The sequence below is a fragment of the Limanda limanda genome, chromosome 6, assembly GCF_963576545.1.
Source record: "Limanda limanda chromosome 6, fLimLim1.1, whole genome shotgun sequence".
In the NCBI taxonomy this organism is placed as follows: domain Eukaryota; kingdom Metazoa; phylum Chordata; class Actinopteri; order Pleuronectiformes; family Pleuronectidae; genus Limanda; species Limanda limanda.
The window spans coordinates 29,327,395-29,399,483 of NC_083641.1; the positions used below are offsets into that span (position 1 = coordinate 29,327,395).

The 72,089-nt window shown below is 41.4% G+C and overlaps 2 protein-coding genes and 1 non-coding gene across 3 annotated transcripts in view; 2 read left to right on the plus strand and 1 right to left on the minus strand.

The window, feature by feature from the left end:
- Positions 1-22,975: 22,975 nt before the first annotated feature.
- trnat-agu (transfer RNA threonine (anticodon AGU)) lies at positions 22,976-23,048 on the minus strand. Its single transcript has one exon. It is a non-coding gene; the product is annotated as a tRNA-Thr (tRNA).
- An 18,486-nt stretch (positions 23,049-41,534) lies between these two features.
- Positions 41,535-55,321, plus strand: LOC133003045 (nuclear factor 7, brain-like). The gene is made up of 3 exons (XM_061072632.1): positions 41,535-41,636; positions 45,184-46,296; positions 55,304-55,321. The coding sequence occupies exons 1-3, from the start codon at positions 41,535-41,537 to the stop codon at positions 55,319-55,321; spliced, it is 1,233 nt and encodes a 410-aa protein (XP_060928615.1).
- Positions 55,322-71,949: 16,628 nt separating this feature from the next.
- The window catches only part of LOC133003046 (basement membrane-specific heparan sulfate proteoglycan core protein-like), a 10,563-nt gene continuing 10,423 nt past the window's right edge, over positions 71,950-72,089 (plus strand). Inside the window, exon 1 of the mRNA XM_061072633.1 lies at positions 71,950-72,089. This exon is cut by the window's right edge and continues 152 nt beyond it. Coding sequence (XP_060928616.1) covers positions 71,950-72,089 — 140 coding nt within the window.

Here is a 72,089-nt window from a genome sequence, read left to right on the forward strand (position 1 = left end):
TAACATCATATTATGGTCAATGTTTAATAATACTTCAATATGACTATGACTCCTAATATCAATGAGATTAGTTTAGTATAAGTGAATATGTTGTAATTAACATTATTACTTCTCTTTATCATTGGTTCTGTATTTAATCCGTAAAAACAGAAAACTTGTGTCTCGTTATGAAGTCGATTCACGAAAATAATCCACTGAAACACACAATCACGTGCACATATAACACGTATAACACATATCACACATTTAACACATATCACACATTTCACACATATTACACAATAACACATATAACACATATAACACGTGAAGAATGACTCAGACGTTCACAAATAGATACGACACATAGAACATGATCTCAAAATAAACACAGGAACGTTGAAATAACTTTCTCCTATCTGGTCACATGCAGCAGTGTGTGTGTGTGTGTGTGTGTGTGTGTGTGTGTGTGTGTGTGTGTGTGTGTGTGTGTGTGTGTGTGTGTGTGTGTGTGTGCACTCGCCCTCTGTCTCACACGCTGACTGTGATGTGTCTCTTCTTCATGTTGTTTGATCCATTATAGATCAGAAGCCGAACAGTGGAATAAAGCAGAATCGCTCTGCAGAGGGACGAAGGCTTCAAGGCCGAATCCAGAGCCGGAGAACAGGTGAGACTTCAAACCGGCTTCGATTCTCCTCGTCCTCTTTCTCCACACTCGTCTCAAAGCACTTTGTGCAGTGTGCGCTCGTCTGTCCGATGAAACCAACGACCACAACGGAGCGTGTGATGCTAACAAAAGACAAACCCAGGGAAATACTGCAAGTACACAAAGCAACAGAGGAGGATTGTTGTGTCCTTTCTATTTTTCTCATTTGTGTTTCTTTCACGACATGAAATCTCATTTTGGTGTTAAAATACATCAAAGTGAGTAATTACTCCTCATTGTGCTGCCACATTGCAACCAATGATTAATACGAATATTAACATCATTTGAAGCTTTATAATCATATTTCCTCTTCATTTCCTCCTGTCCTCCTGAATCCATGCTTCTCCTCAGCGTGTCTCCTCAACCACAGATTTAATCAGACGTCATATGAAGCTCTGATAGAAACTCATGTTTACTGAGAGCAGCGACATGTTGTCCTTCTCTGAGACGATGTGAGAGGACGTGGTCATCGAGCCGTCACTCGGGCTGTTATTACTTTTCCCTCGAGGTCAATAAATCACTGACTGGTCACGAGAAAGTGAGTGACAGCCTGTGATGTGGTTTTTATTGGATGAAGACGGAGGTGAGACGCTGCTGCATCGATTTAAAACAGAAACAATGGAGTCACGTGGAGAAAGTGACGCTGCAGCAATGTAAAATTAATCTCTGTTTGTCTGTTTTTGACGACCTGTCCAAAGTGCTCCTCTCTCCCCTGTGGCCCCTATAGTGAGATGATGGCTGCAAGGATTTATTAATAACAATTTTTCATGTCAGCGTTGTGGAGCGGGGGGGGGGGGGGGTTGTTGGAATGTCTGAACCACAGAACATCAGACTGCCTGAGACATTAATTACATGAAGCATATTAATTGGACAAACAGTCAACGCAGCGTGACGTGGACGATCTGAGAGTTCGTTCCTCCACCGAGACTAATGTCCTCTCTCCACATGTCACAGCTACGGTGGCTGAGAGAGCTCAACTCACGGCAAATTAAAAACTACGACTCGATGCAGCGTCACAAAGAATTGAGCCACAGCAGGTTCGTCACTTATTTCACTCTTTGCAGTACGTTTCTGTTTTTGCACGTGTTGATCTCTGTCTTTATCTGCTCTATTCAAACATCTGCTCTATTCAAACATCTGCTCTATTCAAACATCTGCTCTATTCAAACATCTGCTCTATTCAAACATCTGTTCTATTCAAACATCTGCTCTAATCAAACATCTGCTCTATTCAAACATCTGCTCTACTCAAACATCTGCTCTATTCAAACATCTGCTCTAATCAAACATCTGCTCTATTCAAACATCTGCTCTATTCAAACATCTGCTCTATTCAAACATCTGTTCTATTCAAACATCTGCTCTAATCAAACATCTGCTCTAATCAAACATCTGCTCTATTCAAACATCTGCTCTAATCAAACATCTGCTCTATTCAAACATCTGCTCTATTCAAACATCTGCTCTATTCAAACATCTGCTCTAATCAAACATCTGCTCTATTCAAACATCGGCTCTATTCAAACATCTGCTGTATACAAACATCTGCTCTAATCAAACATCTGCTCTATTCAAACATCTGTTCTATTCAAACATCTGCTCTAATCAAACATCTGCTCTATTCAAACATCTGCTCTAATCAAACATCTGCTCTATTCAAACATCTGCTCTATTCAAACATCTGCTCTGTTCAAACATCTGCTCTGTTCAAACATCTGCTCTATTCAAACATCTGCTCTATTCAAACATCTGCTCTAATCAAACATCTGCTCTATTCAAACATCTGCTCTATTCAAACATCTGCTCTAATCAAACATCTGCTCTATTCAAACATCTGCTCGAATCAAACATCTGCTCTAATCAAACATCTGCTCTGTTCAAACATCTGCTCTATTCAAACATCTGCTCTATTCAAACATCTGCTCTAATCGAACATCTGCTCTAATCAAACATCTGCTCTAATCAAACATCTGCTCTATTCAAACATCTACTCTAATCAAACATCTGCTCTAATCAAACATCTGCTCTAATCAAACATCTGCTCTAATCAAACATCTGCTCTATTCAAACATCTGCTCTATTCAAACATCTGCTCTATTCAAACGTCTGCTCTATTCAAACATCTGCTCTATTCAAACATCTGCTCTATTCAAACATCTGCTCTATTCAAACATCTGCTCTATTCAAACATCTGCTCTATTCAAACATCTGCTCTATTCAAACATCTGCTCTAATCAAACATCTGCTCTATTCAAACATCTGCTCTATTCAAACATCTGCTCTATTCAAACATCTGCTCTATTCAAACATCTGCTCTATTCAAACATCTGCTCTATTCAAACATCTGCTCTAATCAAACATCTGCTCTATTGGACATCACACAGACTCTGTCCCCAGGACCCAGCAGAGTCCAGTCCGATGGTTCTATAGAAACTCTTACATGATATGATCTCTTGTGTGCTGTTGAAGCTTTAAATCACTACCAGATGAAACCAGAGCCTGAGAGTTCATGCAGAGAGTTCCCACATTAAACGTGTGAAACGCTGACGAAGCAGCAGACGGATCAAACTGAATCGTACGAATCAGTTTCTCTCAGCGGAGCCGTCTTCCCTCCAGTTCCTCTGCAGATCCATGAACAGGAGAGGTTTGACATTATTGCAGCTTCAGCATTTTGAATTATGAGACGTCTGTTCCCGTCAGGTTTGTGTTTCTTGTCGTCCCAGGAGCAGAACTTCGATGTGTTCCCTCTTCACAGTGTTGAGACTCGAGGGCTCAGGCCTCATCAGTTAAACCCGGGTTCGCTCTGTTTGACCCTGAGGTCGATTTCACACGTCTACACTGAATGAAGACGAATACACAGCAGTGAAGGAATGCATGTGTGTGTCACTGTGTGAGTGTGTAAGGGCTTTGTGAACAGGTCATGTGTGTGCAGCCGTGTGTTTGTCTCTGTGTGTGTGAGTGTGTGTGTGTGTGAGTGTGTGTGTACAGTGCAGTGGCTGCTGTGCTCCTGGGGGTGTTTGCCTTCCTCAGATAAGATATTATCTACAGCACCCAGACACTGTTACACACCACCACTGGTTATTACTGCAACAGCAGACCCCAGGGAGAGAGAGAAGGAGAGAGAGAAGGAGAAAGAGGAGGAGGGAAGAAGAGCAGAGGAAGAAGAAATAGAGAGAGGAGCATGGGGAGGCCTCAGGGAGAGAAGGAGAAGAGAGAGAGAGAGAGAGCGAGAAGAGGTCTGTGATATTACAAAGGAAACAAAAAGCAGAAGGAAAGAGCAAGAGATCAGGGCGGAGGGAGAGAAGTGTGCTGCTATAAGAAAGAGAAACACCTTCAGATTCGAAGATCCACAACTTCTCCAACAACTTCCACAAGAAGTAGTTTGACCAACGCAGAGGATTCAGTCGTTCTCGATCTTCAACAGCAGTTAGAGAGAGAGAGAGAGAGCGAGAGAGAGAGAGAGAGAGAGAGAGAGAGAGAGAGAGAGAGAGGAGGACATTTGATTGGCGAGATGAGAGGAGGGAGATGAAAAAAGAAGAGATGAAGAAACGAAGGGAGACGAGTTGCAGAAACCCATTGGTTTCTGCAGAGGGAGAATGAAGCTACTAGGAGGCGTTCCCTGGCGCCATCTTGCGGGTGTTTACTCCTCCTCGTTCCTCGCTAACCAATCAATGGGCAAAGAGGAGGAGCGCGAGTGTTGACTGACAGCTGAGTGACGCTCGCAGAGCTCATTGTTATCGGGTTAGCTCAGGGCTAAGGAGCTAGGCTATGGCAAGTTCTGACATAGAAAAAACCCATAATCCCATAGGACACTCTAGGGTAGCGTTTCTGACAGAGAGGAACCACATCAAATCACGGGAGTTGTTTTTTTCCAGAGTTTTTGGGACAGTAGACATGCCAGATACCCAAATTAACGTGTAGAAGCACTACAAAAGTGGAATTTTCATATGTCCCGTTTAACACGTCTAATGAACAGATTGAAGCAAGTTAACTATAGAGTTGTGTGTTTGGTTGTGACTTTATTTTTTATTTTAATAAGTTAATATCAATACGCTATATGTGTAATTTGCATGCGATAGTAACTATGTTTCACAAATGTTCTGATACAGGCTGGTATATCCTCCATTACTATTGCCACCTATATTTAGCCTGTTATGGAATTTTAGAATGAATTACAGTTTAGATATGATTATAATCTCCACACACACCAGTGTTGTAACCAGTTCTCATATTAATTATATTTTCAGAGAGAAGAGGAGACTTGATGTGGACTGTTCAACAGCTCTGTTGGAGATGATCACCTTGAATATTGCAGATGAGGTAGAAAGACATTTTATCTATTTGTGCAATGTTTTATTTCTTTCAGTATATTACATTTCATTTGGCTGACGCTTTGATCCAAAGCGACTTACAATATGTGCATTCAACAATGAGGGTACAAATCTAGCACCCAATGCATCGGTTCTGTCTGAAATCTGTGGTGCTGAACACAGAATAAACTGTAAGAACCAGTCCTTGCTGGAACATACACAACATAAGACATTATTTTATAGCGAGTTTCTTCTTTTCATTAGATGAAGCACTGCAGCCCCTGATGTCTTCAGCAGCAACATGGTGGAGATCAGCAGCGTCAGGCTGGTCAACATAAGGACGACCTGCACCAGCTTCATCTACACAACACTTCATGTTTTCTCCCTCAACTAAAGACGGCCTACAACTGCTAAGAGTTGGCAGTCATTGATGATTGAAGTGATATGGAAAATATAGTCAATTTCTATATTCATTGTGGTTGATTAAAAAAAAAAAGATTATCTTTTACAATTTGATTTGATACACTTTAGTTAAAAAAAGTGTTTTTATTTTTCTAATTCCCCATAAGAGACAGAACAGCTGTGTCCTTCAGGCTCGTCCGTCCCTAATAAAATGATAGGAAACAAAAGTATGGCATTATTGTAGAAGAAGTGTTACTTATGAACAAAGTTTGTGTCCTAAAAATCCTGTGGATATTCAACTCTGTATTTGAATTAAACAGTGCACTACAAAGACAATGCAGTATGGAGTTTTCCACATTAACTTTGCTTTGATTGTTTGTAAGGTATGAAAACAAGTCTTTACCTGGAGTCAGTGCATCAGTGATGACACTCAGTGTTCAGTCTTGTTGGAGTCCTGTTCTGTCTCCTCATGTTGGACATCCACTGGTGCAGGCTGTCTGAGTCACCTGGAGGAAAACTCGAAAACACACCGATGTGATACATTGGTTCGGCTTAGATGGACCACGGTGGAATTGCCCTTTTCTCCCCTTTTACTACTCCCTGTGATGAATAGCAAAGCAGTCCTTATCTCTCATATTGGCATCAACGACATGTAGTCCAGGCAAAGTAACCCATTTTGGAGCCAAAAATAGAAGTAATTGTAAAATAATTTTTTCAGCATAGATTATTTCTATGAGGTGTCCAGAACAACATACTAAAAGTCTTAAGAAATCCTAGTTGAGGAAATATGTTTAATTCTCATCAATGTGTGCCAATAAGGCCCGGCAACAATAGACCCCAAAAAGACTATTTTTTTCCTTTACTCCTATCAAAATAAAACTTTACACAATGAAAGTAGCCATGAAACGTAAAATTTTTTGTATTACAAGTTTCTTTGAAAATGAATTTATGTATGTATTTGTCATACATATGAATGGTGTTTCTGCCTATGCAAATTAAGACATATTCAATAAGTGTGGAGCTCATGTGCTTGTCAAATTCATTTCAAAAGAAACTTGTAATACAAAAAAAGTTACTTTTCATAAATACTTTTACTATGTAAAGTTTTATTGTGGTAGGAGTAAAGGAAAAAATTAAGCCTATTTGGGTGTATTTGGGGCATATTCGATTAGTGTATAGCTCATTTGCATATTCAAATTCATGAGATACAAGAGAATGTTTGGTCCAACAAAGGCATATATTCTACATCTAACTCGACAGTGAGATGTCAATGCTGGGGGTCATTTCATTCTACACCCAGCACAGTCATGTCATATGGGATATTATGCTATATCAAGGCTGGGGAATTACGATAAGATAAGATACACTTCATTGATCCACACACTGGGGAAATTCAGTTGTTACAGCAGCAGGTCAGAATGAGGTAGACAAGAGAATAAATATCAACAACCCGCTTAGAACAGGAAATACAAATCAACCCTCGACAATATCGTCATTAAATAAAATAGCTTACAATTATAATGCTGATATTATTTCAGTATAGAAATATCAGGCACCTTTCAGGCATGTATATCACAAAACAGGCAGAACAAGAGATATATTTAATTGCTCAAAAAAAGTTACGATGGTTCGTTAATGGTAAGCCTATTGTGTGAATTTTCTGCTTTTTCTAAATCTAAATCTTTTCTTTATTGAAGAAGATTGCTGACTTGTATACTTCTGCTTTTAAGTTTGTATTTATGGATGACTGTTTAATTTCTACGAAGATTTTGCACATCCCAATACTTGTGTGTATGTATGTTTTGGCTGTTATGTGCACTGTGTTTACAAAGTAGGTTTTCCTTTTTCGTTTTAATAAAATGTTAAACTGGCAGAAACAAACATTTTTTTTCTCGGGGGGGTGGGGGGGGGGGGCATCATAAAAGAGTTAAAGAAAGAAACCCACAAATCACAAAGACTATTGAAAAAAAGACAATTCCTGGATGTTAAGTAGTAATAACATGAGTTATTACAAAAACAATACATGGATGTAGAAAACTCAAATTAAAAACATGTAATTTGATATGTGAGTTAAAACAATCACAGTTTATCGATATACGATATTCGTTCAAAGTCACTATTTTATTTTAAATAGAATATAAATATATCACTACATCCAATAAAATATAATATATTCATAGAAACACGGTATCATGAATGATAATATATGTAAATAAGTTTATTTTAATTCAGTTATAGAATTAAAGGATCACAGTGGAACAGACAAGGGGGAGGAGTCTGTGAGAGGCAGCCTATAAATAGAGGAGCCCTCAGTCTCCTCACTCACTCTTGCTCCGAACGTTGTAGTGGAAGGACCTCGCAGCTCAAGATAGAAATATTTAGCTTTTTAACATGTCAAATAAGACCTGAAGAAGACCCAAGAGGGTCGAAACGTCGTGACACGTCACATGTTTTTAGTTTTTGATTTTATTATCAGTTTGTTTCTTTGAGTTATTGTGTTTTGATTTAATTTCATGCAAAAAACAATTCCGTTCTTCTTTTGCTCAGCAACATGTTCTTTTAAAGCTATGAATGAATCAGCAGTAAATCCGGGCTCTTGGAGACTGAGAAGTGGTGTAGCTGTGATCACTCGTAAAGCAGCCAGGAAGCTGTGTTGAAACTGTACGAGAGTGATCTAAAGCTGAGTCTGTACATTTTTCAGGAGGATTTTCTGCCTGAATGCTGGTACCCACAACAACAGAGTCACATACATTAACTGTCAGCGAACTGTCTGCCATCATAACAACATTGCCCTGATCGTCAGTAAGAATTTTGCCACTACTGCCTTTGTCTACATCTGCAAACTCCTCAGTGATTTTTCCAACAGGAATGTCACTTTCCTTCATTATACATACCTCTCCCTATTTGTCCTTGGAGGTTGAGAAAATGGTAGGCACAGCGGTGTTCTTCAGGCATGCCCTTCCCTAAAAGATTGAGTGTTAATGATACAAAAGGCTTGTGTGTTCAAGTTCTGTAGATAAGAAAAACTGTAAGCCAATGTGGTTTAAAATTAATTGCAAATAGAGTAGAAATGTACAGTACACAGTTCATGCTAAATTTTAGTTGCTATGTAACAATCAAGTTGCTGGTTTTCTCAGAAGTTATTAAAACATGTCTGTGTACCCTTGTGTCAAGGTTCAGTGGTGTCTCTCAAAATGTTGACTGCAGAGACGCGAATGCTTCTTCGGAATCCAGCTCTGTCTCTTCATGTTGATCACCCACATGTCTAGCCTATCAGGATCACCTAGAGGAAAACTAAACAAACAAAAAACATGTTAAAAAACATATTTGTCAGGTTAACATCTTCATACCTATGTGTTTGAAAACGATAAAATGTCAATAACTTCAGTCTTTTTAGATATCCCAGTTCACATAATCCATCTGTTGCATTGCCTCTTTTTGTGTTATTATGGGGCTATTTGTTACACTTATATTTGAAGTTATTTCATATTCATATAGTTATTATTTCATGCCATATTCACATTTCTAACACACATGTGAGATAAATTTAGTAGAGTTTGAAAGTGGACAATTACGGAACACAAACTAAGTATTCACTGAAACCACACATAATGCCACATCATCAAGTGAAACAAATATGTATTATTAGTATCATCTACCCAGATGTATAGCATTAACATTAACAAATAGGGTTAGCCTCGATAAAAAACTCATGCTAAAGAGATAAAATAGCATAATTTAAGCTTTTATTCGTGTGACCACGCTTTCATATGTGCGTAGCAGTTGTATGTGACGCACCAACAATGACTGCTGTAACTAATAATCCCCAATTCTACATTAAAACACTTCTCCACTATGTCTAGAGTGCGCAGCGATTTACTGTAACTAGCATTCACGCTCCATAATGCAGCATCAGGACCGCACCGGGCTGTGCTGCTCAACGGCGAACCTTCAGTCCATGCGGCGAACACAAGCTTAAACAACAGCTTAATCTCGACATAAGATAACAAACCATGCATTGTTAGCAACCTATGTGAGCAACACTACTTGCTAATCATTGCTACGGTTCTAATATATAGGTTAAATAAAAATCGATTTTCACTCACCGGAAGAACTTGACACCAGAGGTGTTAGACGGTCTGTTAGTACAATGAACTGCACAGCAAGCCATGGTTTGTGTCAAGTGCAGTGACTGGACTCCGCCGACATAAACCGATGAGTGGACCGAGCAGGTTGCAGGTGGCTAGCGGGGAGCTAGTGAGCGGCTAGTGATAAGCTGTGCCCGCATCATAGCCTGTGCCCAGGTGTCAATCAATAGACCACGCCCCCAATTATGCGTTATATTAAACCTCTATATCGCTTAAACAAGGGAGTTAGAAAAAAATTCACCCAGGCTGTAAACAGGTTTTATTCTGCTCTAAAGTCGGGCTTTTTAACATGGGAGTCAACGGGACTTTTTTACACTTTGAACTTGAGGCTACACTGAGGCTCAAGGTAAATCTGACTGGCTACTGGTTTGTAGTACGATGAAAACCATGTGGCCCACTCAGTAGATCAGACATCAATACCTCTATGCCTTTTTAAACTAAATGCTTCCTATTTTGGAACATAGGACGAGTTACTTTCTGCCGCACTAATTAGCTCTAACTATAAGCTTTATCAAAAAGGAAGGTTTTAAGCCGGCTCTTAAACGTTTTATCTGAGATTAATAAGAGAGAATTGCAGGTCATGCAGGTTTTTATGTCCTTGAGACACGCTTGAAGTTTAGTTAATTGATTACTTTGTTCAGGTTTTATTGACAAAGATACCTGGGTGTCATCTGCATCTTTAAACGAATTTCGTATCGATAAACTGACTGTTTTAACTCACATATCAAACTAAATGTTATTTATTTGAGTTGTCTATGTCCATGTATTGTTTTTGTAATATATGATGTTATTACTACTTCGTGAAGTCTACGAATTGTCTTTTTTTTAATAACTGAACTGTGATTTGTGATTTTAAGTCAATTTCGTATAAACTGGGTTCGATGGAGGTGTGACTCTCTGTCAGCCTGGCTACAGTGCTGAAGAAAAACCTGGGGTTGTTTTTATTCTCTTCTTTTAGTGTAATTGTGAATGAAAAGCCAGGTAATATTTGGTCATGTCCGGTCGTGCAAAGGTTCTTCTCCCAATCACCCTGTATTTCTGTGTAATCCTACACATCCGAGTTAGAACGGATGTCGATGGGCTACGATTCTGAAACCACATATTGAAGAGATTGAGCTCTTTTTCTAGGACTGTGAGTAGGCTGGCACCGGCTGTTGTTGAGCCACTGAATCCCCGACTGCTTGGGTCAATCCAGGTCCCTCCTCTGGCCATTGGGTGGTCTTCAAAAAAGAATTTCCTTCCAGCTTCTTTTGTATTTACACCTTGTGCCAGATCCATGAGGGTGACAGGAAAAGTCCTGAAATTTCTTGCAGATTCTGATATCACTGAGGCTGTGAAGTAAGTGGAGAACCAGGCCTCAGTGGAAAGGTGTAGGCGTGTTTGTCTTTCGGGCACATTCCTCAACATATCTTCCACATACTTCACATATCTGCCCTTTGATGTAATTCTAGCTGTCAATCTGTCGTATCTGACTGTGTTGATCAGCTCAGTTACACATTGCTTTATTATATCAATTTGGGCCACATCTGGCCGTTGTTCCGGAAACCTTCTTCCAACTAAACGAACATACAGATCATCAGGACTAACTTCTAAAATCCAGTCACGGATTATCAGGTATGTGACCTCATCTTCTCCTGTCTTTCCGAAGTGACGGATGATACTTCTGACATCTAAGCCTGAATTAATCACATAACAATTGTCAAGATATGTCAGTAGTGTGACCACGTCCCCTATCCAACCCATTCTCTCCTGATTATTCTGAGGTCTTTTCCCAACGTTTTCTAACCTAACCTTTCCTGGAAGGGGCTGATCGGAATGGAATAACCCCCAAGTCAGAGCCTCAACTTCCCGTAGCTCGTCACTAAACGTCTTATAGGCGTCGTCCTGGGGAATAAACCTCCTCTGTTCATTAGGCCACTGGCCTCTCTGTAGTTCAGTGGCCGTTCACGCCCGGCCATCTAGAGACCAGAAAATGAAGATGTTCTCTCCTGCTTCAACAACAAGCCTCTGTCACGCAAACAAAACCTGTGTGTGTGTTCACAGATAAATGAGTTTGTTGTGAATGAGGTCAATGACCTTGAGAAACCTCCTCAGTCCAACAACAGAACAACTCTCAGGCCTTAGCACAACACAAGAAATTCTCTTCCTCTCAGTTCAGTTAACTCCTCCCCTCAGAGATCAGAAAGTTCCATCCTCAGCATTTAGTGGCTCCCTCTCACAGACTCCTCCCCTTTGACTATTCCACTGTAATCCTTTAACTCTTTTACTGTGAATCAAAATAAACGTATTTATGTATATTATCGTTCATGATACCGTGTATCTATGAATATATTGTAACGTCCTCGCATAGAGAGGACAGGAAGCTTCTTCGTCGTTTTTCACTTTATTAACTTTTACACGCACATGTGCCTTTTTCCATTCACTTCGTCAGTGGCGCACATCAACAACCAGAACCACTTCCTCATTGCCGCCCAATCCCCCGTAAAACCAGCCAATGAGAAAGCCTCTCTACCATAGAACCCACCCTATTTGTCCAACCCATCACATGTCCCGCCCCCGACCCCTTCACTGTCGCCCAGGACATCAGAACACTCTTTAAACACAACAAATTACTAATAAATAACACAACACATACTTGAACAATAACCCCAGTCCGTTACAATATTATATTTTATTGGACTTAAGTGATAGATTTATATTCTATTTAAAATAAAATCGTGACTTGTGACTTTAAACGAATTTCGTATAGATAAACTGTGATTGTTTTAACTTACATATCAAATTACATGTTATGTATTTCCTTAATGTTTATTTTTGTTGTCTACATCCATGTATTCTTTTTGTGATCCATCTTGTTGTTACTACTTCGTACCATCCACGAATTGTCTTTTCTTCAATAGTCTTGCAATATGAAGTGTTTGACTAGAGGAGTATTTGTATTTTTTCTTGTCTCTCAAATTATACCTGTGTTATACCATTCTTGTGGGAATGGAATTTTTTGTTTCTCCTACATACTGTTTTCCAAATTTTTCACAGAATATTATGTACACGCAGTTGGACATCTGGGGTGTGAAATGCTGTGAAAATATTAAATTGACCTTGGTGTGTGTGTTTCTGTCAAATTTAAGTTTACAAAACACATGTAATAACATCTTGTTTTTCTTGTGATGCATTTGTGTGAGTGTTGCCTTAACTAGCAGGTATTTTAAGTTTGTATTCCACCTGTAAACCGAAATTACTTGGAATCTGTCCAGTAATCCTTGATCTTGTATCATTGTTTGAAAATTGTTCATAAATTTGTTGTTCATTACTCCACTCATAGTAGAGAATGTTGTTATAAGAGGAATCACTTCTCTATGTATTTGTTCTTCGTAGTTTTTTAAACAGTGTCTTAAAAATGATCTTGAATATCCCCTATTTTGTAGAGCACTAAACAGTATTTTGACTGCTGCTGTGAAATCTGAATTGTGTGAACATATTCTGCGTAAACTCACCAGCTGTGATTTTATTAGTCCCCTGTAGGTGTGTCGTGGATGAAAGCTCGTTTTAAAGAGCAATGCATGAGCTTAAAATAAACCTTTATGTCCAATTTATGTGATTGTGTGAATGTCCCTTGAATACCGTGGTGTCCAGAAAGTCCACAGACAGGTCATTTGAAGTGTACTTCAGAGGGATGGAAGCATCTTGTGTGTTCAATATAACAACAAATTCATTAAACTCCTCCTTGGAGTGGGTCCATATCCCCCAAATGTCATCTAAATATCTATAATAATGGAGTGGCTGAAATCTGCCATGAAATTATTGGCACATATCCATGTTGAAGAATGATGAATGTGGAGGGATTTGTAGGTTTTTAACAATGTCTGTAAAGTCAATCAATCAATCAAGTTTTATTTGAATAGCCCATATTCACAAATCACAATTTGTCTCATAGGGCTTTAACATGGTGTGACATCCTCTGTCCTTAACCCTCAACAAGAGTCAGGACAAACTACTAAAAACCCTTTTAACAGGTGAAGATACGTAGAAACCTCAGAGAGACACGTGAGGATCCGTCTCCCAGGACGGACAGAAGTGCAACAGATGTCAAGTGTAAGAAAACATCATCCTCCTGGTGTGTGTGTCTGTGTGTGTGTGTGTGTGTGTGTGTGTGTGTGTGTGTGTGTGTGTGTGTGCGTTCTCTGACGTCTCTATCCTCACAGATAATTGGATGTTGGGTCATGACACCAAACAGCTGCCGAGGGGGGGGCGGAGGCAGAGCTGCAGAATAATTTTAGAATTTCATGAACTTTAATACAACGACTCGTAACAAGATGCTGGAGACTCACAACAATAAGGTGATTGTGTGTGAACAGATTCAGATCCTCGACAACCAGATTGTGGTGAATTAAAGGAAAATGGGAGAAGCTGCTTCTATGGAGAGGGAAGAATTTAGTCTGATTTATAAAGTTGAAACACAACTTAGTGTTTAACATTATCAACATTTACCGACTCCATTTCACAAAGATCCACGTCAGATGAACAAGTGACTCTAGTCTCAGATTTAATTAACACACTGTCATTTGTTGAAGTGGAACAAGCAGAAATATTCAGTGTCATTAATTAAAGGGATGAAGCAGAGAGAGGGGGGGGGGGGGGGGGCGACCCCGACCGACCTGACCTGCAGAGCGTGCACAGTCAACTCCAGATGTGCAATCATGTTGGTTTTAAGTGAATGATGAATGGCTTCCTCCTCATTAATTAAAGATTGAATTTTCAATCTAAAAAAATATTAAACTCACTTAATCTGCACATCCAGCCGAGTGAGAGAAGAGCTGAGTCAGCTGTATTCACAGGAGGGTGAGTGATCCACAAATTAGATTTAGATAACAAGGAAAAGGTAAAAACACTCAAATAAGTAATGCACATATTGTCTGAAGTTAAAAAATGTGTAATAACCTAATTATATATGTGTATATATGTAAATATGAGGTTATTAGAACTTAGGGAAGGAGTCGTGGTGACAGAGAAACCTTCAGGCTTCTTTAGTGCAGACTTTGAACTTTGCAGAATGTAAAACCCTGAAGAGAATATAATGTTCACACTGTATGAATTCACAAGGTGTTTCCTGTTGTCTGATGTTTTAATGGAGACGTTCATGGAGTAAATATCATAATTTATCATATCACCTTTCTGCTGTTTCATCCTCGAGACACAAACAGAGAAGCTTCAGTTCCAGGAGGAGCTGGAAGCTGCTCAGAGATGAATGATTCAAACAGATTAGTTTCTCTGATGAAGTGAAGCACGGGAGCCTGGAGAGTCTCTGACGCTTCACCGTCCTTAAAGCACAGACAGTGAAGGGGACTTTATGAAGGTTGAAGTTTCCTCTTCATACGGACGTGATGCTGCCGCTGCTTCTTCACTTCTGTGTCACTGAGACGATTCTTCAAGAAGCCACCGGGACCAGGAAGCTTCTCACAGATGAACAGGTCAACACAAGCAAACCATGGATTCACTGTTTGAGTCTGTTATCTTTCTGCTGCTCCTTTACAGAGAGAGATTAGAACAACACAAGGTTGATTTGATTTTCAATTAGTTTAAATAAAAGTGGGCTTTATTCTGGAAAATGGTAAAACTGAATTTATATCTTAAATGTTCTAGTGTTAATGACGATTCAAAATGTTTTGGCTCAGAATTCAAACTGAAAAGAGTTTGTGAGTGTGTACGTGATCGTTTCTGCCCCAGTTTTTAAACTTTTAATCTTTTAAAACTGTTGGTTGAAGAAGCAAAGCATGCTAAATGATTTGTGCACATTCACAGTATATTATTATGTTGTTTTAAAGCTGCACTGGACCCTCCCTCGGCCGGTATTCATAAGGAAAAACAATAATTATAATGAATGATAATAATAATCTTTGAGTGATTGAATTTACGTTGAATCCTCGTTGGACTGTGACAGAAAACTGATTTAATTCAGTTTTTCTTCTCCTTGTATTGATTCGCTGCAATTAATTCTGAATATATGAAATGAACACATTAGTTCTCTCCCTCTGCAGGTTTATACAACGAGCTGTCAAACCGGCTGTTACTTTGGATTCACTGCTTTCATAAACAGCCCAAACAAACGGGAGGAGAGATTAAACCCAGAAACCTGCAGCTCAGACAATGAGGCTGCATCTGGGCTGCAGAGCAGAATACATTTCAATTTAAAGCAGGTTTCATTTACATGAGTGAGAGGTCTCATCTGTTGTTTATCACAACTGTCATATGAGGATTGTTGTGTTTGTAATTTAACAGCCTCCAGAGTTTTATGGTTCGGATGCAGCCGCCATTAATATGTGCGCTCTGACTTTCCTCAAGGTGAGAACATGAATAATAAACCAGAGGAGGGAGCCAGAGAAACTGCTAATAGGCTCGTTACTTATCACAAGAAAAAATATAAAAAACAATAATCTTATCTGTGGACGCTTTCCAGGGGTTATCTGCGAGGTTTAGACCAATCAGATGGCCTCGCCCCCCCCCCTGCTTGATGTGTAAATCAGTGTAACAGCTGTGTTGGGGGTGAGGTCCTGAGTGACCATCAAACAATAGGTTGTAAATACTTGAGGCCTACAAGGCCCAGCTGAAACCAGTTCAACCAGTTTCAGTCTTAATTCACACCTTCTCTAGACAGCCTGGAGCCTCGCCTTGGTGGGGGAAGCATGTCCTGAACCCCCACTGTGCCCCCCTCCAGCAGGGCCTGGTGGGGAGATGTTGCAGGCCGCTCTGCAAAAACCCAAATGAGACTCTGAAACGCCCACTGAGGTCGAATCCCCGCCCACTAAGGTCGGGACCCTGACATCTAATTGGCTGAGGGCAACACTGACCCTTGACCCCTCCTCCAGGGGGGCAGGTACCTCCCAGGTAGAACAAAACCCCTCTGCTCCCAGAAATCTGTCTCTTTTCCACGCTGCTCAAGTTGTCTTCTGACCTCAAGAGGTCTAACCACACGACTCAGTAACTAAGGAGGCGATTAGACGTTTGTTTAATATCATTTTATTTGAAGTCGTTTCATTTTCTTCTTTTATCTCAGTCAAAGTTTTATCTTGATAGGATTTTTTGCTGTCTTAACTTGAAAGACCGAAACAGGAAGTGCCCCGCTGGACGGACTCCGACACTTCTATAGACTTTCCTTTTTCCAACGATCCACAAACGGCTTCCACAAAGCCGTTCCCTGCAGAAGCGCGACGTTCATCCCGCTGAGGAGTAAGAGGCAATCCACTCCGTTCCTGTAAAACAGCACGTTCTCCGCTGTTACAGAAGAAGACGAAGTTTCATTCCGTCAAGGCAGCACGAATAATTCGCTTCCTTTTCCGGTCCAGCGGCCGAGCTCGGAGCTCCGCTCGTGAGAGAGACCACGTGATTCACTGGCCCCCGACACATTCGCGCCGAGTCGCAGGCACATCGCGAGGGTTGTACAGTAAGAGACTTGATTATCTGGGCAGATACGTAGCATATTGTTTAATATTTGAGTGTATTTGTTTGTGGGATCTCCGTGTCTCATTGTTTAGCCACGACGATTCGGCTACTTCCGGTTCATTTCCGGTTACGGCCTTGTGCCACAGTTTTTAAGCGCCGTGACTAAACGTCTCCGGTTGCACTCGTTCCCGTCTGAAGAACCTTACAGAGATTTTACCGTCAGACTTCAGCACACCACGCCGTTTGAGTGCTGAGCGGTAAAGTAAATGTAACTTGTTTCTGACGGTGTTTTTAAGAGCTTCTTTGAACTCTCCTTGCATGCCTTCTCTTCTCTCTCTCTCTCTCTCCTTCTAAACCGACCTATACACCCGTTCCGATCTGTATTTAGAATACAGTTCATGTAACAGTTAAATCTATATTTAAAGGGCCTGAAAACATCTGGCTGCCATTTTGAAGCCAAAGCTAAACCAGAACAAAGAATCCTTTGTTCCACCTCCTCCTTTGTGCCTCACACGTGGTCCGGCGGCCATTTGAGATTATTCATCGGTAGACCCGCCCTCAATTCTGGCTCTAAATTCATAACGAACCCGCCATTTTGTTCTGTAGTTTTAAGCCTAACATTGTCGGCCTCCATCTTGGATGTGACGTCACTACGTTACTGCGTCATCGCCACGCCCCCTCCCTTTTCTCTCTCGCTCTCTCTCACACACACACACACACACACACACACACCCACACACACACACACACACACACCCACACAGACACATTGATAGACACAGACAGATACACACACACAGAGACACATAGATGGACCAGAGGTTACATGTGTGTTCTAAATTGTGATAAGCTGCTGTTGTGATCTTTGAAATATGGGAGTTTGTTAAAATGATAAATCATTAAATAACACTAAATTTATTTCACATACACACACATAGACACACATACACAGAGAGACACTTTGACACAGACACACACACACAGAGACAGACATACATAGGTAGACCGCAGGTTTTACATGTATTTTCTGAATTGTGATAAGTGCTGCTGCTGTGTTTATCTTTGAAATATCGGAGCTTGTTAAAATGATAAATCATTGAATAACATTATAACTTTATTTCCCCTTTTTAATAAATACTTTTGTAATTAAAGTATCTGTAGTCTGTGATTATTTGTGCATAAGTGTGTGAATACAGCTGGATTATGATTGCCTGTGCTCGAACTTAGAAGCCTTCACTGTTTATTAAGTAATCGTTAATATTAAAATATTGACATTATTAATTTGACATTTATCATTATGAGACTGATAATTATAGCTTGATTTGTTGGTCCCTGGTAACCAGGGTGGTGCCCCCCTTTCTCAATTATTAATATAGATAGTATTATTCTTAAATTGATAATTTTATTGTTTTAGACTAATTATTTTCATTATTCTTGGTTGATAACCTTATCATTGTTAATTGATAGCTTGTACTTTCTAATTGATAATTCCTATTTTCTCATTAGTGGTTTTATTGTTATTTGATTACTGATCATCTTCAATTAATAATTTAATTATTTTTGATGGATAATTTTTATTATTTTAATAATCCTATTTCATGATTATTAATAATTAGCCAACGTCAAGTCTACTCCTATTGCACAACAGCTGATATGAATACATGGATGAGCAGGAGGTAGCGTGTGGTTCTAAACGGGTTCTGAACGCATCGTGCACACGGACGAGCCGCGAGAGAAACGCTTTGAAATAAGGTCATGAAAGAATAAGTGTGTTCTGAGACGGGTTCAGGAGCTGAAGGTCAGGAACTCCACTGAGAGGTTCCCAGTGGAACCAGCAGCCAGGAGGTGATCAGAGCCCAGTGGGAGCAGTGAGCAGAACCTGACCTGGAGGAGATGTTAGTTTCCACTCGCTGACCACGGAGAGGAGATCATCACAAGGAGGATGTTCTCACCTCCTCAGGAACTGGAGCCGGACACAAAGTGTTTCCTCTTTCAACATCTGTCTGTTCCACAATGTGAGAGGAAACAATCGTCTTCTCCTTCTGCATCAAATGACAGATCACAGGTTCCTAACGGCTGTGGATGAGATAATGTCTCCTTCTTTCTTTCTTTAGTTTATCTGAGATGTTCTCTCTGACATTTTTCGACGTATATTGAACTTCTGGGAGTTGTTCTGTAAATATCCATAAACGTCTGTGCACTTATTTTTTTTTCACAGAGATGTTTCCTTTGTGTTGTGAACGATGCGACTCTCGTAAAACAGAGAATCATCATGTTGTGCAATAGGAGTAGACTTGACGTTGGCTAATTATTAATAATCATGAAATATGATTATTAAAAATAAAAATTATCTATCAAAAATAATTAAATTATTAATTGAAGATGATCAGTAATCAAATAACAATAAAACCACTAATGAGAAAATAGGAATTATCAATTAGAAAGTACAAGCTATCAATTAACAATGATAAGGTTATCAACCAAGAATAATGAAAATAATTAGTCAAAAACCATAAAATTATCAATTCAAGAATAATACTATCTATATTAATTATTGAGAAAGGGGGGCACCACCCTGGTTTCCCAGGGACCAACGATGTCAAGCTATAATTATCAGTCTCATAATGATAAATGTCAAATTAATAATGTCAATATTTTAATATTAACGATTACTTAATAAACAGTGAAGGCTTCTAAGTTCGAGCACAGGCAATCATAATCCAGCTGTATTCACACACTTATGCACAAATAATCACAGACTACAGATACTTTAATTACAAAAGTATTTATTAAAAAGGGGAAATAAAGTTATAATGTTATTCAATGATTTAACATTTTAACAAGCTCCAATATGTCAAAGGTAAACACAGCAGCAGCACTTATCACAATTCAGAAAATACATGGACAACCTGCGGTCTACCTATGTATGTCTGTCTGTGTGTGTGTGTGTCTGTGTCAAAGTGTCTCTCTGTGTATGTGTGTCTATGTGTGTGTATGTGAAATAAAGTTAGTGTTATTTAATGATTTATCATTTTAACAAACTCCCATATTTCAAAGATAACAAGAGCAGCTTATCACAATTTAGAACATGCATGTAACCTCTGGTCCATCTATGTGTCTCTGTGTGTGTGTATCTGTCTGTGTCTATCAGTGTGTGTGTGTGTGTGTGTGTGTGTGTGTGTGTGTGCGAGAGAGAGAGAGAGGGAAAAAGAAGGGGCGTGGCGATGACGCAGTCACGTAGTGACATCACATCTAAGATGGAGGCCGATCATGATTCGTGGAATCAAGGCCTAAAAACTCTCAAAATGGCGGATTGACTACAAAACAAGATGGCGGAGCTGTTATGAATTTAGAGCCAGAATAGGAGGAGAGAGGGAGAGAAGGCGTGGCAATAATAGACTCAAGATGGTGGTTTAACTTAACGTTATCCAAAATGGAGTCTATGTTAATGACACCATGTGGCCGGAGCGCACACTGGTGGTCGTTACATGAATTACACAAAGGAAATTTTAGACAAAGAGAATTCTTATCTCTGCTTGGCTTTGGGGGCCGAATGGTTTCCAGATGTGTTCAGCCTCTCTAAGCATAGATTTAACTATGTTACATGATCTGTATTATAAATACAGATCGGAAGTGTGTATAGGTCGGTTTAGAAGGAGAGAGAGAGAGAGAGAGAGAAAACATGTAAGGAGAGTTCAAAGAAGCTTTTACAAATACGCCTGAGATTAATTAACAGTGATTCACCCCTCAGCCCTCAAGCGAACGTTGGGGGCCGAGGTTCTGATCGGTGAAATCACTGCAGACTCACACAGACGTTAACAGTGCGGGCGGAGGCGCTTCTCTCGGCCCTATTTACTGCAACACAAAACATTGACGTCAAACCGGAAACCGGAAGTAGCGGCTCGGAGTAGTGGCCGGCTAAAACAATGGTACACGGAGGTTCCATCAACAAAATACACTCAAGTATTAAATCAACACGCTACATATTAAAACTAACATCTGCCCAGACAACATAAGCCTCTTACTGTGACCGTGATTTCGTGGGTTGCATGCGCGTGGCGCGAATCTCCCGGAGGTTCAGTGAATCGCTTGAAGTCTCTCAGGCGGGCTCTCGTGAGCACCGCAGCTGGGCCGGAGCCGATCCGTCGTGCTCCGTGGCGAGATGAGGCTTCGTCTTCTTCGGTAGCAGCGGAGATCGTGCTGCCTCACAGGAACGTGCGGCTGCTTGTAGCCGTTGTAGATCGTGTGGAGAAAGAATAAAAGTAAAGTCCGTGGGGAAAAATGAAACAGTTTGAGATCGTCCAGCGAGCAATTTCCTGTTTGATCTTTCCAAGTTAAAACAGGAAAGGTCCTTTTCAAAATAAAAACGTCGACTAAGATAAAAGAATAAATGAATGAAATGAATTGAAACAAACATCTTATTGCCTCCTTAAGCAACGGGAACCTCTGGTCAGACCTGAGGAGGCCTAACTGGAACGTCAGTGCTGGAGTGAAAAAGAGCAGTTAAGAGAAAAGTAGTTCCCTCCTTAAGTTTGCTGGAACCTCTGGACAGACCCGAAAGGGCCTGATGGGAACGTCAGCATCGGAGGAAAAGAGAAAAAAGATTTCTGTGAGCTCAGCCTTTTTAAGTCATGTTCCAGGTGACTCCCCCCTGGGAGGAGGGGTCAGGGGTCAGTGTGGCCCTCCAGCCAATTGAGTTGTCAGGATTTGGCCCCCAGGGGCGGGCTTACCGTGGGGGACCCAGGAAGTGACCTGCTGCCACATGGAGATAAGGGCCCATGCTGGAATTTTTATCTGAGGGATTACCCGAGCCTGGCCTATGGTTTTACGACTCTTTGTTCTAAGTCAGATCACTGGGCCTTGCCCAACACCAAACACACACTGCTCTTCACTGGGTCATTAACAATAAACATGCTCATTGTTAATTTGATAAGTTTGTGGAATTGGTTGGAAGGTAAAGTTTTAAATTACCTTTCAAAGAAGTAACTAGAAACCAGATGTAACTCTGATCCCATGCTGTGTGTCTCACCAGGTGGAGAAGAGCTGCTTGCTTCTCTCTGGTTCCACAGAAACATCTCCACTCATCCTGGCTTTGCTCCTGGATGATGACATCTTTTAAAGGTTAAAACCAGAGTTAAGGACGAAGCTGACGAGTAGCTGCAGTGATCACTGAAGACCAGGCGCTTTCCTTCACCTGCCCCGGGGGAGCTGGGAAAATGTGAAAACAGGAGAAAGGGAAGTTTGAAAAGCGAGCTGCGCCCTCACTGAAGGCTCTTCTCCCCAGGGGGGGGGGGGGGGGGGGGTCTCAGCTCCTGCAGAGTTCAGATGTGATCATTCAGATCCCGAAAACAAGAGCAGGAGCCGGGGCTTCACTTTCCATTACTCCGGTTGTTTCACGTCCTCATCACTCTCTCCCTGTGGTGTGCTGTCTCTCTTTGTGTCTCCCTGTGGACTGATGTCCTATTCTCTCTGTGCCCTGCTCAGTAAACACTCAAACACATCCACGAGTCCGATTCCCTCGTTCCATCGCTGGAGATTTCTGGATTTTCTTGCAGATTTGAAATCACACCTGAGCCACTGGAGAGATTTGAGCTTCTCAGTCTCACAGGGAACAGTCGCACGGCAGCAGCTGCATGTTGAGAATTATTCATTTATTATAAGATAAGAGAAGATACATTTATTTGTCCCAAACACATGCAAAGACATGCACAAGCACACTCATGCAATTGTAGGGAAATGTAACCTCATGTTTTAACCCATCTGGTGCAGGACACACAGAGCAGTGAGCAGCCGTGTACGGCGTCCGGGGAGCAGATGTTGGGGGAGTAAGGTGCCTTGCTCAGGGGCACTAGACAGGGTGAGGGTTAGTTTTTGGACAGATGAATCCAGGTTCGTCTTTTTGTTGTTTCTCCGTGGAGTCGAACCAGAGACGAACCAGAGACCTTTTCTGCCCATAGTCCAAGTTTCTGCCACTAGTCCACCGCCTCTCCAAAAGGCACCGCTGGGAATTGAACCCAGGATCTTCTGTTTACTAGACAGACGCTTTACCAACTAAGCCACGGCGCCGGTATACATGTTTTGCACAACGGCTTCAGTGCAGATAAACCAGGCGGGATGAACACAACGTTTTCAGACTTCTCTCTGCTCCATAGACTGTTTGTAGGAAGCTCTGCACACATGTGTTTTGTCCTTTGACGGAATACTGTAGAAGTTAGTGAGTCACTAATTATTAGTCTAATGACAGAGACTAATTGTGATGTGGCTCCGGAGCATCAACACAACACAACGTTACAAAGAGGCAGCTATACAACAGGCCCAATCTAATTAGGACAACACACATATCAGAGTTATATCTTCTGAGAAACGCCACCCACACTTTTTAACAGACAGATGAGGAACAGGGATGAGACACTGCAGCAGGATCCTTGGTAGAGCGGTCGTCCACCTGGAATCAGACCTCATGTCACAGTGTCCTCGTGCAAGATGCTGAACCCGAATGGAGGGGGGGGGGCGATGTGATGCAATACTCCTCATTCGCGTTGCACTGAAGACCAAACACTTGTCAGTCTGGACCGCGGCTCCTCTGTAATCCTGAACGCAGGAACAGAACCCGGCGCTCACTGACCCAGCGAGCGTATCAGCTGCAGAACACAAGGTGAAGCAACAGGACGAGGAAAATCCAATCAGCTGCTCTCAGTCTGCAATATCATCCCAGGCCTCGCGGGTTCGGGTGAATCCCGAGGTTCTCATTGGACGCTTGTGTCTGGTTTACAGTGCATTGACCTGTGCAGAGTCCAGATTCCTGGTTCAGGATTTCAAAGTGAAAACAGAAGATGCTTCACTCCGTGGAGACGCTGCAGATCAGTCACGTGACCGAGAGTCAAACCTCTCACTCGTGATCCTCAGGACTTTCAGCTCCGAGCTGCTCGTAACTACGTGTTCAGTTCAGCTTCATCACCTCGATACTGTTGAAAACTTTCACTTTAAACCTACAGAACAGAAAGCTCTTGTCTTTGCGATCACGTCACTGGATCAATGAAGCCATCCATCTCCTCTCGGTCTCAAGGTGACCTGAGTCGGGCTCTTAACTCCACATTAGGATTTGTCGCTGCTTTGTGAATGTGAATGAAGCTGATTGAGTTTTCAGTCTCTGGAGGAAAGAAAAGATCTTATTTACTTTGGAGCTTTTCAACACTTCTTAAAGATGAGACACAGCCCATAATGATATCATAATAATATCATAATAATAAACTGACTACACGTTATCCAGGGATCTTTGTAATAAACAGGGACCGTAAATCACGATGGCCGAGATGAGAACTCCCCAAAGTGAAGCAGAAACGTTTCTATAGCAACCTAGATGCTGAGCTCCGCCTCCTCCATGTTTGCAGATGGGACACGGACCAAACTAAATGTTAATAGTTTTTAATAATTTGAAGTTTGTTCATGTTTCTGATCAGTTTGGTTTTGATTTGTTGTCATACGATACAGAAACAGACTAAAAGGTCTTGATTGACAGCTGACACTGACTCCTGATCGGTCGAGCCGATATGACAGGACCTCAGTACCGCGGCTCCACTCCATCACCACACGATGGCAGTGTTCGATATTTGGGATATTTGAATTTAATCTTTAGGTAAGTGGGTGGAAGTGGAGAGAGGTCGTCCATCTTTAGAAACAGTCCATGATTATAAAGCATCTTTATTAAACATCTTTGCATAGAAATGAATAAGTTTAAACAGTTTAGCCGTGTACATCTTCCTCTTCGGATGAACACGATCATGGAAACTTTCTGTGACGTGTCCCAAATCTCAATAAAGTTTCTATTTGAAGTTTCCACTAAACTTCGACTCTTTTGTACAAAGTGTTTTTCTACGTTTCGCTCTTTGTTCAAAACAAGTTTCTCTCACATTCTTGCTGAACGTGCTCTGTTTAGTTTGAGATTCTTGGAAGTGTTTGTTGTTTCTGTTCCAGGCAGCTGTAAGTTTTTATTCACGTTGTCAGAAAATCTATTTTTCACACTTTTCAAAGCTGTGTAGTTAAAGTGCAGAGAGGCTCCACAGAACTGAGGGTCAGGAGACTCACGCTGGATTAGTTCTCATACACACGGATTTATTTAAACACTGAATGGATGAACAAAACAAACTTAACTTTACTGAATGTGCTAACATATGCTTCTCCACTTTTCCCTGCTAAGTAATACAGCACTGTAAGTTTCACCTTGTAAATCTGATCAATAAAGAAAACACCAGGATTATTTAATTCTTCATTGTGCACTGAAACCAGAATCTCTGCTTCTCTGCAGGAAAACGTTGGATTTCTCTCTTTGGCTGAAGTGTTTTCCTGATCCACTCAAATATTAAAACATCCTTTTACAAACCATGTCATGAATGAGCCTCCATCTTGTTTCCTGCTCTGATCTTCTCTCCTTTCTTCTCTCGGACAAAGAATCTGAGGAGAATTGCTTCTTTACTCAATTGTTGCCAAAGCTCAGTGATATTAGCATTGAAGCTGTTTTCTATTTTCCACCTGAGTAATAAAGAGGATTCATTTCTAATTCTAAGACCAGAGGTTTAACCAGAGGTTTGAGGAAAGGCTGCTCTGTGCTCACAGAGCTTTCTGGGAAGCTGAGCTTTGTGTTGTTTGGCTGCGTGTGTGTGAGTGTGTATCTAAGTTTCTTCTGTGTAATGAGATAATGTTTTTTTGTGTTTGTCCATATTGGAAAATTCACAAATCAGACGTCAGTGCCTGTTTTACAATACATGACTTTTTGTTTCACCTGAACCGTCGGAGGAATTAAACAATTCTGGACTTTTAATCGTTTGTCAGTTGTGTTTTACTGATGCAACTCAACCTAAGAGGATGTTGAAGGGTCACTGAGAGAATAACAGACTCTGTTCAGACGGATATGAAAATCCATCCTGACAGATCTGATCTTCAGCTTCAGGTTTGTTCACACCCGACTTTCAGACGTGTCCTGAAGGTGTCTCATGTGACCACCTGTGATCAGACTAACAATACACTTATAGAACCACGTGAGTCAAATCCAACAAGTTGATTAAAGCTGCAGCTGCAGAGGGAGAACATCCAGGTTCAGTTTCAGGTCGACTGTTTTCACTGCACATGTCACTCCTTTGGCACCGAGGGAAGAGAAGAAGAAAGGTGTTGTGAGGTAACACAAAATAAACCTCAACACAACCACAACTGTCTGGGCTCAGCCTCAATGTCCTTCATCAGCTTGGATTCAGCTTTCTAGACAAATCTTCTCACATCTGCTTCCAACATTTGTTTTATACGACCATGAATCCTGTCATTTGTACTGTTGCTGCCCCCCCCCCCACACAGGGAAAACCCCTGGTATCCTGAGCTGTGAGGCCTCATGCTCGAGGATTCAGACCTGAACGAATCATCTGGGTCACAAGCAAAGAGTCTTTGAGCAGAAGAGATAAACTCATTTCCTCTTTCTTCCTTTGAGCTGAGAGACTTTTCCTGAATTGACCCTATTAAGATCCTCCCTGCTGAGAGAGAGAGAGAGAGGGATCTGGAAAAGGAGGTAGAGGAGCCGATAACTGGGGAAATGAGAGATCACCTTCTTTTAAACAGGGAGGAAGAAATGAAAGACAAGCGCTAAAGAAAGCAGAGCAATCTGAAATGGAGCAGAGTGCAGGCTTCATAAGTTCTGTAATGAACCGAAAGCTGCTGACTGACACATTTATTACACAACTCGTCTTCATACGTCTCCGCTGAGACAGACACAGAGACACAACATAGAGAGACTGTTTTACATGCTGCAGAAATATGACTGCAGTTCTCTTCCACAGATGGAAAATATATGATCGCTAAAGAAAACTCTCATACGGAAAAGCAGAGTAAGATGTTTTCTTATCATTGTATTTACACTAAATACACAGCTAAATAGTCAAACTTGTTCATAATTGATCGTTTAAAATCATGAATATCAGAAAAAAGAGTCCGACGTGATTTCAAAGTCCGTCTCTCTTCAGTTTTGTTTTTAATGTTCATGCACAAATGATTTCTCTGACAAACTGGTTGTTAGGTTTTGTGAGGAAAGACACGGCAGGTAAATGAAAAACAGAGGACAGAGGTCAGAGACTAAAGAGACAAGGACAGATACAGACCATGGACCGTACACAAAGAGACAGACGATCACAGAAAAGGGACAAAGATCAGAAGTAAAGCACAAGAGAAACATGAGAAACAAACTCAAAAACAAGTTAAAACAAAGAATTCAAAAATAATGTGTTCCCAGGATAAAAACCCATATTCAAAGTCCACAAATAAATAATAAAAGTACTTTGACCACAAGAGTCATTATTCAGCAGAGGAATAGTGACGATAGCTAAAGTAACAGTCACAGAAACATTCTGTTAAATCTAATGTTCAGTAGATTCTGACGCAACACAAATCCTGACATTGACTTTTGCAATTCACAACACGATGGCGCCTCTGTTTTTTGGTGCGCGTTGTTTTGTCTTGTTAGTTCTCCTGTTTTGCATTTTTCTTTTTATTTAACTTTTCATATCTTGTATATATCTGTTTTGCATTTTACTCTTTATTTAACTTTTTGAATCTTGTATATATTTTTGTTTTGTTTTATATACAGTTATTTCTTTCTTATGTGAAGTACTTATTGTGTTTTTATGCTTTATGTTAAATGTATGCACCTATTTACCAAAGAAAATTCCAAGTAGGTGTAAACCTACTTGGCAATAAATCCTTTCTGATTCAGATTCAGATTCTGATTCTGATTTGCAATATAGACCTGCTTCTTAACTTTGTCAGTGAAAGTAAACCATGTTCTCCAGTATCAATGGTCCTCAAAGCCGGACACAGACCCCCAGTACAAAACTGTGTGAAGACCGAGTCCTGCAGCGAATCCACTGAGCAACACAATCACTCAACACTCCTTTAAACACATGAAAAGACAAATTAACACCTCCTACAACAACAGAGAAATCTGGACCTGATGGAAAATGTCTTTAAGTCACTGAGGGAAAATCTAGTTAAGATCCTCTGTGGTTCTTAAAGACTTTTCAACTGATCTGCAGTTCAGCTTTACTCTTCAACTCTGGGTGTTTGCAGGAATAATGAACGAGGGAGCAGATGGAGGAGAGAAGATGGGATGTGGGAGGGAAGGAGATGAAATGAGAGGCTGGCGAGGAAAAAACGATGGGGAAATTAATTAAACAGCAAATATATAGGGGAAGGTTGGAAAGACGGAAGACTAAAAAGAAACTGATGCAAGCACACAGAGAGAAATAATGAAGATAGGATGAGGAGTGAAGGTGAAGAAATGGTGGAGAAAAACAGACAGGAAGTGAGTGAGGAGGGAGAGAGGGTGGAAAACGGAGATAAGAGAATTAAAACTGTTTTAAACGGAGGAAAGGAAAAGTGTATCCAGGGTTGGAGGGGGATAAAAGGAGGTTAGAGAAAACAGAGAGGGAGAAAATAAAGTAAGACGAAGACGAAATTAGAGAAAACGAGGACGAGATGAAAAAGAGAAAGAGAGGAAGACGTCATTTGGTCGAGGAAAGGGAGAGAAGGAAATTAAATGCTTGCAGAGAGCTGAGGAGGAGCAGGAGTCGGCCTCGGCTCACGTCCTTGTTTCCCTCTCTCTTTCCTGAGCTTGACTAAGTAGCTTTCAATTACCTGCTGCTACACACACACACACACACACACACACAGACACACACACACACACACAGACACACACACACACACACACACACACACACACACAGACACACACGCACACACAGCGCTGGAGGTTCATATCAACTCTTTGTTATCATCCTTTCCTTCACAGCCACAAACACAACTAGTGTTAATGTAATGAACACTGAGTCATGATTAGTTTGAACCAAGCAAACATTTCACTGTCACTTCTGAAAACTCATTAACTTCTTTCTGCTTCTCTCTTGATTCTCTGTCACATTGTTTCTGATATTTTTAATGAGCCTCGTTTCCCTCTCTTGTTTTGTTTTGTCGTTTCAGTTTGATTGTTGTCACCACTCTGCCAGGACGTGTGCGGCGTAATTAGACGACTGCTTTCATCAGATGAAGAATTAATGATCGTTGTGATGAAATGAAAATTCTATTTCAGCTCAGAAGATGTTTCAGATGTTCACTTGAGACCGAGAAGAGTTTTATCTGATGAAGAGAAACACTGGCCTGATGAATTACTCTGATCAACCTCATTAGGATTAACACAGGAAGAGATAAGAGCAGCTGAATCCTAGCTTATATAATTACCTGACACTCATTCTATCAGTCTCTGTTCTCTGTTGCTTCAGTCTGTTCCTCAGCACGTCTGAACTCATCTCACTGCTTTAACTAATATTTGGAATCAGATACAGATCAATATCTTCTAAGTACATATTCTGAATTTGGCCTCATTCTGAATGCAGCTATTTCTGATTAGGAAACGTGGGTTGTGCCAATTTTAGTTTCAGATTTTAAGAGAATTCTCTAAAAACATCCCATTCACACGAGTCTCAGTTTAGTATTTAATATCAGTTTGTGACACGCAGCCTCTCGCCAGTTTACAGCCACTTCTGTGTATTGTAAACAAACAACAACCCAAAGAAAAGCCCACATTTCCAAATAGAGGGAGAAACATGTTGTGTCAAACATTATCAAAAGCTGAGAGATCAACAGGTATTTGTATTTGCAAAACACCGACCTTTAAAGGAGGAAGAAAGACAGAAGGAGGCTTTGCTCAAACAATAATGGAAATCTTTAAAAATCCCATTTTGATGCTAATTTGCTGGATTCATGACATGAATGCAATCAAGAATATCAGTGGGATATTCATACAAGCAGCTTCTTCTAAGTATTATATCTTTCAGAATAATGGTAAAAAACTGAAAATAATAACTTCATTTAAACATCGGGAGTGAGGTGATTGAAAATATCGTTTCAGTACCGAGCTGCAGAGAAGTGGTTTGTTAGGAGCCAGTTTTCATCTAAAATGAAAATAAACCTGAAATAACATCATTAAACTTCATCACTAATCCGTCAGAGTCTCTGAGGACGTCACACAACTGATGATAAAAGGTCTGAACTTCAGGTGTTTAATCATTGACCTAATTTAAAGTGTCTTTGCTGCCAGTTATACATAATTAGCTTTATTATCAGGTGTTATCGCTTCTCTCTCGAACATAAACATGTTGAGATGTGAGCTCCAGTTATTGCAGATCAGCAGCGCCACGGGTCATTAAAGACATTGATGAGTGTTTGCATGAGCAAGTCAGAGACCACTCCAGGACTGAGACCTCGTCTTCCTCTCGTCTCTCGTCTCGCTGTCAGCGTCCCTCCATCCCACCTACAGGCACCAGCTGGTTAATGTGGGAGGAAGAGGAAGACGAGGAAGATGAGGAGGAATAAGGGTTCACGGGGAGCTGGATTAGTGACAATCAATCAACTGTGGAGGAAACGTGGGATGGGAAGAGGACAGGGAGATTCAGAGAGAGAGAGAGAGAAAGAGAGAGGAGACTGTAAAGACAATGGTCTTTGTCTTTCCTCTTCCTCTTCCTCTTCACCAGCACAGTGAGACTAGACACAGAACTCTTTCTTTCCAGTCTGTGACGACACCACAGCTTCCAGGTCCAGTTGTGAATCTGGGCAGAGAACTTTGCTCCTGAATGTGGAGACGTGGGACAGAGGAGAAGAGAAACTGGTCCAAGTGTCTCATGATGTGTTTTGTTTCCGTCCTGACGAGTTTGACGAGTCAGTAAAACTGTTGTCTTCCAGTTTCCATCTCTGACATCACACTCCACCGTTTACTGTTGGAAGGTTATATTTGACATTTTGTACACAGCTTCACTCTTTCTCTCCCCTGTGAGGAAACTGCCAACAGTTTACATTAAATCACAAACAACACAAGCACACACACAAACCTACACACACCTACACACACACAGCAGGGCTCCTCTCTCGGGGGGGTTCCTTTGTCTCTGCCCTCGTTACTCGTGACGAAGCAGGAAAACGCCACAATGGGCCGATAATTAGCTGAAGCTTTCAGTTCAGCTGCTGGGAATCAAACCCGGGAGCAGAACCACGACACGTTTCATTTTCAGAGATGGTGGGCGGATAAAAGAGAGAGAGACAGAAAAGGAGATGAAGACGGGGAGGAGGACAATGTAAAAGGTAAAGTGAGGACGAGAGTGAGGAAGAGGAGGAAATCAGATGGAACGATGGGAGGAAGACGTTACCCATTGGTTTTTGAACCTTGACTTCTTGCAGTCTACGGTAGAAACCTGGTTTATCAAAGGTTTTATGGACAAAAGACTTTTCATTCAGACATAAAATCAACATCCTGTTTGGAACTGAGATAAACTCACTGATGATGTAATGAAAAACTGTAAAAGCCAAATGATTAAAAAAGAGCAAAATGGGAAAATTCAAACATACTCAATCACATTAAGGGTTTGTGAGCAAGGAAAATAGTAGAAGAGGAGAAGAGGAGAATAGTGAGAAGAGGAAAAATAGGAGCATAGGAGAAGAGGAGAAGAGGAGAAGAGTGAGAGGAGGAGAGGAGGAGAGGAGGAGAAGAGGAGAATATGAGAATATGAGATTAGGAGAATAGGAGAATAGGAGAAGAGGAGAAGAGGAGAAGAGTGAGAGGAGGAGAGGAGGAGAAGAGGGGAAGAGGAGAATAAGAGAATAGGAGAATAGGAGAAGAGGAGAAGAGGAGAAGAGGAGAAGAGGAGAAGAGTGAGAGGAGAAGAGGAGAAGAGGAGATGAGGAGAAGAGGAGAAGAGGAAAAGAGGAGAAGAGGAGTAGAGGAGAAGAATGAGAAGAGTGAGAAGAGGAGAGAGGTGATACTGAGGCGAGGAGGGAAAGAGAAAGATCCGGGGGCTGGAGGGAAAAGTGATGAATGAGAGTTAAAAGAAAGGAGAGATGAGGTGAGCAGAGGTAACGAGGAGAGAAAAACTAAAGTAGAGATGATTGAAGAAAAAGGAGGGAGAAGGAAACGAGGGGAGGGAGGAGGAGAAGAGGGAGGAGAGGGAGAGAGGTCGAGATCCAGATAACCAGCTTCAGAAAGTGGATTTTTAAACATTAAAATGTAATTTCAACAAACGACGGAGAGAGATACACATTAAAAGAGAATTTACGTACCTGGAGAAAAGAGAGAGAGAGAGAGAGAGAGAGAGATTCTGACATTAAAATAAGACAAATCATAACATGAGAGATCAGGAGAAAAGGAGACGAGCAGTTTGCAGTAAAATAACATTTCCATTTCCAGGAGAAGAGAATAAACAAACATGCAAACATACAGGAAGAGGCAGCGAGAGGGAAAAATAGCAATAAAGATAATAAAGAGACATTTAACGTCTCCGGAGCAGGAGGAGAGAGAAGGAGGAGAATCTTAAACAGATGATTTCTGCAAAACATCACACATGAAGGAAAGTGTAGCTGTAAGATGATAGAATAAAATGTGTAGTCATTTAGGTGACACCTTGTTTTCTGTTTCATGGCACAGATGCAAGAAGGGAATCTGCAACACAACATGAACCTGGAGGAGAGTGAACGTGACCCAGAGCTGATTCAGGAGAAACATCTCTGACCAGCCAGGACAAAACCAGGAGCTCTAAGGAGACAAGTCTGTGGTCAGAGAACAGACTTGAAACACGACTGAACCTTCAACCATTAAAACTCAAGAATCATAGTCTGAGCTTAGAAACAGTTTCATTCTACGACACAAAACATAGCAAATAATCACAAAGGTGGAAGGAGACAGGAGCTGCTGCAACTCAACATCTGCAAAGACCTGGACTCAACTGAGAGTCTGGAATAGTGACGAGTAATTAACTGTTGGGACCTTGTAACTCGACTTCCTGAGCTGATATAACCCAGATGTACAGAGCCTGAGGACTGTCACTTCACTACAGTGTATATGTTCCCTGCCAGTATCTATGCAGATGTGTTCCTCTCTCAGATTTGGGAAAACAAGCTCAGGTTTGAGCAAAAAATCCAGAAACTAGAGAGCGAGAGAGTTCCTGCTGCTCGTTGTGCAGAATAAACCTCATCATTAGAAACCTGCTGCTGCTCGTGTCTGGAATCACTTCACCTGAGTTTAACCTCGACCATAAACCTGCCACGGCTCCTCGTTACGTTTCCCCGAGTCGCTGATGTGAACTGCCGCTGTGATTCAAACGACTTCCTGAGCTGCATCATCACAACTTACACAACAACACTGTGGCTGAACCTCCACTGATACATAAGTGAGAGACTCAACAGAAGATTCTGTCACTCAGAGCAGCTCTGGTGTCTTTAGACTGAATCTTTGCATCGTTAGTCCACAGTGGTAAAACTGCATAACCAATAACCACTAACTTATTTTTGATATCTGTAACATATAATTGTATGATCACTATTTAATGTATTTTAACTTTCGATATTTGTAATTTAACGTATGTTTTAAATGTTTGATATTGGTATTGTAATGTATGTTTTAAATGTTTGATATCTGTATGTATGTCTTCAATGTGGACCCCACTAAAAGTAGCTCTGTCTTAGGGTAGAGCTAATGGGGATCCTTCAAAATAATCAAAAATAAACAAATAAACAAATAAACAGTTTGCGCCGACATTTGAGGCAAAAAGGGCAATAAGCACAAAACCTTATATTTGAAAGAGGTTTAAATGAATAATATATAAATTCGTCCACCGGGGGTCTCTCAATCTGAACGTGACAGATTCCGAGTGACAGTGAGTCGGTCGCAAATTATGTTATATTCACTTTACACATCAAACAGCAAGAAATAATAATAACAAAGGTCGAGTTGCTGTAAGACATTTAAATGAAGAATTGTCCCATTTTTGTGGAAACACAACTTTGCTGCTCTTCATCTCTTATCGAGCTGATCAGAATTACAAATGACTGTCAGTACATCTGTGGATCTGCTCTCCGCTCACACAACAATCCCCTCGTGATGGAAAACACTTCTAAGTGGGAGGGCTAAGTTCAAATCACATTTAGATTTTTGGACGCCTCTTGCATTACAATGCAGCTTTTACAAATCAAACATAAAGTACTTAAAATTCACTTCCAGCTCGTCCTGAAAACCTGACTGGAATACGTTCACCTTTGGGATTTGAGCCCCGACAACACGATCCATTAACAGAGAGAGTGGAGGCGACAAAGTGCTGAATATCAACGACTTCACCGAACATGAAGCAGTGTCATGAGCTTCCCATGAGGGAGTCCATCAGAGCTGAAGCTGTTTGGTGAAGGACAAGAACAAACTGAAAATCATCTTCATGGTGAGAGAGATGAGCATTTACCTGAAAGAAGGCGAATGACAAACTGATTTCTAGTATTTATTTGCTTCTGTGCAGTAATTGTGTAATGAAGCGACAAGTACACGCACTGAAAATCACTATAACTTTATAATTACACTTCTGTCACCGTTTAGTTGGTGTTTCCTCTTTAATTTGAGGCTGTGGGTCTGAAATTAAAAGACCAACGAGGTCACGTCCATCGACTTGCAGACGATAAACGATGCACTGATTCCTTGTTTTTCCATCGTTGGTCCAACATCATTATATGAATTCGATCTGTGGAGTTCTCTGAATATCTCTGGAAGGTTTTCAGGCTTCAGATTCAGCCCATAAATCTGAACTCTGTTGAGAACACGAGGAGGAAACTCTCAGGTTTGTGTTCTTGGCTCCGCAGGGATTCACAGGACTGGTGAGGGACAGTAGAGGACATGTCAGAGGGACGATACTGTCTCTGAGATCACATGTGCAGGACACACCAGCACACGTTCTGAGGAGCTTTTACTCTCATCTTCTTCATCGTCTTCCTCTAAAACAGGGGTTTCAACCGGGGGTCCGCGGCCCCCTGGTGGTCCGCGACGGCATTGCAGGGCGTCCGCGAAATTCGCTTTGATATTTCAACACATTTCCAGATTACTCTTGAATATCGTGAAAAATATCTAAAATAAGAAAAATGGTGGTGAGGGGAACCTTGAAACCGGCTTGGGGCTAGAAACTGCCGGTAGTTTTCCCCTATCCATGTGTGTTAAAGGTAGATGTAGAAGAGTGTTTGAACTAGGTAGAAAAACTCTCAGGAGGTCTTGGAGATGTAGTTTGTATGATGGGAATTTTTATTTCCCAAAAAGAAGGCCCAAAATGGCAGTATTAATAATGAAAAATATTAAATAAAACAAAAGAGCGAAAAACAAATACTTTGTAATAAGGAAAATAAATTGGCATAATAGCCAAAACAATTCATTCCAATAACAGTCAACTTTACCATGTTCGCTGGTTGAGAAAAAAATTCTTAGGAGAGCTCTAAGACTAACGTCTATCCAGGAGCAGTTCTTCCGACAGAATGAATAGACACGCTTACATCGGGCCTTCTATCCACATGCATTAACGCACACACACACACGTAGGCTTGGGATTACTTTCTAGTCAGAATGGTGGTCCCTGGGAAAAAACCAGTTGAAAACCCCTGCTCTAAAACGATCATTTCATTCCCTCAGCCTCCTGCTGGTGAAACTCTCCTCACACATGTAGTGTAACTGGACCTCAGGGGATATACAGGGTTTTAAATGAGTCCCCGGAGACACTCGGAGACGATTCCACCCTGAAGCTTCCAGCCGACACGTATTCAGGACGTTTACTTTATTTCCACATCACATAAATGAAACCTGTTAGAGACGTGAGGATCTCAGGGAAACGCTCAGATCCAATAAAGGTAGAAATCTCTACTTCTTTACGGCTCTGAAGAGAATAGAAAGGTTTGAATATAAAACAATGTTTCTCTGATGTTTCAGAGATGATCTTATATTTAATGAGTGTTATGTGACATGTGTGTTTATGAATAAATGAACCTGATGATTCTGCTTCTCGCAGCCGAACAATCACATCACAGCACGAAAACCCGTTTCCCAGAGTCAGCAGAGTCATTAATCTTCACACTCATCATGAGCTCTGTGACAAAACAATACTGGGATTAATAAATCTGAGGTTATTCATTTCATGCAGAACAATCAGAGTTCACCCGCCTCACCCTGCTCAGAGGAGGCTGTGTGTGTCTGTGTGTCTTTGTGTGTGTCCTTCTATCCCACTCAATTCAAGTGTGTGTTTGAGTTATGGACATGTTTATGCTAATGTGTGTTTATATTGTTTAGTTTCATAATTTATGTCTATAGCTTTCATAACCACTGATAAGCTGAATAGAAGTGAGTCCATGTGTGAGTAAAGTGTGTGTCCTTTTGTGTGTGTGCCACACTAATCACAGTAATGACTTTTATGGCTCCTGATAAACAAGTTTCATCACATGTGGGGGTGCAGACAATTGTGTGTCTATTGTACCACTGAGGTGATTTCCATTGCCCAAGATGAGCATAATAAAATGTCAACGTATCCATAAAATATGTGTGTGTGTGTGTGTGTGTGTGTGTGTGTGTGTGTGTGTGTGTGTGTGTGTGTGTGTGTGTGTGTGTATGTGTGTGTGTGTGTGTGTGTGGGTTTGGATTACTGTGGCAATGGGTTTTTATGTTGTAGAACTAACGCTGATGCTGGTAAATTAAACGTTGTAAATAAATGTGACAACAACTTCTCATTTTATTGTGTTGCTGTGACTCGTGTGTGTGTGTTTGTGCAGCTCATGCAGAAAACAGCTCGATCCATTGACCTGCAATTAATTATCTTCTCTTTTCTTGGCCTCTTCACAAAGCTGTGACACAAAGTGACACAATCAGTGACACTTCAGATGTCGCGGTGGTTCCTGATTCCAGTCTCTCTGTGGCCATTATCATCATATCGAGACCCCCCACCCCCACCCACACAGCCCTAAGGATGGGTCTGACTGCTCCATTATTATTCTGCTGCAGGGCTGAGATACCTATTTACCTTCTTTAACCAATCACAGCTGTCTTGATGGTCATTACTATTCTGTGCAAAGAAGACGCTACAAAAAACGTAGAAAATTATACGTCAACTGTTCGGTTGGATGACTTAAAGCTGTAACAAAACTTCAATGTTCTGGCTGAAACTAGGGGGTTGTGGATTTTTGAAAAGAGTTCAAGTAAAAGTTTACCAGGAGGAGTTTCAGGCGTAGACCTCCAGTCCATTACAGGATGTGTTATGATATGTGAAGACTCCACGTCGTGATACTTCAGGCGGCTCGGAGACTTCAAGTTTCAAACTGTAGAAAAAAGAGCAGCAGGAAGCAGGAAGAAACTTAATCATTCACAAGTTCACGTCTTCGTTTTTCATCCCCAGATATTTGTGTCCTTTATCTTCTCAGCGGGGGGGTTCTGTGCTTCCTGTCAGACCTGAGCGTGCTGAGGTGAACTGCATTCTGGGACTTGAGACCACTTTTATTCAAGTTCCTGCCTCGGAACACGCATGTAATGAGGAGAGTATATCACAGGTACCCAGGGGGACGTTTTACATTTGAACTTCATGAAATATTAATAGCATCATATGCAGCTTAGTGACCCCCCACGGAGCCGTTGGTGAACGCACGCCTCAGACACGGAGGCACCGCAGAGGAAGGACGGCCGCTGACATTCTCCTGAAAGAGTCTCAACCGCTGCTCTCATTAAATATTTCAAGCGTAAATCAATGAAGAGAGAACATGTTGAAGTCTCCAGCCGCAGCAGCAGCTCTCTGAGGCGGCTCTGAAACACAGCGGTGCCTGAACTCAACTGTTAGAATGTTGACGTGCGAACACACACAGGAGCCGTCGGGCGGCTTCGCTGCTTCAGCCGCTCGGATCTGAAATATTCATGTGTTTATTTCACAGGTAAATGGGGAGAGGACGGGAGGCAGGAGGACACCAGATGAGACAGGAGACACACACGAGAGGACAAACTGTAAAGAGCAAACAGAGGAAGTAAGAACAGAGGGGAAGAGAAAGAAGACGAGGGACGAGGCGAAGAAGAGGAACGAGGCTCGGGAATGAGAATAAGGTGATGAGAACTTATCAGAGCTTTCTTTAGTTGTACTTTCTTCTTTTAAAACACACCTGGCATGAGATATATCTGTAGATTTATCAAACAGTCCTGTGTGGACCCATCAGGACAGAATCCAAAACTGATTGTTTCAGTGTACTCTCAGTAATCATGGGTCAGAGCAGCTTCTATGAACTGCTTCAGGTCGGCCATTTTATTGTCCTCACAGTACAAATATAAACAGACTATTCTCAGAGTGACCAGCTGCTGGAGCCTCGGCTTCCGTCTCCGGTGGTCCTCCCGAGTTTCCCCCTGTGCCAGCTCAGCTGCCTCTTGAATCCAGGGAGAGTAGATTGGCTGACTCGTCCCATCTGTGCTGATCCCCTCTCCCTGGTTCACCTGGATCTGCTCACTGCCCCCCCTCCATATACCTGACACCTAAAGTATCTGTACTGTAGGATCAATAAAGTATCTATCCCTCTCTTTATCTGAACAGAACCTCCTCGGAGGAACAAAGGATGCAGACACAGTGCTGTTCATCTGAGTCCAGCATGAAGCTGAAGTGACAAGTCTTGTTACAGAAAACGTGTTCAGCCCCGGAGGAGATGAGACTAACAATACACTTTATCTGCCTGCAGATCAGAAGTTGTGTGTTGTGTGTTTGTGAAGCCTTCAGTCGGTGACACTGTGAAACAACCCAGAGAGGACGGAGGCAGGAAGCAGCGGAGAGGAGATGAAAGAGTGAGGAAGACGAGCAGCAGCCATGTTTGTAGCACAGAGGAAAATAAACCAAACAACAGTGCACAAAGTCTTTACTGCCATTGAAGTGCCACTCCTCACACACACAGACACACACGCAGACACAGACACACACTCTGCAGTGCCCGTCCTGTGCTGTTCAGTGAGTCTTTGAGCTGCAGGGTTTTGTCGAGTGGAGGAACTGAAGCTTCACCTGCTCTGATGATCTGTTGTCAGCTGAGTCACATCTTCACTGCAGAGAAAAGACCAACACACAGCTGGAGGCGCTTTACTGCAGCCCCAGTATCACACACACACACACAGACACACACACACACACACACACAGACACACACATTTCAATTTATACAAATAGTAACTTTCTGATTCAAGCCACTGAGGAAAGTGGTCTCTCACTGTTGGACCCTAACGTTTGTCAGATCAGCACATGAACATGTTTCCAGTGAAGAAGCTCAGCTCATGTGTTTAAATCTACTTGGTTAATTTTACGTCTGAAATATCAAACTTCTCTGAACATCACGTTGTAGTTTACAGAACAGAAGCAGGTGAAACTGTAAAAAAACAACTTGTAATTTCAATCTGGACTAAGAGTAAGAAAACAAGTGAGTCGATTAATACGAAGTTCAAGTGTAATAATGAAGTCCAGCAGCACAGAGTCTACATCATAGATTCATTCAATGTGTTCATGAAATTTACATAGAAATAAAGAAATTCCTAATAAATGTAATATCTAATCATAGTCTGTAAAGCGAGTGGAAATTAAATTTGTTATTAATTATTTGTCAGAAAGCGGAGACTCTAAATAATCTAAAGTTAAAGTGCAGAACAGACTTTTTTGATCCTTATTATAATATGAGACCCAGTTTCCCTCTGAAATGAAGCTGCAGGTAAATGTCAGGGTGGATCAGGCAGAAAGGAAACCTTCACTAATGTGAAGCTTCATTAAATATTCATCAGAGCAATATCACAGATGAATTAACCAGAGCAGCCCATTTCATTTTAATTTGCAACACATTTTCATACACACTAATATATCTTTATAACTGGTGTTTAACAGTATCGCTGTGAAATGTTGATGTCACAGAATGTTAACGTGTTATTCATTTGCAAAGTTACTTTTCTGCAACTGTAACCCTGACAACCGACTGAAGATTACTGACCGTCTGTCACTGACTGTAAACAGCTGCGGTCGATTGTACAAAGCAGCAAAGCAGCATCAGGGAATCAGACCAAAAACCAGAGTGTAAATAAAGATGGCCGACACGTCTCCACTTCCCACGATCCAGAGATGAAGCTGTGCTGGAAAAACACGCCCCTGACCAATCACACGTCAGTCTCAGCTGTCAATCAAGTCAGATAACTCACTATGATGTCACTCGTTAGAGCGCAAACCTTCTCTCATGTGGAGCCATATTTCAATTCTTCAAATCCAGATGATTAAGATCTGCACCAAATTACACAAACTCAATAAATATATCAATGATTCGGTGAGAAATAAATGAATGAAGAGATGTAACCAACCACCAGGGGGCGAGTGGGGTGTTCAGGCTTCACTTTTGGGAATAACCTTCAAACTACAGAGGGAAAAGCCAGTGAAAGTTTTTCATATGCACACATTAGTTATTCACCTGAACATGTATGGTGCTTCTTTATTACCCAGAATTCAGTGCGCTGAGGTTGAACGTAGCCTCGTGTTCACGGAGCCGAACTCTGACGACAGATTGAAATCCCAGCGAGCGGCAGAGCAGCTAATAAAATAATCATTATTCAGAGCTGCAGCTGCAACGGGATGTTAAAGCTCATTTCTCTTCCGGCATTGATTATAAACACTAAATGCTTAATTAGGAAAATACTAAATGTTAATGTTTATCGATTTGTAGATTTACAGTAGAGTCACGGGTCTCTCTCTGCAGCAACTTAGGAAATAAACAGTGGGCTGATAACGATGTGGGAAATATTCATGATCACAGAGCTCATTAAAGAGTCTTTAAATAAATACACTCAACATTACAAATGAATATTATGACTATGATGCAATACTGTGTGTTTAATGCTTTAATGAAACCCTGCAGGGAGGGAAGCTGCATCACTCGTCTCTATGATAACTGAGGAGCAGCTTGGCCTCTCACTTCACAACCAGCAGGAGGCGCTGTTTTCAGCAAACACACTGATACGAGTCCAGGTATGTTACCTGCTCATCAGCAAACACAGAGACAGGAGCTGCAGCTTCAGATAATAAAGAAGATCCCGATGAATCTGGGTTTTACAGGTGATAATAAGCATGTGTTGCTCCTTCAGCCTCAGGCCTCTACAGCTTCATGTGCTCATGAGGACTATCAGCAGATGAGCTCATGTCACATTCCTCTTGTATGATTCTGAACATTGGTTCATCAACAGTTTGGTTCCAGATGTAAAAAATCCCATTAATTTTATTATCAGTTATATTATTCTTACATCTGAAGGAGACTAACAATCTAATATTCTCGTGTAGAAGCCTCAAGTCGCCATGAAATCAACTGTGTTAGATGAAATGTGTTTTCCTTACAATGTCGAGGAGACGTACGACACTACCCACAATCCTCGGGTGTAATAACGCTGTCTCTGATTGGTTGAGCTCGCTGTTACCATGGTAATGTTCTGTGTCACGTTGGTTTCTCCTTCTGACAGGCTGCAGTTTCTAGAGATGAGGAAAATTATGAAAAGGTAAAAATAATAAGGTTGAATAAGACAAAGCAGCTGGGAATTATTAGAGAAGGTCTTGTTCACAATGGTTTATGGGATGTTGGTTCCCTCCCTCTGACTCACAGTCTTGTACCTTTGCTCAACAGAAGCATTGTTTCAAATCCATTCAAAGAAATATGGTGGGAGGAGCATCATCAGACTCTGAAGGTTGTTCCAGAGCCGAGGAGCTGCTGAGGAGAAAGACCTGCAAACATCTTGGTGTGGAGATGCTGTACAGGGTGAGATGTGTGTCAGGGTGAGATGTGGAGACACAAAACAATTGGAAGGATTTTAAACTTCCTACAGTTGCTTTCTCTGCATCACATTCACAGAAACATCATCAGCTGAAATCCTCACATCCGAATGTGTAACAGACGTAAAGAACGTTCACTCTGCGCGGAAGTGACTTATAAAATAAACATGAGTCACAGCCTCGTGAAGATAGATTGGCCTACATGCAATAAGTGATGAATGCACTTTCCTCCCAGGCATAAAGAAGATGTGTCCTTTTAAAAAGTTTTGGAAGAATGCTTGGGGGGGTCGCACGCACACACACACACACACACACACACACACACACACACACACACACACACACACAGATATTAATTCAGTTTTTCTCTTCCTAACCTAGTTGCTGCCGACTCCTCCTCCAGAACCTGGTTTATATTATTGATTTTAAACCTATATCTCACTTCGACTGTTCCTTAACATTTGCCTGCAGCAGGTCAGTTAAACACTTTTCCCTCCGAGTCGTGATATAACTTTAAAAGTTCACAAATCCCGACAAATGAGCCGTGCGTTCCGAAGTATTAAACCCTTTCTCAGGAGGCTGATTTCCCCTCAGAGCCGAACCCGACTGTCACACTGTTCCACTCCAGAGCTGCATCTGAGGCTTCTCACCAAAACGCTCTTTTAAAATGATTCTCCTCCGAACCCCGCGTGTCAAACACATTCAAATCAAGCAGATGAAGAGGAAGTGAAGCTCCAGGACGCCGCTCGGACGCAGCGTGAGTCGGACTCTCGGGTGAAGAGGCCGTCTGTGTTTAGTGATCAGAGAAATCTGGATTTAATACGTTTTGAGAGAACAAATCATGAGCTGAGACGAGATTTTAGAGAATCCTGTTTTTTTTTTCCTTAATCTGACTCTGTTTTAATGTTTATTTATAATTGGACCAAAGTCAGATTCACACGATGTACAGTTTGTGAGAAGCCACATTCTTTAGGGTCGGTCGATTTCTTCTGGGGACGAGTTCAACATCAACACAACTCGAGCTGAGACGCAGACCAACAACAATCTGAAACACAGAGTTTAAGTTTTGTGCTTTGTTTCACTAAGTTTTCTTCCTGTTCACCAAAATGTCTAAGTGTCTTTTTCTTATATGATTAATGTGTAACCAGCGGCTCTAGTTGGATACGGTGAAAGATGTGAAGATGATTCATCCTGTGCAGGGACCCAGGAAGTGGTAAATTCATAACTAAATAAATAAAGAAACGAATTATCTAACATTTCATATGAGGGTGAATGAGAATATCACAACTAGAAATTAAAAGATAGAACATTTTCAAAAATAGAAGAAACCCAGGATGCTCTGACATGACTAATGGCTCCGTTTAACACCTGAGTACAAGTTGTGTGGGAAGCAGAATGTGACAAGAGGGAATAAATTAATCATAATGCAGAACAGCAGAGATAAACACAGAGAGAATCATGAAGTCTGCTGTGACATGAAAGTGTCTCCGGGAGATTTTATTTACTTCTTCTTTCAGCAGTTTTCTAACAGAAGGAAAAATGTGCAGCAGCATCGTTTCTCTCAGAGACTCGAGTCGTGTTCGGTCTTAATTTGGAATTGATTGAGTCTCACAGAGTATCTCAGACTGTGGGTGAACCATCTTGGGTTTACACTGGACTCAATGTTCTCCTGCTGCATTATGGTTCTGTTGCTTTGCTTTACGCTGCGAGCGGCACAAGTGAAACCGAACTCAGCCGATCAAATCAGATCCAGATCCGAGAGGAGGCAGCTGGTTGAGGAGTTGAATTCTTCTCTCAAGCAGCATCTTGAACGGTACAAAGCCCGGAAGCGTGAAAGAGATGTTGTGTATCACAAGCATGAATCTGATTGTTGTTGTGATGGGACCCTGGGTTTCACACAACGAGCTTTGTTACATGGACGTGTTGTGAGAGATGAATCTCAGAACACAGGAAAGCATCAGGTCTTTGTATTGAACCAGGATGAAGCCGTTCCTTTTCCTCCTCAGTGACATTCACGCTTCACTCTCCTTCCATCCAATCACAACCGGACACTGTCGAAGTTTAAAATGTTAGTTAAGTGCTCAATGAGAGTCCCACTACCACTCATCTCCCTTCCAGCATCCAATCAGACGCCTTCATCAGACGCCCCATCTTCATCTTCTTCATCATCATCATCATCACCTCAGTGTATAAGCTCCTTCTGTTCAAAGCACCTGATTCATGGGACTGTTTCCACTGTGTTCACTTCCTGCTGCCGACTGTTCCTCTGCTCACTTTAGATGTTATTTCATTCTTATTTACTCATTTGTATTTGTTTCTCTATAAATCTTTCCTGGTTTGTATGTAAGTGTGTGGGTGTGTGTGTGGGTGTGTGTGTGTGTGTGTGTGTGTGTTTGTCTGTGTGTGTGTGTGTGTGTGTACGCACATTGAGATCAACAAACCACTTCAACACAGTATTGTAAAACATTTCATCACAAAATCTATGAACGTGTGCGGGTCCGAGGGAAGCTCACCTGGAGGCTGATGTGTTGGAACAGCTTCAATCCACAAAATGTGACTTTCAACAAACCTGCTGAGATCCATGTTTGTAAATCCTGGTTCTCATCATTACATCTCATGTGTTATTTTAAACATGGTTTCCCTGAAGCGTGACTTCCATCACCTGCAGCACTTCACATGAATATTCATCACAAGTCTCATTAGAAGAGAAAATATGTTCATAGGTTTGATGAATTTATTTTTATCAAACTTATGACTTTGCTTCTGTCTCTTTAATGAGACTTCAGCTCTGCAGTTACGTCACAGACTCCTCCCCCCTGCACCGCCTGACCTTTGTCTTTAGGATCTGACACAAACCTCTTCTTGACAGAGTTAATATTTTATCATAACTTGTCTTTACTTTTGTATAGACAGTAAAGATATGTGCAGTGTGAGAATATGTACAGTGATTGTATTGCACAGGCAGATGAATCAGGTACAGTGAAGAGTTAAAGTGTTAGAGTGCATTCCATAAGGGGGGTGCATAGTTTGTACTGACAGCAGACATGCTTGTACATTTGTTTCAGGTTTTTCAGGTTTTATCATCCAGCATCTCAAGCTCCGCCCTCTCCTGACACACCTGAGAAACAAGGAAGCATCTGTTCCTCCCTGAAGAGACGCAGGCTGAAAACCAGGCGATCACATTTACCTTCCAAACCAAACTAAACCAAACCAGACCAGAGGTCCTGAGTGAGTCCAGCTACAGGAGAGAAGAGTCAAACTACAACCTGCCGACGCTCCACACACTGACCGTGATCCTGTGGACATCATAGATCACAGGATCTATGATGCCTTCAGAGATCCTGTTCTTCTGTCATGTAGCCACAGCTTCTGTAAAGACTGTGTGAAGAGCTGGTGGAAAGACAAAGAAGTAAAAGTGTCCACTTTGTAAGAGAAGATCTTCAAAGTCAGAACCACCTTGTAACCTGGTGTTAAAGAACCTGTGTGAGACCTTCTTACAGGAGAGAGATCAGAGCTCTTCACCTGCTCTCTGCAGTCTGCACTCAGAGAAACTCAGACTCTTCTGTCTGGACCATCAGCAGCCAGTGTGTCTCGTCTGCAGAGATTCAGAAAAACACACCGGCCACAAATTCAGACCCATCGATGAAGCTGCACAACAACACAAGAAGCAGCTTCAGGAAACTCTGGAGCCCTTGAAGAAGAAGTTACAGTGTTTTGAACGTGTTAAAGTAGAGTTTGAAAAAACAGCAGAACACATTAAGGTCCAGGCCGGACTCACAGAGACGCAGATCAAGGAGCAGTTTAAAAAGCTTCATCAGTTTCTGGAGGAGGAAGAGGAGGCCAGGATGGCTGCACTGAGGGAGGAAGAGGAGCAGAAGAGTCGGATGATGAAGGAGAAGATTGAGGCTCTGAGCAGAGACATAACGTCTCTTTCAGACACAATCAGAACCACAGAGGACGAGCTGAGAGCTGAAGACGTCTCGTTCCTGCTCAACTACAAGGCTGCAGTGGAACGAGTCCAGCAGCGCCCCCTGCTGGATGATCCACAGCTGGCCTCAGGAGCTCTGATAGACAAGGCCAAACATCTGGGCAACCTGAGCTTCAACATCTGGAACAAGATGAAGGACATGGTCTCCTACAGTCCTGTGGTTCTGGACCCAAACTCTGCTTATCCAGGACTCGTCCTGTCTGAAGATCTGACCAGTTTGAGACTAGGAGAGAGACAGAAGCTTCCTGACAATCCAGAGAGGTTTGATTATTACCCCTCAGTCCTGGGATCTAAGGGTTTTAACTCAGGGACTCACAGCTGGGACGTCCTGGTTGGAGACAGTACACACTGGGTCCTGGGTGTGGCAGCAGAGTCTGACCAGAGGAAGGGAAAGAAACTGTCAGATGAAGAGTCTGAATCATGGGAAATACAGCTCTATGAAGGTAAATACTCAGCATGGTCACCATCAGGATCATCTGTTCTCTCTGTGCAGAAGATCCAGAGGATCAGAGTGAACCTGGACTGGAACAGAGGAGAACTTTCGTTCTATGATCCTGATACTAACAAACACATTCACACCTTTTCACACACTTTCACTCAAAAGATGTTTCCATACTTTAGCAATGCACATTATGATCATCCAGTGAAGCTGTTACCTGTGAAAGTCTCTGTGACGCTGGATCAGAGCCGTTAGAGATAAAGATTTTATTCATGTTTATTTCTTCAAGAGAAATCTGCTGAATTTAAATTTTAAACTCGTTATTCTAAAGCTTTGTTTACTTCTCCTTTTACTTCTCACTCATTTTTATTTCTCCTGTCGACTTTTCCACGTGTGTAAAAAGATTTCATTATTTTCTTCTGTTTTGTTTGTTTTGTTTTTTTCTTTCATGGAAAATGTTTTCTATCATTTAGATTTTGTGTGGATCCATGAAGTCGAGCAAACTGATGAAGATCCACATAAAAACACATTTATCAATAACAGCTGATCATTGTTCACATTCAACAAACTTTATTAAAACACAAATGAGACATGATTCATGTTTAATCACATAAAGTCTGTTCACATATGAAGTAATCGCACATATATGAACATTTGTCTGTTTGATCTGATGAAGCCAAAATGATTTTGTCTGTAAAATTGTTTATTCAACAGCATCCGAGTGATGTGATTTTAATATTGTGATCATGATAATAAAAACTATTAAACAGAAACAGAATTTTGTCCTTTCTTAATATGAAATATAATAATAGAATGGACTCCTGAGACATAATTCTCCTTGAAACAGCCTGTAACGCCTGAAAGATAATGTCTTATTGTCATGGTCTTCTTTAAATCACCTTGAAGGATAAAATAGAAACCTGATTTTCACCTTGTTGTACAAACACTTAAAACCCACAGATTCCAGCAGCCTGAACCATATCTCATCTCTTTCTACAATATGAAATTCTGAATGTGTAAAAGGGAGAAAACTTATTTAAAATTAATTTAAAACACCTTTTTCTTTGGAAACTTTTGGGAATGTTTGATTTGCTTTTAATCATGCTGTTTTTATAGCATTTAGTGACATTTTTTACTGCTTTATTGCTGATGTGGCCAACGCCTTCTCGTCAGCCACCTTGTCTCTTTGGATTTACTTCTTCTCATCAATGTCCAGGTTTCAGCTGAGAGGAATCAAAACTGAAACTTGGAGTTTATACGATGATTCAACGTGAAAAATAACAAAACTCATGTTCTCCGGGGTCCAGAAATTCAGAACAGAAAAAAAAAGTGAATTCAAAATCGAAAAAAAACTGAAAACCGAGGATGAGCCTTGTTTTAAAAGACAAAGTTCAGAATCACAACAGTTTGTAGCTTTGTAAAGAAAAGTGCTGTATAAATAAAGTGTAAAATTATTATCATCATGAGTCTTAATAACTAATTTGAAAGTGTTAACACACCCATCACACTGACACTGCTGAAGCACGACTGCACCAACCACTGGAGACACAGGACTTGTTGAAGACTGATGAATATTTTATAAATGTCTGGCATAAACTTTTCATAAAGTCCAAAGCTGCTCTTCAGTTATTTGTAGAACTAAATGGACAAACTGTGCCAAGCCTGCGGTGACTCTCCTCCATCTCTGTTCACATCATCTCCATCAACAGATTATCGCTCTGTGGGTTTATCTCCTAACATGAGAGCAAAGAGGAGGAGGAGGAGGAGGAGGAGGAGGAGGAGGAGGAGGAGGAGGAGGAGGAAGACAACAGATCTGACTGTGGAGTGGAAAGCAGAGGAGAGGATACATGAGGAGAAACAGGAAAGAGAGAGAAACACTTTAATTGTTCACAAAACCTCCTTCAGTGTCACTAACAACCACATGTGGAATCTCTTACTGAGGCCAAAGGGCAGAAACAGAAAAGCAGCTGAAGGGATAACGAAGATCTTCTGTGTTGTTTCAGACAAGAGACAAATAACCTTTAAACACTCTCACTTACTGTAAGACATCTTCCTTCAGACGCCTCTGGGTTCTGTGACGCTGCTGAAATCAAATCAAATCTGATTTGGCAACATACAGAAAACACAATGACGCCCAACAGCAGCAGCAGCAGAAACTTAATTATGGATTTACCTTCCAACTAAAACTAAAGATGCTCAGAGGGTTTTAATTATGATTTCTTTCTTCCTTACTTGGAGATTTAAACAGAAACGTCAGAACAAGGAGGAATGATGCAGAATGCATCAAAGATCCTGAAATGGACAGAACCAGAGATGCTGCAGTTCTAGTTCATCTCAAATTAAACAATCCAGGCTAATAAATCTGCTTAAAAGTGTGAGAATTTCATTCAGACTCAGATTTTTAATATCGGTGAAACTTTTATTCATAAAAAATAAAGCGGATAATTCAGTATTGGCTGAGAAGAGACCGCTCAAGGATCTGAATTATTCATGCCACACTTCTATATGACTAAAATATCTGTGTGCAGCGGTGCTGTCGTCTACAGAGCTGACGTGCTGACGGATATTACTCTAACAAATTGCTCCAGTTTTAAAAAGGCACTTAGGATAAAGGTTTTCATCAGAAAGTCTTTAAACCACCTGGTTAGCTCAGACTGAAAACAGGGGGTTTAACTTTCTGTTGTTATCTGTTCCTGAAGACGTCGGTTCTTAAAACCCGAGAAGAGACAGAAGAGCCGGAACGTTTGGAAATTTATCTGCAAATCTCTCTTGATGTTTTACGTTTCTGTTCCTCTCCTCTTCTTCTCTTTATCTTCCTGATCTGTCGTTCCCGTCTTTTCAGTCCTCCGTGTTTTACTCTCTTCTTCTCTCAACAAGCTTAAATCGTATGTTTTGTAGTCTTTTAATTACAGTTCTCTCCTTCACTTCCGTCACTTGACCTCTCCTCTTGTTCCCTTCCTCTGTTTCTCTGTCTAATTAAACCTTTGTTAGGTCTATGGATCAATGCACACACACACACACACACACACAGACACACACTCACTATAGGAAGGTTTGATTTAGATGCTGCTGGAGTTGAATTCAAGCTGAATTTGGGACATGTTGCCACTGAGTTGTTATTTGTGTAATGAGTTCTTGTTAGTGTGTGAGGAGTTGGACCTCGTTAAGGGGAAGTGGGACAGGCATGGAATCTATTCCAGGTCTATTTGAAGGTCGACAAGAGGATGTGGGTCTTTGCGATCTTCAGGGAGTTTGGATTGTCCTTAAAATCCAACGTTGTCCTGAACGAGATGACTTTGCGGGTTTATGGCTGTGAAATATTCTCCATTTCATCATAGTTATCAAAGCTAATACCTGAAAAGATTAAATATCTCACACCCTCTGTTTAAAAAGAGCTGTAGCGAATGTTAGAGCTGCAGCAGCGGCCGTGTCCTGAGCGGCGTCTGATTCCTCGGGCGGAATAAGCACCGCGGGCGATGTGCTGTGTTCCACCAGGGGGCAGCATGTCACTCTGAGGCGTGTCCGGCTGGAACATCAGTGAATTAGAGTAAGTTTGTTTTAGTCTCTGTTAAAACCAGCGAGTGAATCATGACACAGAACAATCTGAGGAGAAATGTTCACCGATTAATAAACGTGAGACTGCTTAAAAACACATTGTTTGCTTTTGACAGGGGTCCAGTTATTTTGTGAGAAACTTATTATGATAATTAACAGGAGCATCATAAACACACAGAATTGACTCAGTATATGAGGGACAGTGAATTTCTGTATAAAGAAGAGAGATTTAATTAGAACGTTAAAAACACTGTTACCAGACCATAAAGAATCCGACTGGTTCCACAGGAGCTCGGTGGCATTTTAATAAAACCACAACAACATGGAGGCTTTTAAATATCTGTTATTATAAAATTAATTATAAATTAAATTATGTAATTTATATAATTATAAAAAATCCCATTATATATACATTTAAAACGGCGAAAACTCTGATTTCATCACTCCTTCGTCTTGATTTTCCTAGAAAAATTTAAGATCAGCTCTGAGTGGTATGCAATGTAATTAAGAAAACATGTTTTATAAAATATAGATATGAAAAATGAAACAGAAAGTATCCTGATGACGTTTCTCATGTAGATCTGTGATTTGCAGGATCTCAGCAGGAAAAACTCACAAGAGACATATGAGGATAAATCATAAATTCAAAGAAGGAAGGAGAACATACAAAACACACACATCTGACAGACTGGAAAGAGGATACTACACACACACACACACACACACACACACACACACACACACACACACACACACTCACACACACACTCACACACAGTTCAGCCACCAGGGAATGGGCAGTAATTTCTTCACACGTGTAGACACAGCACATACATGATGTATATGAAAAGTTCAATGCACACAATCTACATGTCCACACACACACACACACACACACAGACACACACACACACACACTGGCCCCCTGAGAGTTTCCTTCCTCTCGGTGTGAAACTGTGAGTTTCTTGAACTTGTAAACGTCCGTTGGGATTAATTCTTCACACAGGAACGAAACCACTTCCCTTGTTTGAAACACTCGGTGCAGATCATTAAAAAGGTTTCTGCTCTGGACGCTCTGGTTGGTTTATGTTCAGGTTTCCTCCGTCTGTTGTTTAATCAAATGAATAAACCAGTATGAAATAAATGAATTTGACATACACTCTTTATATCTTTAACCTTAAACAAGCATTGGTATTAACATCTTAAACTCTTACTACACAATGATCTGAATGAAGGATGAATCACAATATTCACGACTCACACAAACTTCTAAACTTTCTGCTCAGTTCTAAACTTTCGTTGTGAAAATGTATGAAAATTATCCATTTAGAAATATTTGCAAAAAACTTTTTAATCACTTGAATCTCAAAAAAGCCAAAGCTAATTACTGAGGGAGATTAAATAGGATTTACTGTATGGAATTTATAATAGTAGTGGAACACAACACACAGACACATGCACACACAATCGCACACGAGCACAGATGCTGATGACCCCCCCCCTCCGAACAGAATGTGCTTTTATTAGACTTCCTGGAATCCACAGAGAATAAATCTTTCTCACAGGAAACTCGTCTCCACGTTTCCACTGCACATTTATAATAAAGCGTCCGATCAGAGAATGTGCTGAGGTTCTGATATTCAGATTCAGCCCATTACACAAACTTCCCTTTATCTTTCTTTATGTAAATATCTCCATGTTCGTATTCTTTGCACATATCTGATTGGTTGTTTACTCCTTTGATCTGTTTCCTCCCCCTTCACCATTTATTTATCATCTTGTTTTATTTCCCTCATTCTTTCATTCCTTCCTTCACTCTCCCTTCATCATCACATGTAGTTCCACCAGATTTCCAGTTCCTGTTCTCCTGGTCCCAGTGAAACAAGTATAAACTACAGGCAGAGATTCTGCAGTGTTGCTTCCTGAACGTTTCCTTTTCGACCGGTGGAGAGAAGATTCATCTCGTTAAGTTCAAGATCGATTATGATTAACGTTCGATATGGAAAAGGACAAAACCTTATGTTGGTTCTCTGAGTTTCCTGAAGCTACAGACCAACACAGATGCAGCAGTGGCACCAGAACTGGTTTGGAGGAGAGACTTGACGAGTTGGGTTCACGTGAGCTTGTTGTTGTTTATCACTCTGACACAAATAATTATCACAGGTTGAGTCTGTCCCTCACACTGAGGCAGCGGTTTGTTGTGTGTTTGCTCTCAGACAGTGTTAATGGATCTCACACAGCAAAACGAAGTCGGACTAAACAACACAATCTGATCTGTGGGATCACACACAGCTGCTCTGAACACGTCTGCTCTGTTTCAACTTGCTTTATTAATAAATGACTTGTGTGATATCTGTAGAAATGACTGTAGCTTCAACTGGGACAAAGACAAATGGACGAGAGACTGTCTGGCAACATGGAGCCTATAGATCTCCCATGATGCAACAGGCTTGTCCACGTTACCTTGGCTTCGTCTCCATTCAAACAGAATACGTGATGTGGAACAGAGTCGAGCTTGAACGCAGCACGACTGGACAAAGGGAAATGTTCGTCTCATCCGGGACGTCGGATGTTTCGAGGTCTCCTTCTCACAGAGCGGCTGTTTACTGATGAGGAAAAGAAATGTGTGTTTTTAGAGAAGCAGGTTGTACTGGGATCCAGAGGAGGGAGGATACTGGAGGAGGAGCTAACACTGGTTTGACTGGGATTTAATTCAAGAACATCGAGAGACGTCCAACACTCGTAGGACGTGTCCATGTCCAAATGGAAGGAGGAGACCAGAGTAAAATGGCCGCTCTATATTCTCTCTCCCCCCCCTCCTATTTGCTGGTGAGGATTCAGTCCATGAATCATGGATGGAGTGCTCAGACTCACACCTGCTGCCCCACCGAGGGGGGAAAGGTACAAATTCACACATGCACACACACACACACATATACACACACATATACACAATACACATGCACAGACACACACTCCCCCCCCCCCCAGCCTCTGCTGTATAAATAATTAATTGTAATATCAGAGAAAGGTCTGTGGAGAGTGTGAGGCTGCGTTTACACCTCAGCTCCTCTGACCTCAGCATGTGACATGTGCTCATTCTGTGTGTGTCTGTGTGTGTGTGTGTCTGTGTGTGTGTGTGTGTGCCTGTGTGTGTGTTTGTGCCTCTACTCTAGGCTACATGAGTGGCTCTGTCCGTCTCTTCATTCCTGTGTGTTTGTTTGTGGCTCCAGAAAATCATTAACAAGTAGTGTGTGTGTTTGTGAGTCGATACTTCCTGCTGAACATGTGTTTGTGCACACATTGGAATCTGTTCAAGTGTAAGTACCAACCTTGTGAGGACCGATCGTCCTCATGGGGACAGACGTCCTCCTGAGGTGAGACAACCTGAGGACCTGACTGTCTCTAATGAACTGAAGTCAAGTCACTGTCCAACAAGAGGAAACACAACAACAGATGAATAAATCTAACTGTGACAAAAGGGAAAAGGAAATTAAAGCAGCATTTTAAACCATTTGTATTGTTGAATTGTTTTTTTTACACAACAGTTGTTTGCAGTTTATTTGTCTGTCCCTCCTGGAGGTTTATCATTTGATTCAAAGTGAGCATGATGTGTATATCCAGATGTGCATGTGTGTGCACATGTCTGCAGTGAACTCTGGGCTCGGCTGGTCATCCCTGTCCCCAGATGTTTCTTTCAGCTCTTCCTGGTTAACCCCAAAGCCTGATGGGATATGTAGTCCCTGCAGGGAGTTCCACCTCAGCTGTTCCCAGGCATCCTGAGGCTGCTGCCCTCGTGAGCCAGCGTGAGAACAGCCGACGCCCTCGAGTGAAGCAGCTGAGAAAACTCATTTCGTATTCGTATTTGTGATGTCGTATTTTCCAGGGTTTCGTCCAAATTAACTTTATGCATATTTGAATAAAAATCTGTGTTTTGGATTTAAAAAGGTTGATTCTGGTGCATGAAACGTTTTTTAAAATTCCATATTGGACAATGCCAGGCGTCAGGCTTGTGTTGATGTAATAACTGTGGTAATAACTGCAGTGGGCCCAGTGGCTCCAGGCCCAAAACATGAGCTTTCACCAGCTGGTCCTGTTATTGTGATGGATAATGTTCACAGTGGCCTGTTGGCTGCGCTGCTGCTGTTTGGCTCCGAGCGCCACGATGGTGCTGAGCTCTTATTTGAGTGTTAATGGGGAAACTTGGCCTGTGTGGAGCCGGGACAGAGCCAGGACATGCTCGGCTCCACCTCTCTCTCTCTCTCTCTCTCTCTTCCTGTCGCCCTTCCTCTCGACCTCTTCCTCCCTCTGTCTTCCTCTGCTCACTAGTTCCATGTTCTGCTCTTCCTCCCTCTGGTTTGTCTCTCGCCTCCCGCTCCGTCACGCTCCCGCTGCTCTCTGATTTGCAGTGTTTGGGAGCCGGCGTTCTCCTGGATGCTGTTGTTGTGGAGCAGGCACGTTCACAGACATTTTGGGGGGCCGGTGCTCAAACCCAAAAAAAGGGCACCCATTGCCAAAATTATTTATGAAATTAAAAATAATAATAATAAATAAATAAAAACTTACTGATTCTCCCTCATTTGTTTTACTTGTTGATGGCCTGATCCAATATAAAATAGAGCTGCTACCCTGAGCTGCTTGTTGCAGTTCCCTGTCCTTCTGCTTTTGGAGTCTGCCTTTTCTTGGCATTATGCTGCAAATTTTGTAAATGAGATAAATAAATGTTGTGCATAATAATCAAGAGTGACTTACATAATCTCTATAAAGCTGACAACACAGTACACACATTTTTGTTTACTGTTTTCTGACAGAGTTGAAGTATAAGCAGCACAACACTAATAATATACCACAATATAACTCACCAGACTGTCATGTAGCTCAACCTAAGATCTACCTTTCATTTCAATAATTACGATATTAAATGAAACAAAACTAGTGAACTTAATTTGTAGAATAGTAAAACTGCGGGAGGGAGGGAGGGGCCAGCGGGGGCTTGTCGGGGCGAAATTCTCACAAGAACTCAAATAAATGCCCCATCAGATATCAAAACACATTGGGGGGAATTGATGACAGAGAGAGTAATTTTTATTCTTAAATATTGATGAATGAAGAAAAAATTGGGCTCCAGCAGAAGGGCACTTTTCTCATCCAGGGCAAAAGGGGAGGAGCTTGAGCACCACTAGGGGTCTATCTGTGCACGTGCCTGTTGTGGAGCATCAACACTAATGTGCAGCGCTCGGCCCTATGGCAGCCGCTGATAAGATTCACACAGACACAGACATGCCGGCTCTGTGCTCGGCAGCGGTTGGCACGGCTGTAAAGAACGCTGAGTACCATGTCAGTGCTAATATGAAAAGCTTGGCTCTGCTGGTAAACAGTCGGTGACACATTTACATTCACATACAGGACCTGGCAGCGGAATCACAATGATTGGCTCGGCTATAAAGACATTTCAGGTACTAAGGTTAGATTTGTGCCGGTGTGAAAACGCTTCCCTCTGGCAAAGCTGCAGCAGAGACTCAAAGAAAAACAACATCATCAACATGGTTCATGTTTTACTCTGAAAGGAAAAGAACAGTTTCACAGAAGAGGTAGAAGAAGTTTCTTTGTGGTTCTTGATGATGGATAATATGTGAAATCTCAACACGTTTTTGTTTTTCCTCTCTTGCAGGTTCATGGGTCAATGTAGCCCAGATGTTTATGAACATGAAGTTCAGCTTCATATCAGTCGTGCAGACTTCTGGACGAACAGGAACGATCTGATGCTCCGACCACTTGTTGAATTCCTGACTTGTCACGTCAGGATCTCGTTTAAGTCACGAGTCGATTCCCCATATTCAGAATCTTTGTCCTCACTGCGTCTGTGTGAAATAGAAAAACATTTACAACGTGTAAGCATTGCTAGAAAATTCACTTATTCACCTAAATCGTTCATAATTTACAACTATACGTTGGCTTCACTGTCTGGACTCGGAGTCTACGTTTATTTTATTGACAGTCAATAGATGGAACTTTAGCTCCTCCCAACCCAGTGATGTCAGAGCTGAAGTGCACCAGTGCATCGCTGCAGCAAGAATTTAACCACTAGGGGGCAACAAAAACACGACAGAGTTACTCTTCAGGGACTTTTAACTTTAAGAAGACGCTCGGAGCTCTGTGTGAGTCTCACTGGTTTGAACTAATCCTTCAACACACTGTCAGTTAATAAAACACACTGGCATCCGTCCGTCTGTGGGATTCAATGCTCTGGTGGTAGAAACCGAGCCGATCAGATGGTGTCACAGAAGCGAGAGAGAGAGAGAGAGAGAGAGAGAGAGAGAGAGAGAGAGAGAGAGAGAGAGAGAGAGCTCCATCCCGTCCACTGATTTCCCCTGAGAGTCGACCAAAAATAAAAAATTGTAGCTTCTTAATTATTCATAGAAGTTAACTCAGCGGTCTGGCTGATATCCTACCACTGCATGACGTGTGTGTGTGTGCGTGTGTGTGTGTGTGCGTGTGTGTGTGTGTGCGTGTGTGCGTGTGTGTGTGTGTGTGTGCGTGTGTGTGTGTGTGTGTGTGTGTGTGTGTGTGCGTGTGCGTGTGTGTGTGTGTGCAGGAGCAGTGCTGACTCACTGGTGTGTATTAATGAGATGCAAATGAAATCCAACCCGAACGTTGCACTGAAGCTGTGGAGGGAACGACTCTGATGGGGAATCAGAAACAAACAGTGATTAATGAATGAGTCAGAAACTTTAAAAAAGAAAAGAACATTTCTGACCCAAAGCCGTGAACTTTTATTTGCATCAAAGGAAACTTTTAATAACTCTTTACTGGATTCATATTTATTCTGCGGGAGTTTGACACTAAAAACAAAGGATGGGGGGGGGGGGGGGTAGGTGACAGAAAGCTGTAATTACATGTCAGCAGTTCATCAACACTGTGTCTGATGATACTCGGATAATTAATGTTTCAGATTTCTGCTGAGATCCTCAAACCAATTTTATTTTGAAGTCGGCTGTAGAATTATAACGTCAGAACTGTCCGCCTCTTGAAAAGCATTTTCGACTTTTCATTTCCTCCGTTGGTTATTCTCTGGTTTGAGACTCGATCTTCACTCTCGGCCTCGGAGTCTGTTCATCATGTTCTATCCACAGCGTAGATTCAAACCCATCTTTGTGTCCAGGGTTAATCAGGTCAAAGGTTAACGACCTGGTTCTTTCTCAGGTAACTAAATGACTGATGAAGATCTTGCATCAATGTTCAGGAAATTAAAATTCCCTCCGACACTGAAACAACAAATGTGCAAAAACATATAATAAAAAACCATAAGAATACAAGTAGATGAAAAAGAGAAGCCAACACACAGAAGACGTGAACTCAGAAAGACAACAACAGTCTCGGGTGATGAGGGTCGACACCGTTGTGTATTTGCTTTGGACACAAACCTGTGATCTCTGCAGAGTTTACACTTCCTGCCTCCGGCTGCTGCACCGACCCTCAGCTTGAGGACAGATAGTTATCACACAAGTTCCACTTTTATTAAATCAGGTGAGAGTCCTTCAATAACAAAATGTATTTTTAACACCATTACCTCATCAGGGAAGCCAAGAGGACAACAACTCCCATGATGCAACGCTGCTTCATCCAGATGTTAAACTAGGTCTTTTGTTATTGTTTTGATTGAGAGAAGATTTAAATTGTTTTAATCACATCTCCTACAGGAGGTTCTGGGTTTGAATCCTCGTGGTTCTTTACTTATCAAGGTGCATGGTAGAGAACATTTGAAGTGAAATAACATCTCCACTCATTTCCATTCTCTGCCCCCCCCCCCCTCTGGCTGTGCTGGAGGACCTGTGGCTGCTGGGCGAGGTTTTAAGGTTTTAACTCTTTGCTGCATTTTAAAGCTCAACATTAAATAGTCATAAGTTCCCAGATGGACTGTGTCTGCACCGGCTGCAGGAGCATGGAGACGGGAGATGCTTCTCAAATGAGTTATTCTCAGAATAAACAGTGAAACTTAGCTTTCACCAGAGTTTAATGTTTATCTGCCAATTATTTTACAAGCATAAATATTTGAAACACTTCCTGTAGCCTACCTGTTTCAAAAATAAAAGCACTCCAGCGTTTCTGTTGACTGAATCCATTCCTTTGTTTAAAAATGGATTTGTTGTGAAATATTTACGTCACAGCGATGGTATTTATTTAAGTGCAGTAGTACAGTAGTCACATTTATGGCCATTTCCAGGGGCAACTCTATGGAAAAGACAGCGCTGGCACAAGCAACACGGGGTTGACCTCGGGTTACATTTGGAATTAATAAGTGATCTATGGCTTGAGGAGGTTGTTGACCACTGCTGAAGATGATCTGACTTCTCAGGAGTTTGACTTTTGGCTCTGACTGGATCAGTTTGAGAAACCCACACACAGCTGCCACCTGTCACTCAGAGCTCAGAGTTAAACCTTGACTCTGACTGTGCGTCTCCTGCATCGAGTCCAAGGACTTTACTTTAAAAACCTGTCTTTTCAAATGCAGAAAAGGTAAAGACCAACTTTAGCTACAAACACCGAAGCTACCAAACGTCAGCCGGATGAAACACCACCATGTTGTTCTGCTGTTAATTTACAACTCCAAATAAAAGCCAATAATCTGCTGGGCCTTCTGGGCCTGGTTCCATTATGAAAGAGCGGTCATGCTTCCTTCCTGCACTCGCTCCAAACTTTAATCCACAACTATTTCATTACAGCTGTTTCCAGGCGTTTTAATAACCAGAAACCACAGCGACAACCGAGGTCGCTCTGCTGAGCTGTGACGCCTGGAAATGTGTGTGTGTGTTTGTTTGTGTGTGGTTTTGTGTGTGTGTGTGTGTGTGTGTCCAGGTCACTGCTTCAGATTCAGCAACAGATTCCATCTTTTGATTAGAGGGCAAATTACAGCACGACTCTGAATATTTATAACTCTACAGCCAAGATTGTTTGTTGATGTTTTTGGAAGAGTGTGTGTGTGTGTGTGTGTGTGTGTGTGTGTGTGTGTGTGTGTGTGTGTGTGTATGTGTGTGTGTGTGTGCTATTGACCACCATGCATTAGCAGTTTGTTACTGGTTCATTACTAATGATCAAATATTGATTGATTTTTAAGTCCAGTCTCTGTGTGTGAGTTTTAACGATCAACACTTTGAGCTGCAGAGATTAATGAGTTCTCTTTATGATGAGTTCATAACTGAATGAGTCTGAATGGGAACCAGTGACAGATACAACTTTCTGTACAGCTCAAACCTGGATTAAACGTGGAATCGTAATCAGCTGTATTTGCTGTTTCTGAGACGATCTTCCTCTGGAGGTCACCTCAGTAAACTCTGTGTTTTAAATCTCTTCTTAAACCCTATTTATTCTCAAAGGCTTTTTGCGGCTGCGTCCGTGTCCTGATTTATTCCCATTTCTTGTTTATGTGTATTAGGCCGATAAGAGAGTTGAATTAAGAGGAGAGAGGGAGCCAGGTCTCAGGATGGAGTGGTCTGCTCGTGTCCAGCAGGAGGAGAACAAGCTCTCTCTTATCTGCACAGAGCTCGTCTGTTACCTGAACTAACACTGTCTCTGGAATCAGCTGAAACCAGACTGAAGGTAATCACAATAACTAATAATAACATTCAATAAGCATCGGCCAAGACACAATAACCTTCTGGAAATAAAAGGAAAAGTTAGAGGGTGAGTGGGTCCAGATTGCTTCAGAACAGGGGGGGGGGGGGTTCGGTTAAAGAAAGAACAGCAGCGTTGAGGCAGTGATGAATAACTGATGAGACCAGAGTTTCACACACAGCAGACAACACATGCTGAAGAATCACATTTCAGATCCATTCAGCTGATTCACTGGAGCAGCAGGAAGTTCTGGGCGACGCATGAGGAGACATATCTGATATTATCTGATATTATCACTGGTAGAGATGGTTTCAAGGTTTTAAAACCCTGCACAGCTTCTCTTCAGCCGACTAATGAAAGGACATCTGTGCTCACACCTCAGCTGGTTGGTGGGTCGTCGGTGTGAGGTTGTGTTTGTGACCTTCCACCCTGAGAATGGACCTGTCACCAGACAGCAGAGAGATTTCAAAGATATCTGCACACATGGTTGATGAGTTTACATTTAGAGGCTTAAAGGCTCAATCCCCACAGTCACCATCACGAGGTGCAACTGGAGGAGGAGAGCTGTTGCAGGTGGATGAACAGTGAGAGAACAGCAGAAACACACTGAGAACTCTGTTGGTAGAGAGGCAGTGGAGAAGTATCAGCATTATGAAAAATGAACGAAGGAAAGTGAAAATAAAGAAGAAATAATGGAGAAGAAATGGACAAAAACAAACAAGAAAGGGAAAGAGATTCAACGAATCAATAGGCAGTTTTATTCTGAGCCTCTTTGAAAATTTACATGAATAAAGTAATAAATATTTCTTTATATGCAACTCTTTATAAAGTGCCTGAAAGATAACGTCATAGGATGAAAACTTTTCACCTTTCAGACGACGTTCGAGACTCTGATTCATAAATTAAAGGCTTTTCAAACTTTTTCCTCCCAGAGACGATCGTCTGTTTCATTTCATCTGTCACCAAAGATCCTCAGACTCCAGACGTTCACCGGCTTCAGGTTCAGGCCATTGGCTCCGCCCCCTTTGTGTCCGTGTCTTTAGAAGCTCTTCTGAAAGCGAGTTTCTGAACAACATCATCTGCCTGCTCTCTCCTGCTCTCTGCTCAGCATGCTGAAGGGAATACAGCTTCATCTGTGCCGAGCACTTACACCCCCCCCCCCCCCCCCCACCAGAGAACCTTCTCACCTCCACCTGAACAACACATCGACAACCGTCTCCACAAAACAGCCCAGAAAACATTCAGATCCAGGTTCTGCAAAATGCAACAAGCAGCTATTTGGACAAATATACAAAACTCCAGGAAAAGGCCGGACTCAGGTTTTAAATCCGGCTACAGAAAGAATTTAAAATACTGCAACTAAAGAATTTATTCATCTGTAACAGGGAAATACATATACACCTTAGTTATAGTGATTTATAAGATAGGATATAAGGTTATATTGTCTTTTATATGTCCTCAACATACTTCATGAAAGAGATGAAACCTGAGCTTCAGTGTGAGTGTGAGTGAGGATCAGTCACAGGTGAGATGATGGAGATGATCGTGTCTGATCTGCGTGTGCAGAGTGGAGCAGCCGGAGACAGGATGGAAGTGTATTTGTGTTTAAAGTGTTTTCCAGAAGTGGACAGTAAAAGACACGTGTTTCCTGCTGGTGTCTTCAGCCGAGAATCCTTCTGATCAGTCAGTGAACGTCGCTACTCTGCTCAGGCTCCGCCCACAGCTCCTCCTCAGAGCCGGACGCTGGGCAGGACAATGAAGGAAGTTAAATTCTGCATTATTTACCTGAGGTTGGTTGAGAAGTGGCCGAGCTGATCTCAGATCTGTGAAATGCAGCATGAGGCCAAACCTCCAAATAACACTTTACTACGACAACACTCACGTCTGTTTCTTTTCAGTCGTTCTTAAATCGCCAAACTCAACGTTTCTGGACTTAAATTACATCTTGATGAAAGAAATGTCTCTGAGATGATTTATATGAACTAACTCTGAGGTCAGATAAGAGAGAGAAATCGAGGCAACGTGCGAACAGCTTCTTCCCAAAAGTGACATGCACGACCCAGTTTGAGAAAATTGTCACTTTAGATGTTTATATTAAAAGTTGTTATTGTAACTTTCTGAAACTTTAAAGATGACCTTCAGTTACAGAGCAGGAAATAAAAACCTGCTGATTTATTCAAAGTTCAGTGAAACTGGTGTTGGGACTGAGGTCCCAGTGATCTGACTTATAACAAAGAGTCGTAAAACTTCAGGCCCGCCTCAGGAGACCCCTTTCATTTAAAAATCCAGCATGGAGCTCTTATCTCCATGTGGCAGAAGATCACTTCCTGGGTCCCCCACTGTAAACCGCCCCTTGGGGCCAAATTCTGATAGTTAATTGGCCGGGGGCCACACTGACCCCTGACCCCTCCTCCCAGGGGGGAGTCACCTGGAACATGACTTAAAAAGGATGAGCTCCCAGAAACCTTTCTCTTTTCCTCCGATGCTGACGTCGCCACTAGAACCCCCCCCCCGGGGGTCTTCCTAGTCGACCCAGTAAGCTAATGGAGGCGATAAGACGTTTGTTTTATTCATTTCAATTCATTTCAGTCATTTATTCTTTTATCTTAGTTGACGTTTTTATTTTGAAAAGGACTCTTCCTGTTTTAACTTGGAAAGACCAAACAGGAAATTGCTCGCTGGACGATCTCAGACTGTTTCATTTTCCCCACGGACTTTACTTTTGTTTTTCCAACGATCTACAATCGGCTTCAAACCAGCCGTCCCCTGCAGAAGCGCGAGATTCATTCCGCTGAGGAGCACGAGCTCCACATCCCTGAAGAAGAAGGACGACGATCATCCCGTCACGGAGCACGAGAAAATCCGCTCCTTGTCCGGTCCAGCGGCTGAGCTCCGGAGCCCCGCTCGAGAGACCACGTGATTCACTGAGCTCCCGGAACATTCGCGCAGACGCGCACGCACACCGCGAGGGTTTTACAGTAAGAGGATATTTTGTCTGGGCAGATGTTAGTTTTAATACGTAGCGTATTGATTTAATACTTGAGTGTATTTTGTGGGTGGAACCTCCGTGTTCCATTGTTTTAGCCGGCCACTACTCCGAGCCAGCCACTTCTGGTTTCCGGTTTGATGGCAATGTTTTGTGTTACAGTAAATAGGGCCGCGAGAAGCGCCTCCGCCCGCACTGTTAACGTCTGTGTGAGTCTGCAGTGATTTCACCGATCAGAACCTCGGCCCACAACGTTCGCTTGAGGGCTGAGGGGTGAATCACTGTTAACTCATCTCAGGCGTATTTTTAAGAGTTCGTTCTCTTCCTCTCTCTCTCTCTCTCTCTCTCTCTCTCTCTCTCTCTCTCTCTCTCTCTCTCTCTCTCTCTCTCTCTCGAATCATGATCGGCCTCCATCTTAGATGTGATGTCACTACGTGACTGCATCATCGCCACGCCCCCTTCCTTTTCTCTCTCTCTCTCGCTCTCTCACACACACACCCACACACACACACACACACACACACACACACACACACACACACACACACACACACAGACACTCATACACACAAATGATAAATCATTAAATAACACTAACTTTATTTCACATACACACACATAGACACACATACACAGAGAGACACTTTGACAAAGACACACACACACAGAGACAGACATACATAGGTAGACCGCAGGTTTTACATGTATTTTCTGAATTGTGATAAGTGCTGCTGCTGTGTTTATCTTTGAAATATTGGAGCTTGTTAAAATGATAAATCATTGAATAACATTATAACTTTATTTCCCCTTTTTAATAAATACTTTTGTAATTAAAGTATCTGTAGTCTGTGATTATTTGTGCATAAGTGTGTGAATACAGCTGGATTATGATTGCCTGTGCTCGAACTTAGAAGCCTTCACTGTTTATTAAATAATCGTTAATATTAAAATATTGACATTATTAATTTGACATTTATCATTATGAGACTGATAATTATAGCTTGATATGTTGGTCCCTGGAAACCAGGGTGGTGCCCCCCTTTCTCAATTATTAATATAGATAGTATTATTCTTAAATTGATAATTTTATTGTTTTTGACTAATTATTTTCATTATTCTTGGTTGATAACCTTATCATTGTTAATTGATAGCTTGTACTTTCTAATTGATAATTCCTATTTTCTCATTAGTGGTTTTATTGTTATTTGATTACTGATCATCTTCAATTAATAATTTAATTATTTTTGATAGATAATTTTTATTATTTTAATAATCATATTTCATGATTATTAATAATTAGCCAACGTCAAGTCTACTCCTATTGCACAACACTGGAGAATCAGATGTCGTCGGCTTGAGTCCAAGCTGCCGATGCTTTTGATTTCCTGTCGCCTGTTTATTCAAAATGTATTAATGTTGAACCTCACATGTCCAAATACAACACAACACTGGAACCTGAACAACACACATGACAAGTGTGAAGCTGACAAGATGAATGGTTCTTCAGATATGCATTCGACAGGTTTCTTACATTATGCATAACGACCCAGTGAAATGTAAACAGGACTTTTTACGTTAGTGAAATGATCAAATGGAGACTCCAGCAGAGAGTCAATCAATCAATCAATCTATCAATCAATCAATCAATCAATCAATCAATCCATCAATCAACCAATCAATCAATCAATCAATCAATCCATCAATCCATCAACCAGCATGAACCCGAACACAACAGCCGACAGTCTGAGTGACGTGAGCTTCTTCCTCCTTGAGGTCAATAACACAAACACACAGCTGAGTTGTGTGTTTGTGTGTCATTGTGAGGACTTTGTTGAGCAGAGGAGAATAAATCTCATCTGCTGGTAAATGACAAACTGTCTGAAAACACCATCACTGAACTGAAAACCTGCCGAGGCCACGATAAATAACAACGGAAACATTTCTCCAGTTTCATTGTTTCCCTGCTCACTCCATCACGGAGCTAACGGGAACGATGACAGAACCGATGTGACAGCGTCAGAGCAGCAGCACTCACACAGAGCAGCTGTGTGTGTGTGTGTGTGTTCATAAACAGACATTTATATCACAAGTTATTCTCCTATGTGGTGATGACATGTAAGAATTAACCAGGAAGTGCTTCATGAGTTTAATTTGAATATAACTCATGAGAAATAATACAAACTCCAGGATGTGAGTTTGACCTCTGAAGGTCGAGCTGGAGCCGATCAACACTGACATGGAGCTGAAGACCAGTCGGATGGTTTAAAGAACAGGTGGAAGGAGGGGGGAGGGGGGGGGGCGAGGCATCTCAGGAGAAGGTGACAGGTGAGGAAATTAACTAAAGGAGAGAGGAAGCATGGAGAAGGATGAAGGATGGATAGTGAGGGAGGAAAAGGAAGCAAGGACGAACCTGTTCCTGATTGATGCTATAATGAGACCAGGATGACGTCCAGCATCCTGATGTCTGCCCTCACACAACACAACACAACACACACACACACACAACACAACACACACACACAACACAACACAACACAACACAAGACAAGACAAGACACACACACACAGGTGTACACTTACTTCCTTGTTTAAAAAGCCTGGTAATAAACGGCTGACAAACGCACACTTCTTTCCCTCTTCCACACATACACACACACACACAACCTCACACACACTCACACTCACACACACTCACACTCACACACACTCACACTCACACTGACACACACACACACACTCACAAACACACGCTCACAAACACACACTCACACACACACACACACGACACAACACAAGACACACACAAACACACAGATGTACACTTACTTCCTTGTATACAAGGCTTGGTAATAAACGGCTGACAAACGCACACTTCTTTCCCTCTTCCACACTCACACACACACACACACACACACACACACACACACACACACACACACACACACACACACACACACACTCACACACACACACTCTCACACACACACACTCACACACACACACTCTCACACACACACACTCACACTCTCAGACACACACACACACTCACACACTCAGTGGTGTCGAGACGTCTCGTACTGTAACGTTTTGACAGTTCATTAAATCTCCATGTTAATACCGAGGCCGAGGTTAATGAGGCCGTCCCGGCTGCAGTGAAGGTTCGACTCCCGGCTGATAGACGCCATAAAAAAACCTTTATTGCTCGAGCTGTTACACCGGAGCCGTGATGTGTGCGACCCGGCTGCACAGCAAACACCACAACACAATGAACGCTTCTGATCGCGTCGGTGAGGGAAACAAATTGGCCTCATTAGTCCAGAATCTCAAATGAGAAAACAGCAAGAATGTTAATATCTGCAGCAGCTGCGTGACACACAAGCGAGATGATTGAACTGGACTGTCGGGGCTCAGCGGAGGCACTCAGAGGGAAATTCTACATCTTGTGTCATTGTTGTGTTTATGAATTAAGTCAACACACTAATGTCAGATTATTTACTTGCCTGTAAATCAGTGATAATATAGACGTCTTTGGAATTAGAATTAGAGGCACATGTTGCATGCTGTAGTTTTAACATCTGATTGCATGTTTCCTGTCAGATAACGTTGTTTCCTGTCATCAGAAAGTCAAAAACACCTTCTACAACATGAAATGATCATAATCTAAAAAGACATTTTACACTGAAGACATATTTGAGGCAATACTACTTTTCTTTTTTTCTGTATTAAATTTCCTTCGTTGCTATTCCCATTATTTCAGATATCATATAATTCAAAATGTCCAGGAACTATAAGGACGACAGTTCTGTCTGGTGCAGGGACGTGTGCTGATTTCTATCACGGTGGCTTGACAGCAACAGAAACTTATTAAAGTACAAGCAGCCTCAGAGTTGTGGTGTGAGGTTCCTGTGAAGAAGGAAACTGACACAGGAAACAGAAGTGCACCAACACCTCCCTCTCTCATGTTGAGAAGAGATGTGTTCCACTGATTCTCCACCTGTCTTGAAGTGTGTCTGAGTGGCGCTGCTGGATGGGACCATGAGGAACTCTTTGCTCCGGGTGCTGTCCTTATTCTGTGAGCTGGCCCATGAGCTTTTGAAGGAACAGGCACTCAAAACAGGTCAATCTGAGGAGGGCTGTTTTAGACAGGGTAAAAAGGTGCTGTTTTAAATGATCCTTGTGGTATTTTGACCAAAATATGTTACAGACATTTCATTAAGACCCCAAAGAACCATATCAACTTGTGGTAAAATGGGCATAATATGCCCCCTTTAAAGCATCATGTGATCTACAGGCCCCTATGTAAATGTGTGTTGTGTGTATATAATTATTACTTTCCTTTATTCTCTGCTGGCTGTAACACAAATGGACTCTTGGGGATAATAAAGTTGATCTTGAGCTGCTGCTTCACTCTATTTCATGTGACGTCATTATCTGGTTTCTCTGACGTCCAGCAGGTTGTTGGTTTGATTCCCCTGATCTCTTACTTTTCCTCTGTGTCAAATCATCCACTTTTATTCTGCACTTTCACCTTTTTGCCATTTTTTGCAAAAGGTCTTAAATACATGATGCCATAAATACACACAGAACCACTAACACATGGTGCATGAAGGGATTTTTCATGTGCACAGTATTTCATATGAAATGTGAAGCTGGCATCTGCAACACATTTAACACATTTCCATAGAGGCACATTTCTTTATTTCTTCACGACTTTTCATATTCATGATTTGTTACAGTGAGATTTCTGTGGTTAATTTACTTGAATATGCTTTGTACTGGTGATAAAGTGTTTGTGTACAGTTTATGATTTGACCTGTTTATTATACGTTTATGATTCATTCATATATCAATGTGTAGAGTGGAGCTCTGACTGTGTCGTCCCACTGAACTGAAACACAACTGAATGAAATGCAATGAGACAATGCCCAGCTGACTCTAGTTTATTTACCCATTAAACATGGAACCTTAGACATCATCACAACAATTTACTTTTTACTTTTTACCAAAAAGACACCACCAGAAATCCTGTTTTTATTTCCACGTCATCTTCTGATGTGAATTTTGACTTATAGCTGCATATTTGAATGGCGTATACAAAGCTCCCCTGGAAGTAGTTTGCTGCTGTAGAAAGATACGATCAGGTGTTCGTGCATTGAGGAGGAAGTGGAGCTGGATTTCATCACACGGTCTCCAGGCATCAAAATACTTTTTACAATTAATTACACTTCTATTTGTAGTTTGGGTAAAAGTGAATGTGATGAATTCAAACTACTGCTGCACATGGTTCTTGTTATGTTCTTCTTCACACTGTGATTAAAGGTGATCACCAGCATTTCACACATCATAGATACATGCTCTTTAAAAGTCTGCATTTTAAGCAGCAGTCTTCATGCAGAGCATCTGGAGTCAGAGGACGGATCCTGAAAAGACTCAATAAAGTGATATATTATCTTCTGATCTCCATTAAAGCTGTCGCTACCTCCACCAGGAGCTCATGTTCTCACCCATGTCCATTGTTGTGTTCGTTGGTTTATCAGCAGGATTACACAAAAACTACTGAACCAATATCCACCAAACTTGGCAGAAGGATGGAACCAAGAACCCAATGAGTTTGGTGCAGAAACGGACAAAGGGGCAGGAAGTTTTTCACTTTGTTTAAAATTAACATGTTGGACTTTTCCACCAGTTTCCCAGTGAAAGATTCCCATTTAGAGAACTGGTATATTAGTGTTTGCAGATGATTGAACTGGACTGTCGGGGCTCGGCATTCTAGTGTTTATGAATTAAGTCAACACACTAATGTCAGATTATTTACTTGCCTGTAAATCAGTGATAATATAGACGTCTTTGGAATGAGAATTAGAGGACACATGTTGCATGCTGTCGTTTTAACATCTGATTGCATGTTTCCTGTCAGATAACGTTGTTTCCTGTCATCAGAAAGTCAAAAACATCTTCTACAACATGAAATGATCATAATCTACAAAGACATTTTACACTGAAGACATATTTGAGGCAATACTACTTTTCTTTTTTTCTTTATTAAATTTCCATCGTTGCTATCCCCATTATTTCAGATATCATATAATTCAAAATGTCCAGTAACTATAAGGACGACAGTTCTGTGTGGTGCAGGGACGTGTGCTGATTTCTATCACGGTGGCTCGACAGCAACAGAAACGTATTACAGTTTTTCACAATTGTTAACACACGTTTTTCAAAACAATAACGGCTTTCTCAAAACTGCACACAGACAACTGAAAACCTCACACACAAAATGCTAAACCTGACACTCCCTTTGCAAGATGACTCTTTGCCATCAAAATGGAACTCGTGTTTTCATTTGGTACACACAGCCATATTTTCAAATGACACACACATACCATTTATTGAGTACACACAACTAAGCATTTGCTTGCACACTTCCAAGCATTTACAGCACACTGAAGTGCAAAATTGAAAACACAATCATCGAAATGGAACACACCATATGAATGACAATGACTGGAGAATTAGCCATTTCTCCTTTTGTAAACTGTTTCAGTGTAGGCCTACTTTTTTCATAGTCAAACATAAAACAGCACACAAATATGCATCAAAAAAGGTTTATTTCGGTACACACAGAGAACAGTACAGTACTGACACAGACAGCATGAGAATGCAAGTTCAACACAGTGGGCTACAGTGAGACACTGTAGAAAAGGAACAATACTGGATTACAGGTACTATACATGCATGTGTCAGTGCTGAATGTTTGGTTCTTACAAGCACAAATTCTCGCCGTAACTCCTTGATGCGTCTGTGTTCTGTCCGAATGGGACCCTGCTCACGTGTTTCATCCGCATGGCATTCCTATGAAGAATACGGTCCAATGTAGAGAGGCTGACGGTCTGGACATTTCTAAATGTAGCATGGTCAGCCAGGATCCTTGTTTTTATTTGTTTGAACGTGATTGCGTTGTTCTCACAAACCATATCTACAATTTCAGTCTCCTGTTCGGCTGTAAAAATGTGTTCTTCCTCCACGGTGTGGTTCTCTTTCAGTCCTGCAAAATATAAATACTGTGAGCACACTGTATTCTATTCTATTCCATTGTTCATCAAACAAAACAGAGGCTCAAGGGACTTTTATGCTGCAGTCCTGATTGCAAATCGCTCAACAAATCTGAATGTTTAGAGATTTGAGTATTTGTGTGTTGTAGGTTGATGCTTTGAGATTTTACTTGAGAAGTGTGTGCAACAACTGAAAATTGTGTGTAGTGTTTTGACAACAAGGTGATGTGTAATTTACATCAGAGTGTAAAGAAGGAAAGTCAGAGTCTAATGCGGTAAGGGAGTGTGAAGTAGTGCCAAATTGGGTCAAGCTATTGGTACATGAAGTGAATGTTGTGCAAATTGTGCCGAATTTTTGCTTTTTGTGTGTTAACAACTGAGAAAAACTTTTAAGTACAAGCAACCTCAGAGTGGGGGTGTGAGGTGCCTGTGAAGAAGGAAACTGACCCAGGAAACAGAAGTGCACCAACACCTCCCTCTCTCATGTTGATAAGAGATGTGTTCCACTGATTCTCTACCTGTCTTGAAGTGTGTCTGAGTGGCGCTGCTGGATGGGACCATGGGGAACTCTTTGCTCCGGGTGCTGTCCTTATTCTGTGAGTATCAGTAACTTTTATTCTATGAATGCAAAGTGTTTATTAGATGTTTGTCCAACCACAGCAACGGCTGCTGAAACTGAAATGTCTTTATCTATTTGCAGAGGTAACCAGACGCATGTATTCTGTTACATGCACTTAAATAACTTTTATTTGAGACTAAATTGTGATTGTTGGAGAACCGTTAGAAAGTGGAAACTATATTTTCTTTAAATTTATTATTTGATCCCCGACACATGAAAAAAGACCAATTTTATACCTGATTCATTGATTAATTTGCCAAAAGATAATTTGATATAAGAAAAGTTGATTTAGAAACAAATCAAACGTTGTGATGTTCTCATGGGAATTATAGACTTTAAGTTACAGGCTGTGAATATTGTCCTGATGATTATCAGAGAAACAACCATCTGATCCACATGAATTTAAATAAATGGATCAAACTCAGTAGATCACTGATATTTTAACTTATTTTATTCATTGAGTTATTGATTCTCAAGACATTTCATACTTTTGTACAATTTCTTTGATGAATAGTTTTAATACTACTACTCATACTCACTTTTACAATATAACAGTACTTACTAATAGATGTTTTGCAATAGTAGGGGGACTCGACGTTGGCGAATTATCAATAATCATGGAATATGATTATTAAAACATAAAGATTATTTATTTAAAAATAATTAGATTATTAATTGAAAATGATCAGTAATCAAGTAAGAATAAAACTATTAATGAGTAAATAAGAAAGTTTAACAATTAAGAAAAATTAAATCATTAATTTGAGAGTAATGAAGTTTATCAATTAAGAATAATTAAATAATTAATGAAAACTTAAGAATAATCAATCAATGAATAATAAACTATTAATGAAAACAAGTAATTATCAATTAGGAAGTATAAGCTATCAATTAACAATGATAAGGTTATCAACTAAGGATAATGAAATAATTAGTCAAAACAATAAAATTATCAATTTAAGAATAATACTATCTATATTTGTAATCAAGAAGGGGCACCACCCGGGTAACAGGGAGCCAACAGTCAGTCTAAAAGAACAGTCTCAGTTTGACAAAGTCAAATTAATAATTTCAATATTTAATATTAAGGACCATTAAACGAACAATGAAGGGTTTAAGTTCGAGCACTGGCTATCGTTATCCAACTGTGTTCACATAAACATGCACAAATAATCACAAGATACAAATACTTTAAGTATAAAAGGATTTATTAAAAAAAGATATTAAAGTCAATGTTATTCCAAATGATTCTTCACTTAACACAATCCGCTATATCTAATATAGTTGCAGAACATTCATCACAATGTATCACACTGCAATACTTCTGATAAGTCTGTGTGTGTGTGTGTGTGGGTGTGTGTGTGTGTGTGAGAGAGGAAGAAGGGGGGTTGGTGACTCACGAATTGCAGAGGGCCGGCCTAACCATGGGGTTTGACTTAAAAAATGGTGGTATAACACACCAGGACTACATCAAAATGGCGGAGTCGCCTTAGGAATTTAGAGTCCGAATGGAGAGCGGCCCGAGGTGTATTACAGTCGATGGAATGGGAAGAATGAGTTCTGAGCGAGCAGCGGCTTTTAACACCTGAAAAGGTATCAACCCCCTTTCGGAGGGGGTTAGGGGCTCAGGCCAATAGACTGTCAGAGTTCAAATCTGAGGAGCGGTTTAGGGGCACAGCAGGGGTCCTTGACAGTTTCGACTGCAGCTTGTTCCCCCCAAAGTACTTCTGCTTGGATAGGAATGTTCCACAAGGCCTCATTTACGACCCTTTGTGCAAGACTGTAGGCCCCAACGTAGACTTATTACTAGAGTCTGTACTGTGTTTGATTATTTAGCAGGTTTATTAATGTCTGATGAGATACCAATGTTTCTTTCAGTGCTGAATACACTCCTCTCCTGTGGACACACTGAATGTAAGTCAGCTCTTTTCTTTATTGATCTCTATCTTTATTAATATGTATATTTCATTCCATTTTTCTTTGTGTATGTTGTTACTAAGATAAGTGAGTATATGAATGAACTGCAAACTTATAGAACAAAACTAACTATGTTCTGTTTGTGCGGGGGGGTAGATGCTGAGCTGACCTTTGAACCCAACTCAACCGCTCTATATTCTGGGGAGCACGTTAATCTCACGTGTCACATGAGAGAATCAAATGTCAGTGAGTGGTTTTATGAGTTCAAGTG

Coding starts and splice junctions, on each gene's coding strand:
- LOC133003045 (XM_061072632.1), top strand. CDS start 41,535: ATGGTGGGAGGAGCATCATCAGACTCTGAAGGTTGTTCCAGAGCCGAG. Junction 41,637..45,183: donor GTGTGGAGATGCTGTACAGG/GTGAGATGTGTG, acceptor CCTGCTCTCTGC/AGTCTGCACTCAGAGAAACT.